Here is a 72,089-nt window from a genome sequence, read left to right on the forward strand (position 1 = left end):
ATTTCTCCTTGTGCTTATAAATTCCTTTATAAGCCGTTCAACTCATTGAACTAATTTTCACTTCTCAACGGGATCTAGAAAGTTAGCACTTGTGTGGCTGTCAATGGTTCATTGATACAACTAACCGTGGGTTCACATCTCTATGTGATTCGGGACTAAACATGTCCTTATATGAGCATACCCCAATTGCTCCATTCTTACTTATCAACTCCTTGATAATAAGAACGTCAGAACTCAAGTCTGATAGTACCCAACCAATCATGTTAAACGCCTAGCAGCATCGCTTACATGATTCCCTAGGTATCAAATGATAGCGCCTGCATGAACCATTCAATTATGGTTAGCGTACAGTACGGTCCCTTCAACTCATATATCCCGACCGATTCGAACTGTTGGTATATCGAGAGCCGTCAAAGAATCGATACTATGTGTCATGTCGTAGTTGCATTGATGGTGTAATCTATGAAACCCCTTTCATAATTACCAACATACTCTGATCAGAGATTTCATACTACATATACATGATATCACATAGGATATCCATACCCGAAGATAAGCGGTGAATCCCCAACTACAATGCATCGACTCCTATATGTTTCGACAAAACACCCAACCTTGCCACCTGATGACCCCATGAGAGTCGGTAAACAAGTCAAAGTGCAATGCTAGCACATAGAGGCTCAATGTTGTCTCGGGTCATAAGGACTAATGGTGTACAACCATAAACTAGGATGTTTCCACTCGATAAGTGAGAACCACTTGGAAAGTCCTTTATGGAGGGTTGTTCAGTGCACTCTACAAGGAGAACCTATCTGCATGTGCGGACATCACAATGTTCCCTACCAATGAAACACGGTACTCACATCGCAGATACTAGTCTCAAACTCGAGCGGCCTATATCCTTCTTAACGTCGGCTGAATCGACTAGGAACTGTTTAGAATATACAGTATTGTAAATACGAGTTTCATGATAATCATCATATGAGCATCTCATATTCTTTCTGCCATTTGTATATTCAAGGACTTTATCTATGCAACTAGCATGGGTATACAGATAAAGATGTGCCAAAACAATTATTTCAAATATTATTAAAACAAAGATTGTTTATACATAGAGTTTCAACATGAACCCTCGGGCAACACTTGGCTCGACGGGCACCTACTCTAAAAATCTCCCACTTGCACTAGAGCCAACTACCCATATGCTTCAAACCCATCGATTCGCGATACTTCTCGAATAATGGTCCAGGTAAATGCTTAGTTAGCGGATCTGCAACATTATCTGCGGAGCCGACTTTGTCAATCGACATTTTTCCTCTTTCCACAATCTCTCGGAGGATGTGGTACTTTCTCAATACATGTTTGGATTTCTGATGAGACCTTGGCTCCTTTGCTTGAGCTATAGCTCCTGTGTTGTCATAAAACACCGGGACAAGAGCAACTCCATTAGGAATGACGCCCAACTCTTGGACAAAATTCCTTATCCAAACAGCCTCTTTTGTTGCAGCTGATGCAGCAATGTATTCTGTGTCAGTGGTGGAATCCGCAGTACTGTCTTGTTTGGAACTCTTCCAAGAGACAGCGGCACCATTGAGCATGAATACGAACCTAGAGGTTGACTTTGAGTCATCGGTATCGCTTTGGAAGCTAGAGTCGGTATAGCTTTCCAATTTCAGTTATCCACCCCTATAGACCAAGAACAACTTATTGGTCCTTCTCAAATACTTGAGGATGTCTTTCACAACTTTCCAGTGTGGAAGACCAGGGTTCGATTGATATCTACTCACTACACTTAGTGCAAAAGCCACGTCAGGACGTGTAGATATCATCCCATACATGATGCTACCAATCGCAGATGCATAAGGAATGCGTGTCATCGTCGCTATCTCTGCATCAGTCTTGGGAGACATAGACATGGATAGGGACACGCCATGACACATTGGTAGATGTCCTCTCTTGGACTCGTCCATCGAGAACCGCCTCACGATGGTATCAATGTATGTGGAGTGGGTGAGACCAAGAAATCTTCTCGATCTATCTCTATAGATTTGTATTCCCAATACAAAAGATGCTTCACCCAAGTCCTACATTGGGAACTTACTCGCTAACCATATTTTGGTTGATTGCAACCTTCTTACATCATTCCCAATGAGTAGAATGTCATCAACATAAAGTACCAGAAATGTCACAGCACTCCCACTAACCTTCTTATACACATAGGGTTCCTCAGAATTCTTAGTAAAACCAAACTCTTTGATTGTACTATCGAATCTGAGGTTCCAACTCCTAGATGCCTGCTTTAGATCATAAATAGATCTCTGAATTTTGCATACCATATGCTCACTTCCGATGGATGTAAACCCTTCAGGTTGAGACATGTAAATCTCTTCCTTAATATCTCCATTAAGAAAGGCTGTCTTGACATCCATCTGCCATATCTCATAGTCATACCATGCAGCTATGGCTAGCAATATCCTTATGGACTTGAACATTGCAACTGGAGACAAGGTTTCCTTAAAGTCAATTCCTTGTCTTTGAGTATATCATTTTTCCACCAATCGCGCCTTGAAGTCAATACCTTCCCATCCGCCTCAATTTTCCTCTTGTAAATCCATTCACCCTATGGGAACAGTTCCCTCAGGAGGATACACAAGATTCCACACTTGGTTCGAATGCATGGAATTCATCTCAGATTCCATAGCTTCAAGCCATTTGGATGAATCGGCATCAGATAACGCTTCTCTGAAGATCTTTGGATCACATCCATGGTTAGGCTCATCATGGCCCGCTTCAAAAAGCAGACCATACCTCATAGGTGGTCTCGAGACTCTTTCGGATCTTCTAGGAGCTTGTATCTCCTCTCTTGGATCTTCGGGTGTGGGTTCTTCAATTGTGGGTGTCTCTCGAACCTCTTCGAGTTCTATCATCTCCCATTTTCTATCCAATAGAAATTTCTTTTCCAAAAAGGTTGCATTCCTAGAAACAAACACCTTTGTTTCTTGGGGATGATTGAAATAGTATCCAACTCAATACCTTGGATATGCCACAAAGTAACATAAAATGGATAGACTATCCAATTTATCTCCCACTGCCTGCTTCACATAAGTAGGGCATCCCCATATTCTAAGATAAAAATATTTGGGAGGCTTACCCATCCATATCTCAGATGGTGTCTAATCCACTGCCTTTGAATGGACATTGTTCAACAACAGTGCCGCTGTTTTAAGTGCATATCCCCAAAAGGATGGCGGCAACTCTGTGAACCCCATCATAGACCGAACCATGTCCATCAAAGTCCGGTTACGACCCTCCAAATCACCATTCAACTGTGGTGTAGCTGCGGAGTCCACTGCGAGAGAATCTCATTCTCCCTAAGATACTCTTTGAACTCGGCACTCAAGTACTCACCACCTTGATCCGATCGAAGTGACATGATGCTTCGTCCCACCTGTTTCTCTACTTCACTTCTAAATTCTTTGAACCTTTCAAAGGCTTCAGACTTGTATTTCGTCAAATACACATACCCATACCTCGAAAAGTCATCGATAAAGGTGATGAAGTAGGCATGTTGAACCTTAATGGACGGTCGCCATTAGTTCCCCCAATAATATGAGCCGAAATCATGGGAGTTCCACGTAGTTCACATCACCATGTCAATGGATGTCACAGGTTTCCGGCACCCAGGGCCCCCCCAATAATATGAGCCGAGCCCCGAGCACGGGTAGCGTTCATCATGCACCCATTGTCAATGGAAGACATGAAAATTATAAACACCTTTATAATTTCCCTTTTCGGGCTTTATATTAATTTTGAATCTTATTCAAAATGAGGGTTTTTTAATTTTGAAAGGTCTCATCATTAATTTTATTTAAAAGCTCGACATGTTTGATCGTATGTTTTCCGGATTCACGCAAATTTGTTATTATCATAATAATAACGCACATAGTCATTATTTATAACATATCATGCATATATTATAAACAGTAAACAAAACAAGGATGATCAATCGCCCCAAAACTAATGGCCCGTGTGAGCTAAGCACGGGCTTAGGTCCAATCCTAGGGAAATACATGGGATGCAAATGCAACTTTTACATAAGCTTACAATATTTACATGTCTTCGATCTTCATAATCATCAAGGCCACCATCTTCCAATCTTGATCTTCCACTATACTAATATTTACAAATAAATATCCATGGCAAATAGGGATACATCTCATGGGATGGGAACGGGCCATAAACCAAGGTCACTTATAAATTGATAATTATTTCAATCATTCAACACAATATCCTAGCATACACCTAGAAAATTGGGGTTGGGCTTTTGATCATCTTTCATGCATAATATCACATATCATACACCATCAATTAATTATCACAATAATAAATTGATCCAATATTATATATCTTGATCCAATCACTAACCGCCACGATTTTTCAACAAAGTATACGAACTCCTTTGTCTACTTTCTAATTAATTTATTTATAACCGAATTTCTTGAAAATCATCATTTACTATAAATAATTAAAGTCCAACTTCAATTATTTATTTTATGAGAAAAATGTATAACTTTTGTAAATTAAAACTTAAGGGCCCAAAAAATCATCTTTCACCAAAAAACATTTTGGCCCATTTAAATTCACAAATTGTGTTAGCCATCTAATGGCCGAACAACTTCAAGGCCCATGAGACTTTGATATTCCAAAACGCTTTTGGAAACCCTAGTCGTCATCGCCGTCGCCGGAGCTTCGTCCCCGGATTCCGGCCAACTTACAAATTTTTTTTTTATTATTTTCAAAGAGGCTGGGTTGCCCTTGCTGCCCGTTTCAAAATTATTTTTCAAGCAAGAAAATTAAGCACCCTAAACTATAATATGTAGCAAATACAATAAAACACAAAATATCATACATAGGGTGTTTTAGAAAAATAACTATCTATCTTAAAAGATTGATTATGGCTCCAACTTAGTTGTCAAACAACTAAGCTCTTCAATGACAAGATTGATCTACAAGCCTCCCTTGAGCACTCCTTGCTCAAACTCAAGCCCACCGCAAACAAACTAAATCCACCTCACACTTGCACTAGAAAATGTAAGGCATTTTCTTTGAGAAGAGTATGCATTCAATCAACAATTTATGAAGCTAAAATTGAAGGAAATTGACTTGAAAATTTCGGCCAACTTGTTTTAGGAGAGAGGGAGGAGTGTTTTAATTGGTGTATAAAAAAGTAAAAGTGAGCATGTGCATGCCATGCCTTGGATGTTGAAAAAATAGCCTCCAACCCTTCACCTCCCATGCATGCAAATCTATTTGGGCTTGTAACAATTACAAGGCTCATGGACTTTTATTTAAATGTCTCAAACACATTTGAGACCATTTAATCTTTACTTGATTTTACTCAAGCCCACTAGTTTAATAATTATTTCTAAGTGGGCTCTACAAGGCCCAATATTATTTAATTAATTCAACACTTGAATTAATTTAATTATTTGGATTATACTAGGTCCACTAGTGTTTAATTAATTCCACACTTTAATTAATTTAATTTAGTCCACAACAATGTTTATGAAAATCACAATTTTCCAATACATTATTCTCTTGGCCAACTTTTAATTTAGGAACACTTCCACAAGTTAAAAGTTACATTCCCCTTATAGAAGTCATACTTCTAATTTTTTCTTGTGCTTATAAACTCCTTTATAAGCCGTTCATCTCATTGAACTAATTTTCACTAATCAACGGGATCTAGAAATTAGCATTTGTGTGGCCGTCAATGGTTCATTGATACAACTAGCCGTGAGTTCACATCTCCATGTGCTTCGGGACTAAACATGTCCTTATATGAGCATACCCCAATTGATCCATTCTTATTTATCAACTCCTTCATAATAAGAACGTCAGAAGTCAAGTCTGATAGTACCCAACCAATCATGTTAAACGCCCTAGCAGCATCGCTTACATGATTCCCTAGGTATCAAATGATAGTTCCTGCAAGAACAATTCAATTATGGTTAGCGTACAGTACGATCCCTTCAACTCATATATCCCGACCGTTTCGACAACTATTGGTATATCGAGAGCTGCCAAAGAATCGATACTATGTGTCATGTCGTAATTGCATCGATGGTGTAATCTATGAAATCCCTTTCATAATTACCACCATACTCTGATCAGAGATTTCATACTACATATACATGAGATCACATAGGATATCCATATCCGAAGGTAAGCGGTGAATCCCCGACTGCAATGCATCGACTTCTATATGTTTCGACAAAACACCCAACCTTGCCACCTGATGACCCCATGAGAGTCGGTAAACAAGTCAAAGTGCAATGCTAGCACATAGAGTCATAATGTTGTCCCGAGTCATAAGACCTAAGGGTGTACAACTATAAACTAGGACGTTTCCACTCGATAAGTGAGAACCACTTGGAAAGTCCTTTATGGAGGGTTGTTCAGTGCACTCTACAAGGAGCACCTATCTGCATGTTCGGACATCACAATATCTCCTACCAATGAAAATGGTACTCACATCGCAGATACTAGTCTCGAACTTGAGCGGCCTATATCCTTCTTAGTGGTGGCTGAATCGACTAGGAACTGTTTAGAATATACAGTATTGCAAATATGAGTTTAATGATACTCATCATATGAGCATCTCATATTTTTTCTACTATTTGTATATTCAAGTACTTTATCTATGCAACTAGCATGAGTATACAGATAAAGATGTGCAAAAACAATAATTTCAAATATTATTAAAAGAAAGATTGTTTATACATAGAGTTTCAACATGAACCTAGGAAGCTTAAGGGCTCGGCTTTAGCTAAGGGGAGGAGTAAGGGCTCGAAACGTGGTTCACAGGGGTGGTTCGTGGCTCACGGGGGGTAATTTAGGTATAAAAAGTTCATGTTTAAAGTTTGGGATTAAAATGTTTAAGTTTGAATTAATTTGGGATTAAAACGCTTTACGATTAGTAATTAGGGAAATAAATCAAAATGGTCGAATTTACGTTAAATAAAAATATTATAAGTTAAATTTAAGCTTAAATAATATATGTGATAGTTTCGAGTCAATAAAAATAAGAAAACATCAAAATCGCGAATTTTAAGGTTTAAGGGCAAAACTGTCATTTTACACCTGGGTAGTACAAAAAGAGTTGGCAGTGTCTCGACGACTCATAACGCATGCTAAATGATATTTTAAAACGTATATGATGAAAATATGAGATTTTATGATTTATGGTAAAAATGTGTAATTTTTACTGTTAGAACGTTATTTTACGAATTTGGAAAGGACATGATATTTTATTATTAAAAAGAAAAGAAAATTATTTTGAAGGATGTGAATTCATTGTGACAAAAAAAGGATATGCTATATAATTACTGAGAATATAGTGAGGGAGAATGCCCAAGAGGGAGTCCGTTTATGAGAAAAGGCCCTAGAGAGAGCCCAACGATCGTATTTCCATTTTTCGTCGGTGCCTAGTTCCCGTCCCCATGCGCAATGGTGAGCTAAGACTGATCAGTCGACCACATGATATAGCTAGTCAATTTCAAGGATTAAACTTCACCCAAAACGATAAATGATGGAAAGGTTTATGATTTGACGATTTATGATTAAATAATGCTTACAAATTTATGCTAGCTTATTTTGAATAAAAGTATGATTTTTAATGCATGTGCTTGTATATGTATTATTTTTTTACTCATGTTTAGAACATGCTGAGTCATTAGACTCACTAGGTTTGAATGTGCAGGTGAGGATGAGATTGAGAGAGGCGCTGACACTTGAGTGGATCATGTTCGGCAGTACACTCCCAAAGGAAATTATTTTCCACATTAGCTTGATAGTCAAAATTCTAAAAATTTTGTTAATAATTTAATTAGAAATTTTCATGCTTTATTTTGAAGTTAATGTTGATCATGTTATTGGTTGACGTATGATTTTTGTTAATTGATAAGTTAGGTATTTTATGCACTTTAAATTTTTAGATGTTAAATTAATTTTTGGATTCTAGAAACGTTGAGTATTTTAAATATGAATTTTGAATTTTATGTTCAAAAATAGGATTTGAAAGTTAAAAAATAGTAGACTTTTCATTATTATATAGATTGCATATGTAGATGATGTTTGATGTGTTAGGGTAAGCGAACAAATCACATTTTTTGTTGGACTTTGGTTTAGGACCTAAAAAAAATTATATTTCATTTTTTTAAGTGGATTTTTAATTTAAATTAAAAAACCAATTTTTTTTATTTTTAAAAAACCCTAACCGCCTAGGACAGGCTAGCCAATTAGCCCTTTTTCTAGGCAGTCGACCGTCGCCTAGCGCCTAGGTGGCCGCCTAGGCTGATTTTATGAAAGTGATTTTTATGGTAACAAGTATTTGATGGTTAAGAGTTACTAATGTTCGCGGATGATTATTGGAAAGAATGCAAAGTGTATCAAAGGTTATGGATTTGGTGATTGAAACTCGATTTTAAAAGTTATAAAGTTACGGTACATGTAATTTTCAAGTTCTTTTGGTTGAGGTGAACAATCATCTCGGTCCTCCATTAAGTAGTTTGAGTTGAAAGAAGGCACATAGCGAGCCTTTTTGAGCGTCGCTCTTGAGATTAAATTGTTGGGGAAAACCCATAAACCGCAGAATTCATCATGATAAATCATCAAGAATTTAACTGAAAACTTAAGCGGAAGCGTACCTGAAGCCATAATCCTGAATTCTTTAAAACGTGTCTTGATCTTCCAGATCTACGCGCTCTTTCCTTGAGAGAATCATTTAGTTTCTCTTCAGAACTATTTTCTTAATGGGAGAGAGAATAGTGAAAGTGACAACGCGAGATCTGGGGACCATGACCCATATTTATAGATAATGTTTACCAATATCTTCTGATATTTCTGTTTTAGCCCATCATAAAAACAGAAATTACACTTATGTCTCTACACATTAAAGGCCCACAACCCATTAGATACATTAAAGCCCAATAACCCGAAACATTAATTGATCACTTTATTTTGGGCTTAACTTAATAGACAACCCACAATACATAATTATTCACATATAAGCCCATATAAATAAATTGATCCAACAATCTCCCACTTTGGCTATATGTGCAACTTTATAATTATGTTTGTGAAAATAACCTTATGAGCTCAAAATTGTTGTCATTCCGAAATGTATCTATAACCAATCCGGTCCATCAATCACATCAACATAGGATCAAAGCAGTCTTCGCTACACTCAAGGTAACTAGACCCATCAATGGTCACATATGCCAACACAACTGAATGACATGGATCATGAAGTGGATGTGTAGCATGGAAACTTCATGCAATGTGACCGTAACATGTCTATTTCCAACTGGTCCTCCCTTTAACCTTATTAAGATCAAACTTTAAATCATAATCAGAGTGTGACATAACTTGAAATTTATTTCTGCAGAAAATAAATTTACATAACTGTAACTGAAAATGTCTACAACTGAAAAGCATTTAAAACAACAAACTCCCACTAAAACTGGATTTCCTCAATTGACATAACACCCATACTAGCAGTATGCTCATGAAACTTTTTGGGTGGTAGTCCCTTAGTAAGCGGATCCGCAACCATGGAGTTTGTACCGATATGCTCAATAGACAACTTTCCACTCTGAATTCTTTCTTTAACAACCAGAAACTTGATGTCAATGTGTTTTTACTTCGTCGAGCTCCTGTTGTTATTGGAATACATAACTGCTGATTTATTGTCACAATGTAATCTTAGTGACCTTTCAATGCCATCAACAATGCGCAGTCCCGTAACAAAATTTTGCAGCCATATTCCATGATTGGATGCCTCATAACACGCTACAAACTCAGCTGCCATGGTGGAAGAGGCTATAAGTGACTGTTTAGCAATCTTCCAGGAAATGGCACCTCCAGCAAGGAGATAGATGTAGCCCGACGTAGATTTCATACTATCTTGGCATCCAGCAAAATCGGAGTCAGTATACCCAATGATCTCAAGCTGATCCAACCTCCGATATATGAGCATGTAATCTTTTGTTCTCTGTAGGTACCGTAAAACTCTTTTGACTGATTTCCAATGTTCCACTCCTGGATTACTTAAATATCGTCCCAACATTCCTGTCACGTACGCAATATCTGGACGTGTACAAACCTGAGCATACATCAGACTCCCCACTGCAGATGCATAGGGAACCTTCTGCATTTCTTTTTCCTCAAAATCATTCTTTGGGCATTGTTTGAGACTATATTTGTCTCCCTTAGCCACAGGGGTATCTGTTGGTTTACAATCTTGCATCCCGTATCGCTTGAGAACTTTCTCGATATAGCCTTTCTGAGATAATCCAAGAATACCCCGAGAACAATCCCGATGTATCTGAATACCCAGTACAAAAGATGCATCACCAAGATCCTTCATCTCAAAATCTTAGCTAGAATTCTCTTGGTTTCATGCAACAACTCTATATCGTTGCTAGCGAGCAGAATGTCATCAACATATAAAACCAGAAAAATATGCTTACTCCCACTGAACTTATGGTACACACAATCATCGACCAAATTCATCTCAAAACCAAACGAGATGATCACTTGATGAAGTTTGAAATACCATTGTCGAGATGCTTGCTTGAGCCCATAGATGGATTTCTTTAATTTGCAAACCATATTATTTGTGTCTTTGGACACAAAATTTTCTGGCTGCACCATATAAATTGTTTCATCAATGTCACCATTTAGAAACGCAGTCTTTACATCCATCTGATGAAGCTCAAGATCGAAATGCGCCACCAAAGCCATTATAATCCTTAAAGAGTCTTTCAAAGAAACCGGAGAGAAAGTCTCTTTATAATCAATGCCTTCTTTCTGTGTAAAGCCTTTAGCGACAAGACGAGCCTTATGTCTTTCCACATTACCTTTCGAATCCCTCTTGGTTTTAAATATCCATTTGCAACCAATGGGCTTCGTACCTTTAGGCAATGGGACAAGATCCCATACGTCATTGTCCTTCATGGACTTTATCTCCTCATTCATGGCATCATTCCACTTTTGAGAGTTAGAACTTTCCATGGCTTGACGGAAGTTAATAGGATCATCCTCCATCAATCCAATGTCTATCTCATGTTCTTGAAGAAATACAATGTAATCATCTGGCACTGCATTTCTCTGCTCTCTAGTGGATCTCCTTAATGGCATAGGTTCTGGAGGTGCTTGAGTTTGTTCATCTGGAATGAGAGAATCTCTAATATTGTCTTCTTGTATTGTGTCTTGGTCAAAGTGAGGAATATGATCATGACCAATGTCCAAGACACCTGTGGGAATATTTACATATTCCTCTTCAAAGACAATATCCCTTACTTTTTCTCCCCCCGCAAACTCAACATCCTCAAAGAACCTGGCATTTCCTGACTCAAAAATCGACTTACTCGTGGGATCATAAAACTTGTACCCCCTGGATCTTTCAGAGTATCCAATAAAATAACAACTAACCATCCTTGAGTCCAGTTTCTTTTCATTAGGCTTGTAAGGCCTTGCCTCAGCTGGACATCCCCAAACGTGCAGATGCTTAAGACTGGGCTTTTTACGCGTCCAAAGTTCATAAGGGGTTTTGGTCGCTGCCTTAGTTGGAACCCTGTTAAGGATATATGCTGCGATCTTTAGTGCTTATCCCCAGAGTGATTCTGGTAAGGTAGAATGATCATACTCCTCACCATGTCTTTAAGCGTTCTGTTTCGTCTTTCAGCAACACCATTCATAGTGGGCGAACCCGGCATAGTGTACTGTGGGACGATACCGCATTCCTCCAGGAATCTAGCAAAAGGTCCTGGACATTGTTCACCTGAACCATCATATCTACCATAGTATTCACCACCACGGTCAGATCTAACGCTTTTATTCTTTAAGCCAAGTTGATTTTCAACTTCAGCTTTATAATTTTTGAACACATCCAATGACTGTGCCTTTTCATGAATGAGATAAATGAAGTCATATCTTGAAAAATCGTCTGTAAACGTTATAAAATACTGTTGACCATTCCAAGAAGCCGAAGGGAATGGTCTACAAATATCAGTATGTATAAGTTCTAAGACGCCTGAACACCTGTTGGCTTCAAATCTCCTTTTGTTGGTTTGTTTTCCCTTTATACAATTAACACAATTATTAAAATCTGTGTAATCTAAAGGTTCGAGAATTTCGTCTTACACGAGTCTCCTTATTCTCTTTTCAGAGATATGACCCAATCTTTTGTTCCATAACGCAGCTGAATTCTCACTGATTAATTTTCTTTTAGAGCCTCTACTTGTTTGCAGGGATTCATTAAATGAAGCAATAACATCCAAAGAATAGAGATTATCGTATCCTGATAAAGAACCAGAACCAACCAATTTTGAATCGAGAAACAAACTGAATATTCCATTTCCAAAAGAACAAGAATAACCAAATTTGTCCAATGCAGAAATGGAAATCAAATTCCGTCTAAAAGATGGCACAACAAATGTTTCATAAAGATCCAAATATATTCCAGTCTTTAACAATAATACCTAAATTTTCCTATTGCCTCAACTTCAACTTTGTTGCCGTCACCAACATAGATGAATCTTTCAGCATCACTTGGTTTTCGGCAATCCAGGCAACCCTGTAAAGACACACTGATGTGAGTTGTTGCACCAGAATCTATCCACCACGTGTGTCTAGGCACTGAAGTTAAATTAACCTCAGAACAAACCATATTCAGAAGCATACCTTTCTTAGCACGCCAAGCGTGATAATTACTGCACTGCTTCTTCATATGCCCATCACTGCCACAGAAAAAACAACCAGAACTTTGAGAATCACTAGGATTCTTCTGTTGTTTCTTCGGAGGCTGTGTATCCGCAGCTTCCTTATACTTTCGTTTCTTTCCTTTATCCTTCGAGGTAGAGGCATAATGAGCACTTTCTGTCTTGTCTTGCTTCAACCTTTCCTCTTCCTGGACACAGTGCGAGATGAGCTCATTCAGAGACCAAGTCTCTTTCTGACATTTATAGCTCACCTTGAACTGGTTAAACTGAGGAGGAAGAGATATCAAAACCAGATGCACCAGCAAGTCCTCAGAGAGGTCAAGCTTCAGTGCTTTCAACCTTGAAGCAAGATGAGACAATTCCATAATGTACTCCCTGATGTTGCCCTTACCCATGTACCTCATTGAAACGAGGCTTGCCAAAAGTGTACCAATTTCAGACTTTTCACTTTTAGCAAACCTCTTTTCGAGGTCTTGAAGAAAAGCCTTAGCCGTAGCAATGTCGCTAGACATTGTGCCCCTGAATGTTTCTGGAATGGCCCTCTTCATGATCATCATACACATGCGATTCAATCTCTCCCACCTTTCAAACTCCTTCTTTTCATCAGAGGTACTCTTATCCGTAACGGCAGAAGGAGAGTCAACCCTTATCGCAAGGTCCAAATCCATGACTCCGAGAACTATCAATAAATTCTCTTGCCATGATTTAAAATTAGAGCCATTTAACATAGGAATAGAATTTATGTTGGAGTGAATATTTGTAGGAGTCAAATCTGAACAGAGAACAAAAAACCAAATATACATGCTCAACCAAATATCCAAATAAAATAATCAATAAATTCAAATAATGTAAACCCCCATAAACAGAATATCGAGCACTCCATTAATGTTTCATCTTTGGACAAAAGATTAACTTGTAAGTGATATTCTGGCGCAGCAGTCAAACACTGATAGTAATTATCATGTCAAATAACAACCTTCCTTTGGGCCGATTTATTATTCACATGAAAAAACCGAAAAACTATCACATGTTTACCACCACAATTGCATATGTGATTATATTAAATATTAACCTTCCTTTGGGCCGATCAATATTCATATAAATCACATATACCCAAAATTCTTTTGTATTTCAAAATAAAATTAATTTCCATAAAAGAGGTCACTTTGACGACATTTTACTTCAATTAATCAATTTTAAAAATACATATAACCATGTCATTATTTGAATTAATGAATATTTAACCTCAACCGAATAAACCTGAAACGAAGAAAATTTTTTTTTTTTTCGAAAATTCCGTACGGGCCGGGTGGCCCGAATCCGTACGGTTCGGGTCGACCCGGGTCCGTACGACCCGACCCGAATCCGTACCTTTTTTTTAAAAAAAAAAATTTAATCCGAATTTTCGATTTTCCTCTAAAATATTTTGTTGAACAAAAACCGGAAGGAAAATCGAAATCTTATACCAAATCTTTAAAATTTTACAACCAAATCTTTTTACCAAAACTGAAACTTTAAAAGATTTGGTTTTCAACCAAAATATTTTCCAGATCTGAAACCTTATAAAAAAAAAAATTTTCAGAACTAAACCAAAATAATTTTCAGATCTGAAACCGTATCAAAATATTTTCAGATCTGAAAACATATCAATATATTTTCCAGATCTGAAGCCATCTCAAAAAAAATTTTAAACAAAATTTAATTTTTCAGATCTGGATCCAAAAAGTATCCAAAAACTTTAAACAAATCTCAATGATTCAAACATGAATGACTCTGATACCACTTGTTGGGGAAAACACAAAAACCGCAGAATCCATCGTGATAAATCATCAAGAGTTTGACTGAAAACTTAAGCGGAAGCGTACCTGAAGCCATAATCCTGAATTCTTTAAAACGTGTCTTGATCTTCCAGATCTACGCGCTCTTTCCTTGAGAAAATCCTTTAGTTTCTCTTCAGAACTATTTTCTTAATGGGGGAGAGAATAGTGAAAGTGACAACGCGAGATCTGGGGACCATGACCCATATTTATAGATAATGTTTACCAATATCTTCTGATATTTCTGTTTTAGCCCATCATAAAAACAGAAATTACACTTATATGTCTACACATTAAAGGCCCACAACCCATTAGATACATTAAAGCCCAATAACCCGAAATATTAATTGATCACTTTATTTTGGGCTTAACTTAATAGACAACCCACAATACATAATTATTCACATATAACCTCATATAAATAAATTGATCCAACATAAACTTGGAACATGGTGCACATAAATGAACAGTTTTTGTGGAACTATTCAGATTGGATACCTTTTTGTGTGATTATTGATAAATTGTTAGACCTCATCTTGTTGAGGCATCGTATTCTCGCACCCAAGATGCAGCAGAAGTTTAAAATTTTTTGTTTTGGGCGTCGTGTGTTTAAATACATTCATAGGACGTTTAGAATTATACATTTGCGTTCAAAACGTTGGACTACAAACTATTCCGATTTTTACGCGGAGATAGTCCTTCTTGTAAATCCCTACAAATTTCTCTTCAGATTTGATCACCTAATTATGTCCACGATAGAAAACTTTGTTCCTCGCTTGGATTGCACTAGAAATCGCAAGCGATTTATGCGTTGAGAGTGTAGCCTCCGAATTTCCAAAATCTGGAGACGAAGCGGCGTGGCGGTGGAAGAAAAGAGTTGGCCGAAACATTTTTCAATCCAAATTGTAAAAGTCGATACCTTTTCCAATCCCAATTGTAAAGGCCGAAAATTGCATGATTCAAAATCATGATTTTTGCCAATTTATTCTTAATAAATCATTAACCAAAATTATAGATTTTTAATCCATAATTTAAGCAAATCTAATTTGCACTTTTGCCAAAATATCTTCCAATTTCCTTATGGTGGCCATGAGATTCTTTTGTGAAATTGGAAAGGATTTTTAGAATTTTGTGTGCAAAATAATAGGGTATCAATTATGATTCCTAGTGGTGTATATATAAATTGAGACTCCTAATCTAATTAGAAGTTCCTCTCCCACAAGGACTCTAATAATTTCATTACATTTAAACTCTTATACAATTAATATATAATGTATTTATTAACATTTAATAATACATGATATAATAATATCATATACACATATTTTATATCACCATATAAAATATATACATGTATATGTATATTAAATTAAATAATCATTATTTAATTTATAAACTAACTCCTTAGTTAATTTAATTTTAGACTCCTCTAGAATATATAAGAGAATTTGTGCATGTTAGTTCTCACCACTACTAGCACAATCATTTAATTAGTAAACTCTCATTCACTAAATAAATGATTCTGAACTCAGTATAATCCTGATCGACGATCCGAGAGCGCCGATGTATCAAGGATACAAGTGTTGTTAATATAATGAAAATTGAAAATTTCGAAGATCAAAATTTTCACTTACCATATTGGCAGCTGCCAGTTCTAGTGAACTCCTTCAGAGAACAGGCAGTTTCACTCTCCTTCCTTATTTATCAATGATGCTAACTTTCATTTTTTCCATCCTATGGAATCAGCACATAAACTCCTTTATAAGCTTCATGTTTGATCTTAAAACTATTGTTGCCAAATTCCAACTCCTTGAAATTTTACTATCTCAACGGGAACACAGAATCCGATACTTGTGTGACCCTAAGTGGTTCAGGAATACAGCTAGCCGTGGGTTCACATATCCATATGATTCAGAATAAAATTTATTCTTATTGGGGTTTACCCTAGTTAACCATATTTTTTTCATTAACTCTTTGATCAAGAATGTCAGAACTCATTTTTGATTGCACCCATCGGATCATGGTAAGAGCGTCTAGTAGCATCGCCCCATAATCCCCTAGTTATCACTGATAGTACATGCAAGAACCTTTAGTCATGGTTAGCGTACAGTACGGTCCTTTCAACACATATATCCCGATCAAATCTGCAACCATTGGTATATCGAGAGTTGCATATGATTTCGATAACGTTGAGATTTATCTTTGAGTACTAATAGTGTCATTACATGCGCAACTAGGAAAACACCTTTCCCTAAAGCACATTTCTTGCTCTGGCCAGAGATTCTTTGCACTATTAACTCATCAGATAACATAGGATATCTTCACCCGTAGGCGAACGGTGAATCCCCGACTACAATGCATTTGCTCCTACGTATTTCGAACTACACCCAACCTCGCCATTTGATGACCCTCGATGGAGCCGGTAAACGGATCAAAGTACATGCTAGTACGTATAGCCCCTACATTCTCCCGGGTCAAAGGACTAATGGTGTACAACCATAACTGCGGACTATTCCACTCGATAAGTGGGAACCACTTGGATAGTCCGAGGGAGGGTTGTTCAGTGCATCATCATATGATCACCCATCTGTGTGAATGGACATCTCCATGCTCTTGCCAATGAAACATGACGTTTACATCACAGATGCTAGTCTCAAGCTCGAGCGACCTTTATCCTTATTTTAGGAGGTTGATTCGACTAGGAACCTGTATAGAATATATGGTACACTTCCTAATGAGTTTCATGATCTTATGTTGCGACGCAGACCTCATGGTACCTATCGTATATTCAAGAACTTTATCTATGCAGCTTGCATGGGTATACAGATAAAGTATAATGCCATAATCGAATACAATCGTAAAATATTATTAAAATAAATATTGTTTTAAATTAGAGTCAATAAAGCACGAGCCACAAGTTGACTTGCCGGGCAACTACTCTAACAATCTCCCATTTGCCCTATATCCAACTACACATATATCTTAGACCCATTGCTTCGCAATGCTTATCAAACAATGGTCCTGATAGGGGCTTCGTCAGTAAATCAACAACGTTATCTGCAGAGGCGACTCTCTCTACCAAAATGTCTCCTCTTCCCACAATATCCCGGATTATGTGGAACTTCCTCAGTATATTTTGGATCGCTAATGAGACCTCGGTTCCTTTGTTTGCGCAACAGTACCGGTGTTGTCACAGTAGACCGGGACTGGATCAACTGTTTGAGGAATGACACCTAACTCTTGGATGAAATTCCTCATCCAAACACCCTCTTTAGCTTCAGCCGATGCAGCTATGTATTCGGTGTCAGTGGTTGAATCTGATGTGGTGTCTTGCTTGGAACCCTTCCAAGAGACAGCACCACCACTGAGCTTGAATACGAATCCAGAGGTCGATTTCGAATCATTCACATCTGATTGGAAGCTAGAATCAGTGTAGCCTTCCAATTTTAGTTCCCCGCTCCCGTATATCAAGAACAAATTCTTAGTTCTTCTCAAGTACTTAAGAATGTCCTTCACTATTTTCCAATGCAGTGGACCGTGATTCGACTGATATCTGCCTGCAACACTCAGTGCATATGCAATATCAGGTCTAGTAGATATCATACCATACATAATAATGCCTATAACAGATGCATATGGAATGCGGCTCATGGTTTCTATCTCTTCATCAGTCTTAGGGCACACAGACTTGGATAGATTCACACAATGAGACATTGGGAGATATCCTCTCTTGGACTCCTCAATAGAGAATATCATCAGTATGTTATCAATATATGTAGATTGGGTGAGCCCTAGCATTCTCTTTGATCTATCCCTATAGATCTGTATTCCTAATACATATGATGCTTCACACATATCCTTCATGGAGAACTTACCAGCTAACCATACTTTAGTTGACTGCAACATCCCTACATCATTCCCAATGAGTAGTATGTCATCAACATAAAGTACCAGGAATGTCATTGCACTCCCACTAACCTTCTTGTATACAATAAGTTCCTCAGGATTTTTGGCAAAATCAAACTCTTTGATAGTGATGTCAAATCTGAGGTTCCAGCTCCTTGATGCATTTTTCAATCCATAAATGGATCTCTGAAGTTTGCATACTTTATGTTCACTTTCTACTGATGTGAATTATCCAGGTTGAGACATTTAAATCTCTTCCTTAATCTCCCCATTAAGGAAAGATGTCTTCACATCCATCTGCCATATTTCATAGTCATACCATGTGAGACCCGGGGCCGAAGAGGGCGGGGGGTGATCGCCGGTGCCATCAGTTGCACGGACAATGAGCGGCTCCTGGCAGGCTTCTAGGTGAAGGGAACATGAATGAACCGAACCCACATGGGAATGAGAGGGATTCCGAGACTGTTCAATGTAATGGACTGTACAGTTGAAGAGGGCTTAAAAGATTTGATTTGTACTACTCATATCACGAAGGTGCATCTTCTTTTCGGTAGCTCATCACATAAGTACTCCAAAGTTAAGCGTGCTTGACTTGGGGCAATTTTGGGATGGGTGACCCTCCTAGGAAGCTTCCCAGAGTGCGTGTGAGTGAGGACATAAGCACGCTGGAAAGACTCGTCTTGGTACAGTCAGGACAGTCGTCGAATCTGGGGCGTTACATACCATGCTGCTATGGCTAGCAGTATCCTAATGGACTTGAACATTGCGACTGGAGAAAAGGTTTCCTCATAGTCAACACGTTGCCTTTGAGTATATCATTTTGCTACCAATCTAGCTTTGGAGGTCACCACCTTCCCATTCACTCCAAGTTTTCTTTTGTAAATCTATTTGCATCCTATCGGAACAATTCACACAGGTGGATCTATTAAGGATCATACTTGGTTCGAATACATGGAGTCCATCTCGGACTGCATGGCTTCAAGCCATTTAGATGAATCGGCATCAAACAATGCTTCCTTGAAATTTGTTTGATCATATCCAGGAATGGGCTCACCTTGGCCCTCTTCAAGAAGCAGGCTCAACCTATTAGGTGGCCTTGAGATCCTTTCGGATATTCTAAGAGCTTTTGTTTCTTTGATTGGTTGTTGGGGTGTGGTTCTCCTATTTGTGTAGTAGGTGATTCTCGAATCTCATCGAGTTCTATCATCCCGCCTTTTCTATCCAATAGAAGCTCCTTCTCTAAGAAGTTGGCATTCCTTGAAACAAACACATTTGTTTCACTTGGATAATAGAAGTAATATCCAATAGAGTTCTTTGAATATCCAACAAAGTAGCGCAAATTGGATCTACTATCCAATTTATCTTCCACTGCCTGTTTCACGTAAGCAGGGCCTCCCCATATTTCTAAGTAAGAACATTTGGGCGGTTTTTTCATCCATATCTCATATGGAGTTTTATTCACTGCCTTTGTATGGACTTGATTTAACAACTTTGCCGCTGTTTCAAGCGCGTATCCCCAAAGTGATGGCGGCAACTCAGTGAAACCCATCATAGATCAAACAATGTCCATCAATGTCTGATTACGACGTTCTGACATACTATTCAATTGGAGTGTGGCAAGCGGAGTTCACTATGAGAGAATCTCATTCTCTTTAAGGTAGTCTTGAAACTCAATACTCAAGTATTTTCCACCTTGATCTGATTGTAGTGTTTTAATACTCTTTCCTAAATTTTTCTCTACTTTTGTTCTGAATTTTTGAACTTTTCAAAGGCTTCAGACTTGTATTTCATTAAATACACATACCCAAACCTCGAATGGTCATCGGTAAAGGTAATGAAGAAGGAATGGCAAAATCTCGTGCTAACACTTAGCGGGCCACACACATCTATATGGATCAAATATGACAGATCATGTGCACGTTCCAGTTTCCCTAGGAAAGGGACCTTGGTCATTTTTCCTTTCAGACAGGACTCACATGTCTCTTAGTGAGTTTATGTCTGACGAGTCAAACATGTCCTCTCCCACTAGCTTGTGGATCCTTCTTTGGGAAAAATGTCCTAGTCTAACGTGTCACAAATGTGTTTGGTTTAGACTATCTTGTTTTCTTTTGGTTGTTGTTAAAATCGTGTTTACTTGGACATTCACTTATCGTTGTCAAAACATTTCTGGCCCAGATAATTTCTTATGTCCAGAATTCTTGCAGTGAAGCAAACATGTTCTAATTTATCGGGCTTTGTCAAATTCCAGGCCAACCACCTTCTCAATAGACACAATCATACTTACACCATGCTCATGGGCCAAAGCCCTATCTTGCATGCTTGTGGTCATGAGCTCCTTGAAAGTAGTGTGCATCATTGTACGAGTTTCATGCACCATGCAACTCTTGCATGAATTATTCGAATGTCAGAAGCATTCAACATTTCCTCAAACTGTCTCTACAGTTGATTTGACATAGACGCGAGTATATTACACTTTAGCTTGCATACTGTGGTCCTACCATCTTTCATGCTTTGTCAGTTCAGCAAGACCATTAGTGTGTATGCTATTCTCTCCGAATTTAGAACAATTTTCCCAGCCAATCTTGAAAATTAATGTTTGGTTAGCTTGTTTTAATAACAGATTTGAATTACGTGATGAAATCATAAATATACTTATATGGAAACAGAATAAACATTGCCGACTCTTTTAAAATATTTCGTAAGATGTAAAACATGGACTTTTGTTTTTACAAATTGCCTCCCACTATTTTGACATTTTCACCACCCTCTGATGACAAACGGGAAATCCAATTTCCTTAGTGAGTACGCAAGGCACAAATGCGAAATTATGATCCCGAATAATATCAGCCAATCATAACTTCTAAAATGTAGAGCCCAATTGCAACTCCTTGCAACCCTTACGTAATTTTGCCTTGCGTTTATTGAGGGTCCAATAATATGATCTCCTTTCTCTTCACGTGTCGAGCACGGCCCATCAATGTTGAACCTTAATGGACGGGCGCCATGAGATCCCCCAATAATATGAGCCGAAGTCATGGGAGTTCCACGTAGTTCACATCAAATATGTCAGTGGAAGTCACAGCTTTCCGGCGTCCAGGCCTCCCCAATAATATGAGCCAGACACTAACCGCGAATAGCGTTCGTCATGCAACCACCGTTGATGAAAGGCAAGGAATTATTAAACTTTTTTTTAATTATCCTTTTAATGAGCTTGATTTAAATTTTGAATCTCATCCAAAATAAGGGATTTTAATTTGAAAAGTTTGTCTCATCATTAAATTTAAAACTCGTGCCATTATTGATTGTATGATTGTCGAATTCATGCAACTCTTGTTATTATATTAATAATAACGCTCATACTGATTATTTATAATATATCACATACATCGTAAATAATAATGGATGATCGATAACCGAGAGATAATTGATCCGTATGAGCCACATATGGATCCATGTCCATAACCTAGGTAAATGCAGGGATGCAAATGCAATATTACATAAGCTTCCAATCTTGATCTCCCAATAATTATAATATTTACATTAAATATCCATGGCAAATTGGGATACAAATTAGGGGGTGGAAACGGACCATAAACCATGTTCACTTTTAATTATCAAATAATCAAAAAATTACAACACGTAAAATATCCTAACATACACCTATTACATTGGTCATGGCTCTCGATCATCCTTTTAACATATAATATCATATATTATATAAATTTATAATATCACATATTATGAATAAATCGTGTATCTCGTAAATTATCACTAACGCCCATAATTATCAAATTAAATAAACACTTTTATTCAATTTCAAATAATTAAATTTCTTGTAAAACACTGTTGGGTGCAATAATTGTCATTGCTTGGTAGAGCGATCGAACCATGGTGTTTGAGCTGCTGTGCGGTTTAAAAGATTTGAGTTGCACCATTACCACCAGCTATAACTTTTGGTAAAGCGGTAAGCACTCGGTCCTACAATTGGTATCAGAGCCAAAGTCATGGGTTCGATTTTCATTGATTGCAAGGAGTGCAATTATTGGGAGGCAGATTGTTGGGTTCAATAATTGTCCTTGCTTGGTAGAGCAATCGAACTATGGTGCTTGAGCTTCTGTGCGGTAGAAAAGATTTGAGTTGCACCATTACCACCAGCTATAGCTTTTGGTAAAGCGGTAAGCACTCGATCCTACAAACATTTTTTACCATAAATAATTAAAATCATATCCCAATTATTTATTTTGTAAGAAATTGATTTTATCAAAATTATTTTAGGGGTAAAATCGTCCGAATTTTCATAAAATATAAATTTAACCCAAAATTTTGAAAAATCAGAAAATCGTCCGTGGCTCGAACAATTCAAGCCCACGACCTAGCGCGGTGCCCGAGATGTTCTCGGGCAGCCGCCCGATATACCCGCCCGCTGCCTGATCCGATCGGCCGCTGGCAGGTGTGGCTGTGCGCACACCGCAGGCACAGGCGTGCAGGCAGCGCGCACGGCGTTCACGCGCGTCTGCCCGGAACAGTTCCAGACAGACAAGAGAAATTTTTTTTTATTTTTTTTTCGAAAACAGATTTTTCAAAAATAATTTTTAGGAGCGTTTTTCATAAAAATTCTTACGCGGTTAGAAATAATAAACTCATCATAATTTAATTAAAATACACGATTGAGAATTACCGGATCTGACACCACTGTTGAGGCATCATATTCTCGCATCCAAGATGCAGCGGAAGTTTAAAATTTTTTTGTTTTGAGCATCGTTTGTTTAAAAACATTCATAATGCGTTTAGAATTATACATTTGCGTTCAAAACGCTGGACTCAATTCCGGTTTTTACGCGGAGATAACCCTTCTGGTAAATCCCTACAAATTGCTCTTCAGATTTGATCACTTAATTAGGTCCATGATCGAAAACTTTGTTCCTCGCTTGTATTGCCCTAGAAATCGCAAGCGATTTGTGTGTTGATATTGTAGCCTCCGAATTTCCAAAATGCGGAGACGAAGCAGCGCAGCGATGGAAGAAGAGAGTTGGCCTAAACGTTTTTCAATCCGAATTTTAAAAGCCGAAACCTTTTCCAATCCCAATTGTAAAGGCCGCCGAAAATTGCATGATTCAAAATCATGATTTTTGACAATTTATTCTTAATAAATCATTAAGCAAAATTATAGATTCTTAATCCATAATTTAGGCAAATCTAATTTGCTCTTTTTGCCAAAATATCTTCCAATTTCCTTATGGTGGCCATCAGATTCTTTTGTGAAATTGGAAAAGATTTTTAGAATTTTGTGTGCAAAATAATAGGGTATCAATTATGATTCCTAATGGTGTAAATATTAATTGAGACTCCTAATGTAATTAGGAGTCCCTCTCCCACAAAGACTATAATAATTTCATTACATTTAAACTCTCACATGATTAATATATAATGTATTTGTTAACTTTTAATAATGTATGATATAATAATATCATATACACATATTTTATATCACCATATAAAATATATATATATGTATATGTATATTAAATTAAATAATCATTATTTAATTTATAAAATAACTCCTTAGTTAATTTAATTCTAGACTCCTCTAGAATATTTATGAGAATTTGTGCATGTTAGTAGTCACCACTACTAAGATAATTATTTAATTAGTAAATTCTCAATTCACTAAAAAAATGATTTTTGAACTCATTATAATCCCGATCGACGATCCGAGAGGGTCGATGTATCAAGGATACAAGTCTTGTTAATATAATGAAAGTCGAAAATTTCGAAGATCAAAATTTCACTTACCATATTGGCAGCTGCCAGTTCTAGTGAACTCCTTCACAAAACATGCAGTTCCACTCTCCTTCCTTATTTAGCAATCATGCTAACTTCCATTTCTTCCATCCTATGGAATCAGCTCATAAACTCCTTTATAAGCTTTCTGTTTGATCTCCATCAAACTATTGTCGCCAAATTCCAACTCCTTGAAATTTGACTATCTCAAGGGGAACACAGAATCCAATACTTTTGTGACCCTCAATGGTTCAGGAATACAGCTAGCCGTGGGTTCACATATCCATATGATTCAGAATAACATTTATTCTTATTCGGGTTTACCCTAGTTAACCATATTTTTTTCATCAACTCTATCAAGAATGTCAGAACTCATTTCTGATTGCACCCATCGGATCATAGTAAGAGCGTCTAGTAGCATCGCCCCATAATCCCCTAGTTATCACTGATAGTACCTACAAGAACCTTTAGTCATGGTTAGCGTACAGTACGGTCCCTTCAACACATATATCCCGATCGAATCTACAACCATTGGTATATCGAGAGTTGCATATGATTTCGATAACGATGAGATTTATCTTTGAGTACTAATAGTGTCATGACATGCGCAACTAGGAAAACAACTTTCCCTTAAGCACATTTCTTGCTCTGGCCAGAGACTTCTTGCACTATTAACTCATCAGATCACATAGGATATCTTCACCCGTAGGCGAACGGTGAATCCCCGACTACAATGCATTTGCTCCTACGTATTTCGAAACTACACCCAACCTCGCCATTTGATGACTCTCGATGGAGTCGGTAAACGGATCAAAGTGCATGCTAGTACGTATAGCCCCTACATTGTCCCGGGTCAAAGAACTAATGGTCAACAACCATAACTGCAGACTATTCCACTCAATAAGTGGGAACCACTTGGATAGTCCGAGCGAGAGTTGTTCAGTGCATCATCATATGATCACCCATCTGTATGAATAGACATCTTCATTCCCTTGCCAATGAAACATGACGTTTACACCACAGATGCTAGTCTCAAGCTCGAGCGACCTTTATTACTGTTTTAGGTGGCTGATTCGACTAGGAACCTGTTTAGAATATACGGTACACTTCCTAATGAGTTTCATGATCTTATGTTGCAACGCAGACCTCATGGTATCTATTGTATATTCAAGGACTTTATCTATGCAGCTTCATGGGTATACGGATAAAGTATAATGTCATAGTCGAATAAAATCGTAAAATATTATTAAAATAAAGATTGTTTTACATTAGAGTCAATAAAGCACGAGCCACAAGTTGGCTTGCCGGGCAACTACTCTAATACATCTGACGTTTTTGTATATATTTAACACATGCATCATGCGTGCATCGGTCGCTATATATATAACACATATTTATCTAGGAAAGTGATTTCCTGAAATGGGAGGATAGTTTGAAACAGCCTTCATCCCCTGCTCAAGGGCTATATGATAGGTGGGTGGACTTTCGGACCCCTTGATTTCTCTGTTCAAACGCCATTTTTAGAAAATATTTGAATAGCTTATTTCCTAAATAATTTGAGTTTTATTTCATGAAATATACTAAATGACATGTAGTTATATTGTTTAGATTGTGGTGAGTTGTCGTAGACGGGAACATTTCATGTTTGGATAATATTCTTGAGTTCTGGATTTGGCTCTGGAATGAATGTGTTGCTTTCATCTTGTTGTTATTATTATATTTTGGAACTATAAATCATATTTGTATAACGAAAATTTAAATGTTATATTATAATTTCGAACTATAAATCATTTTTGTGCACTGAAACTCTAAATATTAGTTAATCTGTTGAGCAAAATGGGTGTAAAACGTCATGATGCTAATAATTGAAGTCACCCATCTTTATATTTTTGACTGACATTATCGCAATTCAAGATTTTGTATTTATCGGATATTTTATTTATGACAGCGTATGAATCGGAATTCTTTGATCTCGGATTGCATTAAAAGGATTACTACTAATGAAATAATCATGTTCTAACTGCACATTTGTACCTAATCAAGAAGAGTACGTGTTTTGTGAGACAGTCTCATGAATCTTTATCTGTGAGATGGGTAAACCCTACCTATATTTGCAATAAAAAGTAATACTATTTGCATAAAAAATAATATTTTTTTATGGATGATACAAACAAGATTACAAATTACGACCCGTAAGACCGTCTCACATAAATTTTTGCCAATAAAAGAATGCCCAGATTTTATATATTTCACTACCTTTTGTTATAGTAAATTACAAGAAAGTAAATTCATAGGGTTTTGTTAATTTGCATGAATTTTGATAGAGTAGTTCAGCTTTCACATGTCCTGTTATAATATAGCGTGGATTTCTAGGTTTAACATAAGTTGGTAAAACGAGAAATTTTAGGGAATAACCTTTGTTTTACCAAGACCACGTCCATTTATCAGGAATATTTTGTATTATATACAGAATCTTGAATCCAGATTGTTATCATAACAGAAACTTAGATTTTTAAGGATTTCGGTGATACTAAAACACTAACGTAGGAAGGATTCTTTATCTTCACCACAATCGTGGCAGAATTCTATATCTTTACCGCACAACGTCGGTATATATATTAAATAAATACCAACATAATTTTCATTCACTCCTACAAAGTTTTCGGCGGAATACAATCTGTAAAAGGAAGTAAATTTTTTCCTTGAAAATTCTCGATTGGCAATTACTTGTAATAGATATATGAATTTGATTCATGGCTGAGATCGAATAAGAACTATCTATGGATATTGAAGGGACAGAATCCGAAGAATGTCAAATAAAACAAGTCGACTTAACAGTGCCGAAAACCGATGATCCTGGCATGCCAGTTTATACGTTCCGAATGTGGTTTCTTGGAATTATTGCATGCCTGTTGTTATCGTTTGTGAACCAGTTCTTCTGGTACAGGACTGAGCCACTCAATATCACATCGATTTCTGCACAGATTGCTGTGGTGCCATTGGGCCATTTGATGGCCAAAACTGTCACCAAACGTGTGTTCTTTAAGGGTACACGGTTTGAGTACACACTGAATCCAGGGCCGTTTAATGTTAAGGAACACGTTATGATCACCATGCTTGCCAATGCTGGGGCGGGATCTGTTTATGCTACTCATATTTTGAGTGCTATCAAGCTTTATTATAAGAAGAGTTTGGGTTTTATTCCAGCCTTTATTCTTATGATGACAACTCAGGTATTTTTAAAATCACTCCCTCCGATTTTTGGTTAATTGAGTCAAGAATATATGGTTTTACATTAGTCTAAGGTGCCTGCAAATTGTTTTTTGTAAGAAAAGTATGTTACGCCGTCTAAATTTAAATATGCATTTTAGTTTTTCATCTATCATTGTGAGTGTGTACACTGCTCTGCATGGAACATCCAGGTAAACATTTTCTAGTCCTAAAAGTCTTTGATACCCCTGTAAAGGTCCGGGTTAATGGTGACCCATTTCCGGGTTAATGATGACCCGGGTTATCGGTTGAATAGCCCGGATCAGAAGCCAGCTGCCCGGGCACTTCTTCTCCACCCGGTTTCTCATACAGGTACCCAGGTAACCAACTACCCAGGCCACCTCGAGAATTACACCACACTCGAGTGTGATCGATACAGGCAGTCTAATCCGTCAGAACTACTTGGGTTTGGAGTGTCCGAGAAGTCATCAGAAGCTAGTATGATAAACCGACTTAGTAGGTGGTGTGGTAATCAAGGTAACTACCCATTCTTCCACTATAAATAACAGGTATTAAAGTCATTTAATGATTCTTAAATCTTTGAACTAAAAGCACTTACATATTTCCTCTCAAATATTGCTTGTGTTCATCAAAAAGCCTGCTGACTTAAGCATCGGAGTGGCCACGCCGGATATCTCTCCGGCGCCCATTCACGAGTTAGTTTCTTGTTTACAGGTGTTGATCCAAGCCATTATCTTCACTCAAATTCCCAAACATTATAAATTATTGATTTGGTCCGTTGAAGCCCCGTACCCGGCTCACCCATTTTAACGAGATCACATCATCGGCGCCGTCTGTGGGAAAACACTGAGTTCGAGACGTTGATATGGCTCGTACGAGAAGAACCAACCAGGGTAATTCTCACGCCCAGGGTGATGGGGGGCAAACTTCAAGACAAGCTGATGTTAATAACATTGGAACAAACCTCATTACCCTGACCCCGGAAGAGTTAAAGAAAATGATGGCCGATGCCGTTGTGCTAGCTATGGCCAGGAAGAAGGTCTCTCACCCTGTCACACCACCCGGTGATAAGCAGGGACGTGATCAGGAATTTGAGCAGGAGCAGGAGCAGGAGCAGGGGCAGGGAAGGAGGGATAACGAGATGGTAGGAGAAGACGAGGGATCCAGCGCTGGGTCCAAATCTCATACCGTGGCAGAGGAATTGATGGAATTAAGGCAGAAGATGAAGGTCTTGGAAGGACAGTTGGAAAGACGGAGCGTTGCCCGGGCAGTCCCGAGAGGATGCCCGTTTTCTGATATCATCGTCCGGGAGCCTCTTCCTGGAAATTTCAAATCTACGAAGGTGAAAAAATATGATGGCAATGCAGACCCGGAGGAACACCTGGCCAGGTTTGAAAATATGGCCATGTTGCACTGTTACACTGATAGAATCAAGTGCAAGGTGTTCCTAACAACACTGGTGGATTCAGCTCAGAGGTGGTTCGAAGGCTTGACTTCCCAAAGTATCAGTTCCTTTGGAGACTTCCAGAAGGTGTTTTTACACCATTTTAGCAGCAGTAAAAAGTACAAAAAGACTGCTTTTAGTCTTTTTGAAGTTAAGCAGAACCCAGAAGAGAGTTTAAGGGCCTATATCAGAAGATTCAACAGAGTGGCCCTAGACGTCCCTACTTGTGCCACCGAAACAAAGACTACTGCTTTCACCCAGGGTTTGAGAGAGGGTGAGTTCTTCAAGTCACTGACTAAGAAGATGCCGGGAGATTTCGAGGATCTATTGTCGCGAGCAGAAAAATATATCACTATGGAGGAGGCCCAGAAACAAAAGAGGGACGCTGTGAGAAAGGAAAAAGGAGACCGGATGTCTAAGCCCGAGGAGAGGGGACAGAAAAGAGGCAATACAGGGCACTTTTCTCACCACGTGCCTCTGAAAATTGCTCGGGAGAGGGAAGTGCAGGAGTGCAGCAGAGATTTGACCCCGGATCATCAGTTATCCCGGCCAGAAAAGAGTGGATTTTGCTCTTTTCACAAAGTATGCCACCATAACACTGAAAACTGCAAGGCACTAAAGGGGAATTATGCCTCACCCTTCATCCTGGGACCCAGTAACAATAGCCAGAGGCCGAGAGCGCCACCTTGGACATCTCGGCCACCAGGATCCAGCGCCCGAGGAGGAAGTGTGAGGAATATCCCGAGGATTGAGCCCAGTAGAAGAAGGGAGCCTGAGCCCGAGAGAAAAAAGAATTCGCCCCCTGCCACAGGAATGATCAAAATGATATTAGGAGGCTCTACTGATGGAGATTCTAACCGGGCGAGGAAGGGGAGAAGCGGGAGGGAATGTTTGGAGGTAGAAGGAGCAAGAAGGAATGAGGCGATCATTAGTTTTGGCCCGGAAGATTTGAGAGGGGTGAATCTGCCCCACAACGACGCCCTGGTGATCCAAGCCCGAGTGGCGAATTATGATATTCTACGGGTCTTTGTGGACTCAGGCAGCTCTGTAAATGTAATTTTTAAAGATGCCTTTGTACAGATGGATTTGCAGGGCTACCACCTAGAGGCTGTGGAGACTGCCCTCTTTGGTTTTGCTGGCCATATGGTTTACCCGGAAGGGGAGATTATGTTGCCATTAACCTTGGGTTCTCAGGATCTTAAGAGGACGGTGATGACTTCATTCACCATAGTGGATTCCTCGTCATCATATAATATCATTTTGGGGAGACCGGCTATGAACGAATTGAGAGCCGTAGCATCCACATACCACTAAAAGATAAAATTTCCAGTAGGAGCTCGGGTGGGAGAAGTCCGAGGAGATCAACCATCCTCTCGGAAATGCTATGTAGAGGCAGTCCGGGCGGATCAGAGTAGAACAAGGAAGGAAGGGAAGAAGGCAAGGGTGGACGGGGAATGAACGATGGGGAGAGGAGAGGTGCATTTTGTGGCAGAAGAAGAACAAGAAGTAATAGAAATCGGACCAGGCCAGAAAATCCGGGTGGCCCGAGATCTCAGTATACCCACTCGGGTCAGTCTGATTCATTGTTTAAAAACTAATATTCGTATGTTTGCTTGGTCCCAACAGGAGTTGACAGGGATTTCTCCCTTGATAGGAGAACATCAATTGAACATCCTCCCGGGATCTCACCCAGTAGAACAAAAAAAGAGGCACTTTGGCCATGAAAAGGACAAAGTAATTGATGCGCAAATTAAGGAGCTTCTGAAAGCTGGCCACATTCGGGAAATTCAATTCCCCACATGGCTTTCGAATGTGGTCTTGGTACCCAAAACCACCGGGAGGTGGCGCATGTGTGTAGACTTCCGCGATCTCAACAAGGCGTGCCCCAAAGATCATTATCCTCTGCCCAGGATTGATCAGCTGGTGGATTCCACCTCGGGCTATGAATTGCTAAGTTTCATGGACGCATACCAGGGGTACCATCAAATCCCTCTGGCTAAAAAGGATCAAGACAAAGCCAGCTTCATCACCTCGGGAGGTACATTTTGTTATATTGTAATGCCTTTCGGGTTGAAGAATGCAGGGGCTACTTACCAGCGTCTGATGGATAAAGTCTTTGAGAAGTAGCTGGGACGGAATGTGGAAGTCTATGTGGATGATATTCTATCCAAATCTCGAGAGGGTGCCAGCTTTATTAGTGATCTAGAAGAAACTTTTGCGACTCTCATGCATTATGGAATCAAGCTTAACCCTGCCAAGTGTATTTTTGGCGTGAAGAGTGGCAAATTCTTGGGATTCATTGTGACAGAACGAGGGATCGAGGTGAATCAAGAGAAAGTCAAATCTGTGCTAAGCATGCCATCTCCCCGATCTGTCAAGGAGGTACAAAAGCTAACTGGGAGAATTGCTTCCCTTTCCAGATTTATTTCCCGATCAGCACACCGGAGTTATCCTTTTTTTCAAGTCTTAAGGAAGGCCCAGCAATTCGGATGGGATGAGAAATGTGAACAGGCCTTCCAGGACTTGAAAATTCATCTTGCCGGGCTCCCGGTGTTGGTGAAACCAGAAGCTGGAGAAAAATTATATATCTACCTGTCCGCTACAGAGTATGCTGTCATCTCTGTTCTAATAAAAGAGGAAGGAACTGATCAAAAACCTGTCTATTATGTCAGCCATGCTCTGAGGGGGCCCGAGCTCCGATATAGCGAAATGGAGAAAAATGCTTTAGCCCTGGTCATGACCGCCCGGAAGCTAAGACCTTACTTTCTGTCACATCAGGTTATTGTTCTTACCAATAGTCCTCTGGGTAGGATCATGACTCACTCTGAAGTATCCGGGCGAATGATAAAATGGACAGTAGAGTTGGGTGAATATGACATCGAGTACAAGCCCCGAGTGGCCATTAAAGCGCAGGCTTTGTCAGATTTCTTATCTGAAATGATCCAGCCCAGCGAGGAGGAGGTATGGAAAGTATCAGTGGATGGGGCATCTAGCCTGGTGGGGTGCGGAGTAGGGGTGGTGTTCGTATCTCCCCTGGGAGAAAAGGTCAAATTAGCATTAAGAATTGATTCCCGGATAACCAACAATGAAGCTGAGTATGAGGCTGTTCTTGCAGGTATTCGAGCTGCCCGGGAAGTTGGAGCTTCTCGTATTATTCTATATTCTGATTCACAGCTCATCACTCAACAAATAAAGGGCATTTATGAGGCTAAGGATGACAGGATGCTTAAATATTTACGGCTCATTCGAGCCCAAGCAGAAATCTTCATGGATTGGAGTATTGAACAAGTACCCCGGGAAGAAAACAGTAAGGCAGACGCTTTGGCTAAAATGGCTGCTTCCTTATCAGAAGTTAATACCCGGGAGGTGCTGCATATTACTCGGCTGGTCCTCTCTACGGAGGAAGAAGCATCACCCATGCCTGAAGATTCATGGATGACACCGTTGATCGCGTACATTACGAACCATGAGCTCCCTGAGGATAAAGCCCGAGCTCAGAAGATCAAATGACAAGCTCCCAGGTTTGTTCTCTTAAATAAAATTTTGTACAGAAGATCATTCCAAGGACCGCTTTTGAAGTGTTTAAATGAAAAAGAGGTGGATTATGTTCTCAGAGAGATTCATGAGGGGTGTTGTGCCGAGCACCTCGGAGGAATGTCTTTAACTCGAAAAACAATGCTTGCAGGATTCTGGTGGCCCACCTTAAAACAAGATTCTGCTCGTTTGGTCCAGATTTGTGAGGGCTGTCAGCATCATTCGAATTTCAGCTACAGCCCGGCCACTCTCATGAAGCCTATTTGGGCATCCTGCCCTTTTGATCAATGGGGCATGGACATCGTGGGTCCTTTACCGGTTGCCCGGGCTCAGAAAAAATTCTTACTAGTAGCTGTTGACTACTTTTCCAAGTGGGTTGAAGCTGAGCCTTTAGCAAAGATCACCGAGCAGGAAGTATTGAAATTTTTGTGGAAGAACATTGTGTGCCGGTTCGGAGTGCCCAGGAGAATAATCTCGGACAATGGAAGACAATTTCAAGGCAAAGGAATTACATCATGGTGCCAGGAAATGAAAATCACTCAATCTTTTACCTCTGTTGCATATCCCCAAGCCAATGGTCAAACAGAAGTTGTCAATAGAGTCATTGTGCAAGCATTAAAGGCAAGACTTCAGGGTAAAGGAAAGAATTGGGTGGAGGAGTTACCTAGTGTCATATGGGCTTACAGAACTACTCCCCGGGCACCTACTCAAGAAACTCCCTTCAGTTTGGTATATGGTTCTGAAGTAGTTCTTCCAGTAGAGATCGGGCAAACTTCTTCCCGGGTAGAATCTTACCCGGAGGACAATGATCAGAGCAGGGCCATGGAATTGGACTTAATAGAAGAAAAAAGGAACAGGGCATTTATTCGAATGGAGGCATACAGAAATCGGGTGATGAAATCATATAACAAGAAGGTCCGCATTCGAGACTTCCAAGTTGGGGATTTAGTCATGAAAAAAGTCAACCCTGCTGGGGAAGTTGGGAAGCTGGAAGCCCGATGGGAAGGACCTTACAAAATCACTCGGATAGTCAACTCGGGATCCTTTTATTTAGAAGATGCGCAGGGACGTCCCCTCAAAAGGCCTTGGAATGTGTTTAACTTAAAGAAGTACTATGCATAATAGATGTAATTGTTTGATGGAAGAAATCAATAAAAATATATATTTTCTCAGAGTATTGTGTTTGTTATTATATCTTGGGAGCAGCTATGACCTGGTTCTTAAAAAGCCCAGGGCACTACACCCTGGATCGGGGCACCACACCTCGACCATTCCCAAGTCCCGGGACATGATCCCCGGCCCAAGGCTCCGTACCTTGGTTCTTAAAAAGCCCAGGGCACTACACCCTGGCTCGGGGCACCACACCTCCACCATTCCCAAGTCCCGGGACATGATCCCCGGCCCAAGGCTCCGTACCTTGGTTCTTAAAAAGCCCAGGGCACTACACCCTGGCTCGGGGCACCACACCTCGACCATTCCCAAGTCCCGGGACATGATCCCCGACCCAAGGCTCCGTACCTTGGTTCTTAAAAGCTCAGGGCACTACACCCTGCTTTGTGGAATCCAAGAAATACTCCTTTTGAGTTCAGGTTTAAATCTCTACATCTGGAGTATTAGTTAAGCTACTTATTTAACGTATGGACCGGGACCCCGGGTATTCGATTGAAATTATCGTTTTCTCCTACTAAGAAATACTCATAAGTTATTGCATTACCCGGGTTGCGGAAAAATTGTCAAAAATCATATTGAAAAAAGCACAGCGACGGAAAGAAATCAACATTTCCTTACAAAGTTCAAAGGCAAGAAATACAAAGGAAAAAATACAGAGTAAATTACAGGCCTATTCTAAAGTCTGCTGCCCTGATGGTTCTCCGGATTCCCTGGGAGTCTTCTCAGCCTCTTTCTCGATAGCATCATCTTTGGGAAGGGAAGCAATGGCCTTATCAATATCAGGAAAGCCCTCCTTATCTGTCGGAATCAGACCTATCTCCTCAAATTGCTCCTGGCATTTCTCAAAGCCAATCGAAAAGTATTTGTAGGCCCTATCTTCAACAGCTGCTTGGAATTCCGCCGATTGAAGGAAAATAGTCCTCCATTCTTCATGGGTCAGCTGAAGAAGTCTGAGCTTATCTTCAGCAACTTCGGCTCGATGTTGCTGGGCACTGGCTTCGTCCTCGAGATAGCTAATCCGAGATGCCAGGAACGCAGTTTGCCTCTGAGAAGCCTCCTCCCGGGCTATGCTCTCATCACGAGAAAGTTGAGCCGCGGCCAGCTCTTGATTAGCTGCTTCCAAGGAAGCTTGGAGACTGGCAGTTGTCTCCTCGTGAAGCTTCTGAGCCCGGGCCATCTCTCCTTGGAGATGGTCATGAATATCCTGAGCCGCCCGGGCTTGCTTACCCTTCTTGGTTGCCACCGCTGCCACCTCTTCAAAGGCCGAAACTAGCATCTGGGCAGCCTGGACAAGAAGGAATCTTAAAAAAGAAAAAGGGGGGAGGGAGAGAGAGGGAAAAGAAATAAAAGAATAAAGCTTACAGACAGAAGACGGTTGGACCCCTCCAAAAACCTCACACTAGAAGGAGTGCTTTTCAGGATAGCTATCTCAGCAGGGCTGAGCACCTTCTTGAAACGCTTAACACCAACAGCGGAAGCTCCCTCGAAGAAGATGTTAGCCAGAGAAAGCTGGTCGGTTGGAGGGAGCTCTTGGAGAGGTTCTTCATTAGACTGGGGGGGGAGAGGAGGAGGTGGAGCAGATCGAAAGGCGCCTTGGTCACCCTCGGAAAGGTCTTCGAGAATAACCAGCTCGGGTTCTGCAGTAGCTTTTCGTTTTCTCTGAGTGAGGGGAATGAGATCTTCAGATTCCTCCGAGTTCTCAGTCATTGCCCGGGAAGCGCCATCCTGGGGAGGTTCTTCCCGGGACACCTCAGCTCTCAAGGCTGCCGCTTCTGCATCCCATTGTTTCTTTTCTTCCGCAGCTGCCCGGAGAGCCGCCATTTCCTTCTCTCGGGCTGCCTTCTCAGCTGCACGCCTTTTAGCAAAAGCTGCTTGCATCTCAAAGTTATCTGCATAGAGGAGTGACAGGGTTATGATACATTAAATAAATAGGATAAAGGAATAAGGAAGCACAGAAGATAAAGTATGTACCGAGTTGAGAGCCCGAGCCAGCCACCTCATCAATTACCCGGTCTATGGGGTCCTCAGCCCGGGCACTCAACCCGTAGGCCACTAAGTTCTCTTCTGAGATAAGAATGGAAGAGGAGTACTTGTGTCCCTCCACGAGGGTTTGACTCAGGAGGAAAGGCTCCTCAAATTTATAGGATGGAGGAAGGGAAGGTTGTTGGGGAAGGGAAGGGAGAAATCGGGTTAGACAGGGTAAAGGACCCGGGAGTTGGATGTAAAAAATCTTCCTTTCCATCCCTTTTGAGAGGAAGGGATGTCATCAAGGAATCGGGCATTTAACCGGGATTTAAGGGAAAATGCATTATCCCCGAGATGGCAAGAAAAATAATAGTGAAGGATGAGGGGGGTGATGAGAAGATTATTCATTTTAAAAAGGACATAGGCCGAGGCCATAATCCTGAAAGAATTGGGATGAAATTGATTGACAGGTACACCAAAAAATTTGGCAACATCAATATAAAAGGGATGAACAGGAAACCGAAGACCATTCCTAACCTGGTCTCGAAAGAAAGTTGTGTACCTAGGAGGAGGGTTATCGGCCCTATCAGAGGGCCCAGGTATCAAGATAGAAATGGAAGAAGGAATATTGCCCAGCGCTCGGAGTTCCTCATCTGCCCCCAAGCGTAAGGCGCTTCGCATAGAGGAGAACCAGGGAGTTCCCGGGATCTCGACCGCCCGAGGACTCGAGACCTTGGCTTTACCCTTACCCTTGTTCTTCGCAAGAGCTCGGGCCCGGGAGTGGCCAGAAGATAAAGGTTTAGAAAAGAGAGGTTTGGTTGGAAGTGCCACTGGTTTTTTAGAAGGTTGGGTGATGAAGCGACGTGGGGGAGAGGGAGGAGAATCGGAACGAAGTGCGGAAGACTCCGCGCTAGGAGAGCCTCGCGCATTCGCTCCTGAGGTGGAAGAAGTGGAGTGAGACATTTTAAAAGAAGAAAACTTACGACGATATATGCGGTGGAAGGTTGCCGGAAATGATCTCGCACAAATAGAGTCTCGAGAAGAGAATTCGCAAGAGCTTCGCTGCAATTTCGAATTTGAGAGTAATTTTTGGAAAACCTGTTAGTTAGTATATATAGGCGGTGGGGGAAGATCTCAGCCGTTTATTTAAAAAGCACGCGTGGACGACCACGATTTGCCTAGAAAATTGTACCAGGCTTACGACGGGACACACGCAATAATTAAAAATGTCAGACTTATCGGCTCCTCGAAATACGAAACGTTCCTGATCGTTGATAGAAAGGGCACGCGTTATCATGGCACCCCGTGGGTTACCCAAGATCTCATCTTAAGCCCGGGAGGTTTGAGGCCCCGGCATCTTATCTTAATCCCGGGAAAAGTAAGGCCCCGGTACTTCATTTTGAGCCCTGGGAATTTTAGGGCCCGGTTTTTTCAGTTGATCACTTATCAGTTCTGGATATTTATTTTGATTCATTTTATGGTACATATATCATGCGGTGTCAATGAAATACAGACAATAAGAGTAACTAGATAAGCATTTTTATTATTATTATTATTATTATTCCGGGAATTCTTTACCCGTTACATTAAAAAATTCCTCTTCTACAGAGGCTATCCACTTAATCACAAAACTCTTTACAGAGCTACCAGTGAACGCCTTCATAAAGCTAGCGGAGTCGGCAATCTTCTGCAGCGTCCTCCTCTCTTTATGAAGCAATAGTTGGAGGATAAAGTCTTCCTCAAAGAGGTCCTCCGTATCAGAAATCTGCAAGCGTTCCCGATACTTTGCAAGCTTGGCCACCAGTTCAGGAGTGATAGCCTCCTCCCACTCGTGAAGAAGCTGAAGTCCTTGCAGCTTCTCCCAGTAATGGAGGATCTTTTGGAAGACTTCATCTTCCAATTCAGATTTCCGTTTCTCAAAAGCTGCTTGCATAAACTCTGCTGCCATGTCGGGAGCTTTCGAACCACTGGAACCCGCCATTGCACTTCTTGAGAATTGAATTGATGGAATGTTGGAGAATAGGTAAGCAGGTTACTGTATATATATATAGGAAGGAATCAGTCTCCATCTTCGATCCGAATCCAATCGGACGATCAGAGGGAATCTAGGAAATTGAGCAGGCAGATGAAAAGACGTGTACGGGTATCGAGGAAACAGGCTCATTATTACCTCGGAATACGAACAATTTTCGACGGTGTCACTGTTAACGCATGCAGCATAATGACATTCATTGGATTTCCCGAGAGTACTAAACGATGAATGTTCAAAACCTGAGAGATATGGAAGCCTGACACCTCATCACTTCTGCAGGATATTTAGAGACCCAAGGCTCTTATTCACTCTGGGATATGTTTTGGAGTAAACATGCATGACTGATCGGGACAGCGAGTCAAGCTCTAGCCCGACTATTTTTAGGATGTGTGGTGATACCCCTGTAAAGGTTCGGGTTAATGGTGACCCATTTCCGGGTTAATGATGACCCGGGTTATCGGTTGAATAGCCCGGATCAGAAGCCAGCTGCCCGGGCACTTCTTCTCCACCCGGTTTCTCATACAGGTACCTAGGTAACCAACTACCCAGGCCACCTCGAGAATTGCACCACACTCGAGTGTGATCGATACAGGCAGTCTAATCCGTCAGAACCACTTGGGTTTGGAGTGTCCGAGAAGTCATCAGAAGCTAGTATGATAAACCGACTTAGTAGGTGGTGTGGTAATCAAGGTAACTACCCATTCTTCCACTATAAATAGCATGTATTAAAGTCATTTAATGATTATGAAATCTTTGAACTAAAAGCACTTACATATTTTCTCTCAAATATTGCTTGTGTTCATCAAAAAGCCTGCTGACTTAAGCATCGGAGTGGCCACGCCGGACATCCCTCTGGCGCCCATTCACGAGTTACTTTCTTGTTTACAGGTGTTGATCCAAGCCATTATCTTCACTCAAATTCCCAAACATTATAAATTATTGATTTGGTCCGTTGGAGCCCCGTACCCGACTCACCCATTTTAACGAGATCACATCAGTCTTCATTATTTTCAAAATGTAATGATTAAACTTCAAAGGAGAATATTTCTATAATTTTTTGTTTTAGAAAGTAACTTCTGGTGAAAATTCCTGTAATCTACTATCAATTTAACTGGGAATTTTCTCCCACGGATTTCAGTTAAAATTATTTAAACAATATTTTCATTGCATCCTTTTTAATTGACATGCTTACAGGTTGATATGCACAGAGCCCACTAGCTAGAACCTAGAAGCTACTCGCCGATTAGCTGAAATAGATTTGGTTTATCTTGATGAAATATATTAAAATTGGAAAAATTTCGTGATTTCATAAAACTTTGATGGATTGAAAACAGTTGCTAGGATTCGGCTGGGCTGGAATCTTTCGGAAACATTTAGTTGAACCAGGAGAAATGTGGTGGCCGAGTAATTTAGTTCAGGTTTCACTCTTCAGGTATTTATAGCTTTTCCGTACTTTTGTACAAATTTTGTTCGCTCTTCTTGCTCCGTTCCCTTGAAAACAATCTCTACAAATTAGTAATTCCATGTCTTCTTCTTGAAGGGCTTTACATGACAAGGAGAAGAGACCCAACGGTTCCACAAGCAGAACACAATATTTCCTTATAGTTTTAGCCTGCAGCTTTGTTTATTACATTTTCCCGGGGTATTTCTTTAAGATGTTGACATCCTTTTCTTGGGTATGTTGGCTGGCGCCTAAGTCTGTCTTTGTTCAGCAACTAGGCTCGGGATTACAAGGTCTTGGAATTGGTGCCTTGGGATTTGATTGGTCAACAGTTTCATCTTATCTTGGAAGCCCTCTTGCGAGTCCATGGTTTGCTTCGGCTAACATTGCCGTAGGTTTTTTCCTGGTGATGTACGTGATGGTACCTTTCGGCTATTGGTCAAATCTTTACAATGCCAAGAACTTCCCAATATATTCCTCTGATCTTTTTGAGAAGAATGGTTCGATATACAACGCTGAAGCTATAATCAATTCGAACTTCAATCTTGATAAGGCTGCTTATGAGAAATCTGGTCAGTTGCATCTAAGTACCATGTTTGCTCTAACCTACGGTCTTGGATTTGCTACACTATCGGCCACTTTAGTCCATGTGTTACTTTTCAACGGAAAGTGAGTTTGCTATTTGTTGAGTCGAGATTAAACATAAGAAAAAGGAGAGCCAAATTATGCATGTCTGACATTTGACTCGGTGCAGGGACATATGGAAGCAGAGCAGGATGGCGTTTAAAACAAACAAGAAAATGGATATTCACAGCAGGCTTATGAAGTCATATAAGCAAGTTCCGATGTCATGGTTTATGGTTATCCTTTTCATCAATATTGCAGTCATCATTTTTGCTTGTACACATTATAAGAGCTCGCTTCAGTTGCCATGGTGGGGTGTTCTGCTTGCTTGCGCTATTGCCTTCATTTATACACTTCCCATTGGCATCATTTGTGCCACGACAAACCAGGTGCAGCAGAATTATCAGTCGTTGAATTTGAGTGCTATTGTTCGAACTTTGATCAACACATAGAGAGCAATTACAAGAAAATTGATTCTTTTTTTGAGGTGGGGTGGTTAGATTTCACATTGCATGATATTCAATGTTCTTATTTGGTTCTTGCATTTGTGTAAACAGCTACCAGGTTTAAATATCATAACAGAATACATAATCGGTTATGCATACCCTGGTCGTCCTGTGGCTAACATGTGCTTCAAGGTGTACGGATACATAAGCATGAGTCAAGCTCTCACATTTTTAGCAGATTTTAAGCTTGGTCACTACATGAAAATTCCTCCACGAGCAATGTTCAACGTTCAGGTCCGTTTTATACCCATGTGGCCATGAACTCCACATATCCTTATACTAAATCCACAAAACTTTTCACTCTTCAGGTTGTGGGCACCATTATTGCAGTGTTTGTGTACACAATAACCGCATGGTGGCTTATGGATACCATCCCTAACCTCTGTGACACATCCCTCCTGCCATCTGATAGCCCCTGGAAATGTCCAATGGACCATGTTTTCTATGATGCTTCAGTGATTTGGGGGCTCATCGGTCCACAAAGAATTTTTGGGAATCTAGGCGTCTACCCTGCGATAAACTGGTTCTTTCTTGGTGGAGCAATTGCACCATTTCTTGTCTGGTTAGCTTCCAAAGCATTTCCAAAACAGAAATGGATCAGGCTTATTCACATGCCAGTTCTGATAGGTGCCACAGCTATGATGCCACCAGCATCCGCAGTCAATTACACGAGTTGGCTCATATGTGCGTTCCTCTTCGGTTATGTTATCTATCGACACTACCCTGAGTGGTGGAAACGTCACAATTATATTTTGTCCGGCGGTATGGACGCGGGAACAGCATTTGTCGCGGTTTTCTTGTTCATAACCCTGCAATCTAAGGACATTGGTGTTGATTGGTGGGGGAATAACTTGGATGGATGCCCGTTGGCTTCATGCCCTACTGCACGAGGTGTCTCAGTTAAAGGTTGTCCAACCATTCTATAAGGGCTGATTTATTTGGATGAGAGAATTTCAAATCAATCAAAAGATTTTAAATAAAAAAGATTAAAACTTATTAAATTTTATGGCAATAGTATTGAAATCTATGAATTTGAAATCTCTATCTTGATTTTAAATTCCTGCAACGTGTTTCTTTCAATCTTAATGCTGCAATCGAGGGCCTTTTTACTTTATCGTATATATTACCTCATTGTTTTGATAGCTTGGTATGCTTGTTTTAATATTTTGTCAATGGATTTGGTTTATTTTGCCAAAATATCTGGCCTTATTAAATCTTACAATGTTGATGTGGGAGATTTCGAATTATTTTTTCATTAGTCTTAAAATCTAAGTCTTATATAAGATTTTAAATAAAAAAATTAAAACTTATTATATTTTATAGCTGAATACTATTGAAATCTATGAATTCGAAATCTCTCTTCATTTTAAATTTTCTTATACAAGTATCATTCAATCCAAATGCAACAAAAATAATTTTGTTTTGCATTGAGGGCCCTTCTCTTTTATAGTATATATTACCTCATTGTCTTGATAGCTTGGTACTTGTTTTATTATTTGTCATTGGATTTGAAACTAGAGTTGAAACAATATGTGATATACCGTACTTTAAAACTACATAAAATTTAAGGAAAATAAAATTTTTCTTAAATAATTAATAGTTTTTCAAAATACAATATAAATAAAATGTTTGACCAAATATTTGATATATAAACGAACTTGCAACAAGTACTTGTTTAAAACCACATAAAGTAATTCGTTAAAACTAGCGCTGTGATAAGAGCTTGCTTCAAATTATTGAAGCTCTTCTGACATTCTTCACTCCATACAAATTTAGCATTTTTCTTAGTCAATGAAGTGAGTGGCACTGCAATCGAGGAAAACTCATTCTTTTTGTTGGAACTTTTCAAGTTCGCAATCTTGATTTTGATGATAACAAAACTTGTTAATTTGTGTTACTAATAATCTACCTTAGTGTACAGAAGCTAGGATCATTCACAAGTTGTTTACATCGCAAGCTAAAGACCTAACTGATCGCATAAACTGAATCAGTCTAACTGATTACGTCAATGGAGCAGTTCAGCAGATTGTCCAGTTGACAGGTGGTTCAACAGGAGAACCTCAGAAGCATGGCCAGCCAAGGAGTGTTCAACTGATGAAGAAACTCAGCCGATCAGTTCAACTGAACGAGAGTTAAATCACTTCAACTGACGACTCAACTGATTTCACCAGCCCAACTGAAGATTAGTTCAGGTGACCAGTTCGGAGCATCAATCAGAATTTTTCAGTTATAGATGAAGACAAACTCTTTCAGTGGATTCCAGCTATGCGTGAAGGTACAAAGCCATTGTTCAGTCAAAGGACAATAATGGATGTTGGATCATAGCATTAAAGACAAAACGTTTCAGAAGGGCAGTCGAAAAGTCGAGACACAAAGTCCAAGAAACGAATTCAAAATGCAACGGATACAATAAATGAATCTCACTGTACGTTCAGTTTTCCCGCCTATATAAAGAGAAGATCAGTGAAGACTCAACAAGTTGAAGCAAGAAGAAAAAGAATGATATATAGAAACAAAAGCTTCAACACAAACAAGAGAGAAAAGAAAAGGCACGCACATTGCCTATCAGCTTTTAGAAGCAATCAGCCCAGAGGGACACTTTGAGAACATCCTTGTTCAGTTTTGACACACAAACACTCTCAACCACTCAAATGCAATCTTGCACAAAGACGTTAAACTTGTGTATGTAGTCTTTGACGCATAGACGTTAAAGAAGTGTTGGCTGGAAGATGATGCCTTCAGTCGTAGCTAGGAGTTCAATTTAGGCAGTAGTGTAAGTCCTAGCTGAGTGGGTTTGTACAAAATATTGTATAAATCAAATTCTTCTAATGGATCCTACCCGAGGCGGTAGAAGAGGTGACGTAGAAGCAGTTGAAGTCTCCGAACATCCATAAACATATCTTGTGTATTTAACTGATTAACTAATGTTTTCAAAAAGTTTGGATCAGTTAGAATATCCGTCAGTTCAGTTGTCACCATAACTGAACTGATGAATGAAAAAACTAATCTACTCTTTTTTGGTTATTCAGTTTACATGAGATAAAATATTTTCTAATATAACAGTCTTCGTCATGAAGGATTACTTCGAGTTTCTTCCTGCTTGGTTTTCAACCAAACTCGATTTAATTTATCGGTGTTAACATTCTTAGAACACGAGCTATTGCAGCTCATTGGAGAATATAGTGTTCGAAATGCCCTCCAAGGCACTAGTACACTCGATCCTTCAATCGGCTAAGAAGAACATTTGAAGAAAATTGTGTTTTTAAAATTTTCTACTTTAAAATAGTGTTAAAATCTATTTAAAAGTATTTCATACTGTTTTCAAAACTATTTGAAAATATTTATATGTCGCTCTTTAGCAAAGAGTTGAGAGGATTTGTTCTGAACTAATATTGTAGCCACTTCTCTAGATTCTTAGCTTCAGGGTTTTAATCAGTCTGCAGGAGACTGAGAATCATTTGCAAAGATGCACAGTTAAATTGCTCGTTGAACAAGTTTTCAGTTGCAAGCCTACCAGGTCAGCTGTTCTTCAAACAAAACTCATCCATGATGGGACGTTGGTTGATTAAATCACCAGCCGTATTCCAGTTGAGTCTAGTCAGAGTCTGCTCGACCAGTTAGTCTGCGAAGAAGTCAAGTTCAAGCAGTTTAACTCGTTTCTCTAGCAAATTGAACTCACAACCGATGCAGCATTTCAAGCAGTCAAGCAACCAGTTGATGGTATATCCAGTTCTGTCGCATAAACCAACTGATATATGATGTTGTTTAAAATATGCTACTGTTTTAGTAATATTTCTTGTTCAATTGATGTATGTACTCAGATGTAAATACAAGGAAATTTATTTAAATAAACATCATGTTTGTTCAATTGTGTTTCGTTGTGACTGAATGGATATTTCCAGATTTCTTGCCTACATTGCTTGAATGATTATAACCTCTGAATGAATTATTAAATAAATATATTTCAAATACGGGTCTTTATTCAGTTTCTGAGGGGGAGTTTTTCCTTTAACTCTCAAATCGAAATTATTTTCAATCAATTTTTAAAAAAAATTTAGTTGCTAAGAAACATTTTTTATTTTTTCATCAACTGAAAAATATTTTCTTAATTTTGTTTCTCTCTCTTAAAAGGTTTTTCAATTCAGATTTGGAGGGGGAGTTTTTTTTTTTTTTTTCAAAACTTCTTTAAATTTAGTTATAGAAGGGGAGCTTTTAACGATGTTTGAATGTACTAACCATTGAACTGAATATATTGCGCTTAACTGCTCAAGTTTTTGTAATCATCAAAAAAGAGGGAGATTGTTGGAACTTTTCAAGTTCGCAATCTTGATTTTGATGATAACAAAACTTGTTAATTTGTGTTACTAATAATCTACCTTAGTGTGCAGAAGCTAGGATCATTCAAGAGTTGTTTACATCACAAGCTGAAGACCTAAGTGATCGCACAAACTGAATCAGTCTAACTGATTACGTCAATTGAGCAGTTCAACTGATTGTCCAGTTGACAGGTGGTTCATCAGGAGAAACTCATAAGCCTGGCCAACCAAAGGAATGTTCAACTGATGAATAAACCAAGCTGATCAGTTCAACTGAACGAGAGAGAAATCAGTTCAACTGACGAGTCAATTGATTTCACCAGTCCAATTGAAGATCAGTTCAGCTGACCAGTTCGGAGCATCAGTCAGAATCTTTCAGTTGTAGATGAAGACAAACTCTTTCAGTGGATTCCAGCTGTGCGTTAAGGTACAAAGCCATTGTCAAGTAAAAGGACAATAATGGACGTTGCATTAGAGTATTAAAGACAAAAAGTTTCAGAAGGGCAGTCGGCAAGTCGAGACACAAAGTCCAAGAAACGAATTCAAGATGCAACGGATAAAATAAATGAGTCTCACTGTACGTTCAGTTTTCCCGCCTATATAAAGAAAAGATCGGTGAAGACTCAAAAAGTCGAAGCAAGAAGAAAAAGAACGATATACAGAAACAAAAGCTTCAACGTAAACAAGAGAGAAAAGAAAGGGCATGCACATTGCACATTAGCTTTTAGAAGCAATCAGCCCAGAGGGACACTTTAACGTGTTATCTGCTTAGTTTAGAAGCTTATTTTCCTCAGTGTGTGATAACATCCTTGTTCAGTTCTCACGCACAAACACTCTCAACCACTCAAATATAGTATTGCACAAAGACGTTAAACTTGTGTATGTAGTCTTTGACGCATAGACGTTAAAAAAATGTTGGCTGGAAGGTGTTGCCTTCAGTCGTAGCTAGGAGTTCAGTTTAGGCAGTAGTGTAAGTCCTAGCTGAGTGGGTTTGTACAAAGTGTTGTATAAATCAAAGTTTTCTAGTGGATCTTACCCGAGGTGGTAGAAAGGGTGACGTAGGAGCAGTTGAAGTCTCCGAACATCCATGAACATATCTTGTGTATTTAACTTATGAACTAATGTTTTCAAACTGTTTGGATTAGTTAGAGTATCTGTCAGTTCAGTTGTCACCATAACTGAATTGATGAATGCAAAAACTAATCTACCTTTTTTCGGTTATTCAGTTTACATGAGATAAAATATTTTCTAATATAACAGTCTTCTTCACGAAGGATTACTTCTAGTTTCTTCCGCTTGGTTTTAAACCAAACTCGATTTAATGCATCGGGGTTAACATTCTTAGAACACGAGCTATAGCAGCTAATTGGAGAATATAGTGTTCGAAATGCCCTCAAAGGCAATAACACACTCGATTCTTCACTTTTACTACCGCCACTTTAGCTGGATCCACCTCAATACCACTGCTAGATATGATATGTCCCAAAAATGCCACCTTCTCCAACTAGAATTCACACTTACTGAATTTTGCAAACAACTTGTGACTCTGCAAGACTTGCGAAACTGTACCCAAATGCTGACTGTGTTCCTCATGGCTCTTCGAGTATATAAGAATGTTGTCAATGAATACTATGAGAAACTAATCTAGGTAGGACTGAAATACTCAATTCATTAAGTTCATAAATATCGCTGGAGCATTCATCAGTCCAAATTGCATCACTAAGAATTTGTAGTGCCAATATCGAGTTCTGAAGGCTGTCTTATGAACATCTGCATACTTTACCTTCAGTTGATGATACCCAAAACGCAGATCTATCTTAGACAACACTGTAGCTCCCTGCAACGGATCGAATAAGTCGTCGATCCTTGGTAATCGATATTTGTTCTTGATCGTTACTTGTTCAATTCTATGTAATGGTTATTTGTTCTTGATCATAAACTTGACGATATGCACGTATGACGTGAACCGGAGAAGCAGGGGATGATTTCCTTGAAAGTTTGGAGAGGATTTTTGAGATAGGGAGCTACTGGAATCTCAGAAAAGTGCTGCTGAATGGGGAGGGGCGGCCACCATGAATAGATTATGTTTAAGGCTTAGTTAAGGAGTTTTAGTTATAATTATTAAATGTTAATGGACCCTTAATTAAAATTAAAAGGTTTAAAAGGATTTTTGACCCATTAGGCAATAAAATAATCCTATCAAGCCCAAAAACTCTTCCAAAAAATATGTCTTTTAGATATGTTTTTGAAAATATTGTCCGAGCCCTCAAAAAATCCCCTGATATGCTAAATTTTGCGTACAGATTAAAATTGTGACTCGGAGAGTAAAAATACCCACCAAGGCCCAATTCTCGAAAATGCTCTTAAAAACACTTCATATAAATTATTCAAAATTAATCATTCAATAAAAATATTTTTCCTGATTATCCCCGGTCTTCGTTGCTCGTTCGAGCGCGAAATGCAACTTTAAAACTTTAATGCATTAAACTATAACAAACCAAGAATTAAAACCACATATTTATGTTAAAATCATGAATTTAATGCATAAAAAAATTAATTAAAATACATAAGAAATTGATAATTTGCATGCGTGTGGCTTACGTGGACCTTCAAATTTTCGGGACGTTACACAATATCAATCACTAATGGGCCCTTAATTGTATTTTAAAAAGTTAAAAATGATTCTTGAGCCCTCTAAGCTTAAAAATAGGCCCATCAAGCCCAAACACACTTCGGAAATATTTTGTTTTAATAAGTTTTTGAAAATATTCTCCGAGCCCTCAAAAAAATATCTGGTTCGATAAAACTTGGATACCGATTAAAAATATGCTCCGGCATGTAAAAATACTCAATAAAATCCATTTCTTGAAAAAAACGCTTAAAACACCTCGTATTAATTAATAAAAATTTAACATGTAATATTTCCCCAGTTTCCGTTTCTCGATCGAGCGCGAAATTCATCTAGAAACCCTAATGCGTGAACTTTTAAAAAAAAATCGTGAAATAAACCCTATCATGCAATAATTACTAATTAAATGCATAAAAATAAATAAACACATCATTTAAATAAAACTCTAAATTGCATGCATTCATGTTACATAAATTAATTTCCTGGACCTTACAGATTGTGACTAATACGATGATATGTAAGGCTAATGCTCAGTTGACGGATGATTGTGATATGAATATGGCCGGGCATGGCATTCAAAGGATTGGAATGAGGTTCAAGGAAGCACTGCATGGAATCATAAGCAATCGAGAAGAGCTTGCGAGCAAGATTCCAAGCCTCGTGATGCATGAATATCAGCTTTGGAGCCATCGGATCTTTGTGCTAGTGGGCATTGAAGAAGAAGGCCGAACGCCTCGCGCCCGGGCGGATATAAATTCCCGCCCGAGCGCAATACTTGCGTCGAAGAAAGCCGAATGCCTCGCGCCCGGGCGGATATAAATTCCTGCCCGAGCGCGCCCCTTGAAAATAAAAGCCGAAGACTCTCCGCCCGGGCGCACAAAAGTTACCGCCCGAGCGCGCCGCCTGCGAAGAAAAATCCTAGTTTCCTAATTTAGTGTTTTAATTAGTTTGGTAACTAGATTTTCATATCTTTCTGATTTTGTGATAATATATGGACGAAAATTTATCATTGTAAACAGATTATCTTTGATTTTAATCATATTTTGTGAGTTTTTCTCTCAATTTCAAAGCGTGGCTTTGTATACACCTTTGTGTGTTTCTCAAATCAAACTTATCAAAGTCTAATACTTTGTGGCGTTTGTCGATTGTTCTTCACTCGGATTGTCAAAGACGAGTTCTTTGAAGGTTCACTTGGATTTCGATTGTTATCTCGTTAATATTTGTTGCTAAATTTTTCGTAATTTAGAGGTGAATATTACACACTTACTTGTTCAAAAAGATCGGGACAACACAACCGTTTCTTTATTTCATCGAATCGAGGGCGTGACTCTGTTTTTGAGCACGTTTGCTTTTCGTGGTTTGAAGGATCGCATCATTTGGTATCAGAGCTTTAGGTTCCCTTTGATTCAAGTAAGTTTATTCTTTTTATTTTCAGATCTGTATTTATCCTTGTTTGTTATCAGATCTGTTTTATCCGTATCGTTCTTCATCTTTCGTGGATCTTGCGATTCTCGAAATTTCTGATTTTTTTTTCTTTTTTCGCGTTGCACAGCCATCCTTGTGCAATCCCAAAAAAAAAAAAAAAAAAAAGAGTACCAAAATTTCGAAATTTTGGCATAGCTTGGTTTTGTTATTTTGTTCTATTCTCTTGTGGGAGCCATATTCAAGTGCCTCTCACAATCAAAAAAAAAATTATTGTGCTATTATTTAGCATTGTATCTTGTTCCCTTTTGTGAGTCATAATCAAGTGACTCTCACAGTCAAAAAAAAAATTTTATTTCAAATTTCTCGTTTTACGCAGTCCGTGTAAGTCAGTTTGAAAGTGTTGTGAAGTTTGAACTTGTGGGTTTGACGCACACAAGCTACAAAGCCTGAAATTGTACCCTATGAGAGAGCTCTCCAAATTGAGTGAAATACTTGAGTGTGAGTGTTTATTTCTTGGAGTGACGTGCGAGGTTTTTTAGTGAGGACAAAAAAAAGAGGAGAAAAAAAAGGGAGAGTCGAGTGAATTTTATTGGAGTTACCAGTGAGGATTCGTGGTGAGGAAACTTTATTCTTTATTGTTTTAGACTAACCTTTTCTTGCAGGTATAATGATTGACGATAGTCAATTTCAATTAATGTTAGAAGGGTTGGATAGAATGTGGGAGAAGGAGTTTAAGCATCTACGAAAAAAATATACGAGGTGTGAAGAAGAGGAGACATGTAATAGACGAGGTAGTGGAGTTGAAAGAAGAAGAGCATTGCATTTGCATCATGATGATGATAGGCGATGTGCAGAGAATAGAGGAGTGGGCAGAAAAGGTGAATGTGCTGTGCATAGGGAGTCTTTGACATCCAATTTGCGGGGGAGCTTGGGAGAGAAAATGATATGAATCCTCGTACGAATAAATAGCAAACACGATTAAAATCGAATCGCGCCCTCTATTCAATAACGAACAAGGATCGATGTGTTGTCCCGATCTTTTGAATCAAGTGTATGTGTTGTGATTTTCACCTCTAAACTATGAAAAGTTTAGCAACAAATAATCACGAAATAAACAATCGAAAACTCGACAAACCTTCAAAGAACAAGTCGAAGACAATCCGCACAAGAACGATCGACAAACGCCACAAAGTTAAAAACTTTGATAAGTTTGATTTGAAGAACAAAGCAAGGCTTTGAATGTTTGAGAGAAAACTCTAAAACTTTGATAAAATATCAATAATAAATCTAAATTCTCTACAAAATTTCGTCCCCCATATGTTTTAATAAACAAAAGATATCAAAAAGATAGTCTCCAAAAAAATTAAAACTCTAGAAAAGGAAATTTTCTCGCCAAGCCGTCTAGGACACGGACCCCGTGTAGCCCTCCGTGTAAGGGTTCGTGTACACTCGGGAAATCAACTTCAGCTAGAAACAAGGAGCACGGACCCCGTTTCCACCTCCGTGTGCAGGTCCGTGTACACGCCCGTGTAGCCTCGGTCGTTCACAAAGATGCTTGAAGAATGTTCCTTTGGCCCCCAATGCGCTAAGTCGCAAGCTTCCAATTCATCCTCTACTTGATTGTGATGCAACCCGAACCCTTCGAGCCTTGTTTCCAAGCTTTCATTGGTTGGATGAATGGCAACATTCAACACCTTCAAGCGTACTCTCGGGATTGGTTTTTGGAACGCATAGTGGCTGGCTATATTCATATCAGAAAATCAGTGGTAGGCCAAAGAAGGAGTCGAGACGTGAAACTACAAGATATGAATATCAAGGTACATTTAAAAATTCAAATTCTAGTACTTGTGATATTATATGTTGTTGGTGTCTAGAGGTAGGGCATGATATCAGCCAATGTCCACGTGATGAGGTGACCATAATAAAATCGCCAGTTGAGCTTAATTCTCAAATGAAGGTTGATGTTGTGGGTGATCTTGAATCTCGAATGGAGGATGAGGTGGTAGTTGAGCCTGAAGTTGGGATGGTAGTTGAGAAAGTGATTGATGATAGTATCCCACTAGTTGATGAGTCGGAGGATGTTAAACAATGTATAGTGGAAGCTGAATCATTATGTGGAGGAGCAATTATTGTACATCCATTCCTTGAGGAACAAAATGTTTCATTGGCTCAATTGAATCCAAATGTGCTTGAGGATCAATTGAAATTTATGCATGAATTGAGTGGAAAAAAATGTGATATGGTCGAAAGAAAGAGAGAACAAAAGAGTGAGATGACCATGAAAAGAAAAAAATTTGAAAAAATGAGATGAAAGAAAATGAGGCCAAAGAAAAAGAAAAGAAAAATGAATTAAAGGCCCAAAAGAGTAAAAAGAGTGAGTATGTGAGTTATTTACTTTTGTATAAACCCCTTAAAGTACCTTTTTACAAAGAGGTTTATTATTACTGTGATGATATAGCCGGTTCAATCCCGAGCATTGTTACTTTGTCTTTGCAGGGTTATGGAGATGTCATGATGAGGAGGCAAGCAAGAACTGATGGTGGAGAAAGGCCATGTGTTGATCAACATGATGTTGGAAGTAATCAAGGTGAGGTAAGGTTAGTTGTCAACGCAACAACCATGAGATATGACTTCCGTCCTTATCTTAATTATTTGGTGTATCGTTTTCAAGAGATTGGAGAACGTGTTGCCAATGTGGTGGTTAAGGGGTCGGATGTAAATTCACCTTTATTCCTTGATTGTTATGAATTTGAGTCCATGGATGAATTGCATGTGCCTACTATGAATTTTGATGTCTCATTATTTACTAAGTTGATGGGGTTTGCTTTCTACAATGGTTTATGTACATTAGACTTAGATTTTTGTGATGAGATGAGATATTGCATTGATAGTACATGGGACGTGTCCTATTTCCATGATTTATATTTGATTGGTGATGGTTGTGAAGATTACATGGATAGTACATTTAGTGTGTTCTATTTGCATGATTTATGTTGGTTTGATGATGGTTTTGAGAGGTACAAGGATGAACATGATTATCTCTTTGTTCATGATGGATACATGTTTAAAGAGAATAAGTTTTTCAACCTATACCCAATGCATGAGTTGTTGATTGATATTGAGGTGCATGACATTTGTTTGATTGGTAGCCATGAAGTAACTAGAGCCATTGATAGGATGCATAAATTTTTACTATGGTTGCATATGAGGAGGTATATTGGGTGGAATTGTGAAATATACATTGCACATAAGAATTTTTATGAGCATAATGAATACAATTTTAAAGAGAAAAAATTCTTCATTGTATATTCATTACATGAGTTATGTGCTAATGAGGCATGTGGAGGTTTAATTACTGATAAAATGCATGATTATATGTGTTGGTTGCATATGAAATGACATGTTGAGTGTCGTTGTGATACATGCATTGCATACGGGAGAATGACATGTCGAGTTTATTCATATGTCGTGCATCAGTTATATCTTATTCCTAGTGAGCTATGGTCGTACGCGTGTATGGATTTCATTTTTCTGTTAACTAGGTCTAAGAAGGGGAGAAATCTGATTTTTGTGATACTTAATGATATCTTGTTGCTATTATTTGGTGTCATTTGTTATTTGGTATGTGGTGAAGTTGACGAGTTTATAGGAAAGACAACGGTGATGTTGGAGTTTCCAGTGCTGATGGAGCGAGCTAACAATAGCACCTACAAACTTAAATTGAAAGGTAAGCATGTTGATAATTTAATTCTTTTTATTACTAACGTGTTTCATTTTTGCGTAGGTAGACAAGATTTGAGGACAAATCTTTTTGAAGAAGGGGAGTATAATATGAATCTGGCCAGGCATGGCGTTCAAAGGATTGGAATGAGGTTCAAGGAAGCACTGCATGGAATCATGAGCAATCAAGAAGAGCTTGCAAGCAAGATTCCAAGCCTCGTGATGCATGAATATGAGCTTTGGAGCCATCGGATCTTTGTGCGAGTGGACATTGAAGAAGAAGGCCGAACGCCTCGCGCCCGGGAACATATAAATTCCCGCCCGAGCGCAACACTTGCATCCAAGAAAGCCGAATGCCTCGCGCCCGGGCGGATATAAATTCCCGCCCGAGCGCGCCCCTTGAAAATAAAAGCCGAAGACTCTCCGCCCGCGCGCACAAAAGTTACCGCCCGAGCGCGCCGCCTGCGAAGAAAAATCCTAGTTTCCTAATTTAGTGTTTTAATTAGTTTGGTAACTAGATTTTCATATCTTTCTGATTTTGTGATAATATATGGACGAAAATTTATCATTGTAAACAGATTATCTTTGATTTTAATCATATTTTGTGAGTTTTTCTCTCAATTTCAAAGCGTGGCTTTGTATACACCTTTTTCTGTTTCTCAAATCAAACTTATCAAAGTTTAATACTTTGTGGCGTTTGTCGATTGTTCTTCACTCGGATTGTCAAAGACGAGTTCTTTGAAGGTTCGCTTGAATTTCGATTGTTATCTCATTAATATTTGTTGCTGAATTCTTCGTAATTTAGAGGTGAATATTACACACTTACTTGTTCAAAAAGATCGGGACAACACAACCGTTTCTTTATTTCATCGAATCGAGGGCGTGACTCCGTTTTTGAGCACGTTTTCTTTTCGTAGTTTGAAGGATCGCATCATTTGGTATCAGAGCTTTAGGTTTCCTTTGATTCAAGTAAGTTTATTCTTTTTATTTTCAGATCTGTATTTATCCTTGTTTGTTATCAGATCTGTTTTATCCGTATCGTTCTTCATCTTTCGTGGATCTTGCGATTCTCGAAATTTCTGATTTTTTTTCGGGTGAACAGTACGCTACAGTAGAATTGCGATGAACAGTAGCGTGAACAGTACCAAACTAATTAAAACACTAAATTAGGAAAATAGGGTTTTTCCTCGCACGCGACGAGCTCGGGCGGTAACTTTTGTGCGCCCTGGCGGAGAATCTTCGGTTTTTATTTTCAAGGTGCGCGCTCGGGCGGGAATTTATATCCGCCCGGGCGTGAGGCATTCGGCTTTCTTGGACGCAAGTGTTGCGCTCGGGCGGGAATTTATATCCGCCCGGGCGCGAGGCGCGAGGCCTTCTTCTTCAATGCCCACTCGCACAAAGATCCGATGGCTCCAAAGCTCATATTCATGCATCACGAGGCTTGGAATCTTGCTTGCAAGCTCTTCTAGATTGCTCATGATTTCATGCAGTGCTTCCTTGAACCTCATTCCAATCCTTTGAACGCCATGCTCGGCCAGATTCATATCAGATTGTGTCACTGATGTCCCCGTCGTCCGATACTGTGGTAGTACGTAGATGGATCCATCGACCTACAGCTAATACGAAAGTCACAATTGAGGATCTGAGTTCAATAAAAAAGAAACGTACATGTATATGATGAATAGGAAAAAAAGTATATGGTGAATTCAAAATGTTTAAAGTTTACGTTCATGAAAAGTTATTTTATTAAAAATATTTTTACTGTTGCTTATGAATGTAAATGTATTACTTGCTATCATGATTAAGGTTTGCTAAGTCAATAGACTCACTAGGTGTGATCAAGGCAGGTGAAATGATATTGATGGAGGACTTGATGGTTGAACTAACTGGAGTGAATGTGCACACAACCCGAGGACCTCGCTAGTTTTCCGCAAAAATTATGTTGGAAACTAAATTCTGGTGTTTGACAAACTGATCAACAAACTGAAAATACGAACCAACTGAACTCAGCAACTGGACTTAATAACTGAAATCGACTATCTGATCAGTTGGAAACCGATCAGTTAATACATCCAGCCGAATGCCTTAAAGTTAAGTATCTCTCAGCTGAAGATGTTTCGGGAAAGAAATTTCAACCGACAAAGAGACATAACAGATTACAACTGAATATGAAACGCCGCACCACAACCAAGACTACCTAGAACAACGCATTCCGGCTAAAGCAATTAAGACGCCGCAAACAAAGTCCAAAAAATAATGAAGTGGAAATCAACGGATACATAGATTCAAATTTATCTCAAGTCACCGTTGGAAAAGAAGCATATAAATATGACAGAAGAGCAGCTGAAAACAACAACGAAGTGAATACTATTCAAAAAGCTTGCTGTCACTCTGTCAAAATCTCAGCTCACCTCTTACTTGATTTTTTCAAAGCAGTTAAGGCTACAATTTGAGCTTACAAGCAAGTTGTAATAATCATTGAAATTCGATAGTGCTAAGATCAGTTAAGCACTGAGAACATTCTGTTATACTAAGAGTTTCAGTTTTTGGCAGTGTTAAGTCCAAGCTGAAGTGGGTCAGTACAATTCTTGTATTTGATCAAAGTCTTTTAGTGAATATCATATCCTTGTGATAGAAGGGGTGACGTAGGAGTAATTGAAATCTGCGAACATCCAGAAACAACCCTTGCTCATTTTATTTTTGTATTCTATCTTTCAGTCAGTTACCTTCCGCAAATGATTCAGTTTAACTGATTGATATTGATCAACAAGATTCCGAGAATCAGTTTGTCACCAAACTGAACTCAAAATTTGAAAAGATCAATTTTAATTGTGAGTGTTTATTCAACCCCCCCTTCTAAACACTTTTGATACGTTAACCGATCCTAACAAGTGGTATCAGAGCGGGTGAATCTTGTTCTTGAATACTTTTGATATATAAACTTGCTAGCATGACTTCATTCAACAAAATTCCTATGTTCTCCAGAGAAGAATTCGATGATTGAAAAATTAGAATGCAAGCTCATTTAGCAGCACAAGATGATGACATGTGGTATGTCATAACTGATGGACCCATGAAGATTCTAAAAGCACATACAGCAATTGCCATCACAGAAGGGGCACCACAAAGAATAGAAAAGCCCAGAGATGAATGGACAACTGAAAACAAAAGAAAAGCAAATCTTGACAATGTGGCTAAAGACATTCTGTACAAAACGCTGGACAAAGTAACTTTCAGCAAAATAAAGATGTGTAAAACAGCCGAAGAAATTTGGGAAAAGCTGATCCAGCTGTGTGAAGGAAATGATCAAACCAAAGAAAATAAACTTTCTGTTGCTGTGCAAAAGTTTGATAACATCAAAATGAAAGCAGGAGAATCGATGCACGAGTATGATGAAAGAGTAAGTAGTATCATCAATGAGCTAAATGCACTTGGAAAAGTGTATACCAACAAAGAAATTGCACTAAAGGTAATGAGAGGTCTTCCCAAAGAATGGGATGTCAAGACCATGGCAATGAGGGAGTCCAAAGATCTGAACCAAATCGAACTCCATGATCTATTTGCTGATTTAAAAGCCTATGAATTTGAGCTGCAGACCAGAGAAGGAGAACCATCTACTTTTGCAGCCACAACTGCTCTATCCGCTGTCAGAACTGAACAAATCAGTTCAGTTGAAAAATCTACTGATCAGTTGAGTAACGATGCTATGTCATTGTTTATCAAAAAATTTGGAAGGTTCATGAGAAAGAATCAAGGGAACTTCCAGAAATCATATCAAAGAAACAACGCCAAGGATGAATCAAATGCATGCTACAACTGTGGTAAATCAGGCCACTTTATTACTGATTGTCCTAAACCTAAGAAGGATGTTCAAGGCTCAACTGATAGAAGAAAGAAATCATATGAACACAAAAAAAGACCCAAAGAAGATAAAAAGTTCTTCAGAAAGAAACATGAAGTACTCTTAGCTGAAGAAAACAAATCAAAATGGGCAGAAACTGACAGTGAAGAGTCGGAACCAGAAAGCTCATGCAGTTCTAGTGATGAAGAGGAAGTAAAGTGCTTGATGGCTAATGATGCAGCAGAAGAGTCATCTAGCCAACAGGTATTTGATTTTAGTTCAACTGATTTTACACGAGAAGAACTCCTTTTCACATTACATGACATGGTAGATGAGTATCAGAAACTTGCATCATCATTTGAAAAACTCAAAGCAAAGCAAACTGATCCCATAGACAATAAAACCAAAACTGATGAATCAGTTGAAGGGTTAAGTCTAAAAGGGAAATTGCTGAGCTAAAAGCAGAAAGAAATAAAAATCAGTCATTAATACAGAAGTTGATTCTTGAGAACACAAAACAGACTGAGCTTATTCAGTCGTGGAACAAATCATCTATCGCATTGACTGAATACAGAACTCCCAAAAATCAGTAACTGATAAAACTGGTTTGGGGTTCTGTAACCAAGATGAAATGTCAACCAATGATACTTAACCAAAACTGAATATGAGCAAAGGAAAATACATTCACTTTGTCAAATCAGTTATGGTACAAGAACAATCAGAGCCAAGTAAACTGGTTGAAAAGCCAACTGAAAGTATGAACAAGGGCAAAAGATATGGTATTGGTTATAGCCCAAAAGTGGTAACTGATTCATGTAGTCAGTCACCAAAAAGCTTTTACAAAAACTATTCGAATGGCTATTCCAATTATTATAACTACAAGCCAGTTCAGAAGAGATATAGACTGAACAATCAGTTGAATAAAGCTAAAACTCATATTGTATCATCCATACACTACACAAGCACACAAAAGCCGAGAAAAACCATTTGGAATACAGCTACTGGAAAGTCTGTTAGACTAATTCAGGTATGGGTTCCTAAGGGACTAATCAGTTCAGGACCCAAATAGATATGGGTACCAAATTATATTATGTGTGTGACTGCAGGTAACAGGTACAAACAAGAACTCAATATGGTATTTGGACAGTGGATGCTCGCGACATATGACAGGAGATGCAAGTGTGCTATCTCAACTGATCAAATACAGTGATCCAAATATCAGTTTCGGGGACAATTCCAAAGGTAGAACTGTGGGTAAGGGTAAGCTTATCCATGGTAATTTTACTTTTAAAGATGTTCTACTAGTAGAAAACCTGAAGTATAACTTGATCAGCATCAGTCAATTATGCGACAGTGGATTTTCAGTACATTTTGACAAAAACTCATGCTCAGTTAAAACTTCAACTGATGAAATCATACTAACTGGCAAACGTTGTGGAAACACATATAAAGTCAGTTGGAATGATCAAACTAATGCACCAGTTTGTTTTATTGCTTCCAAATCATCTAAAAACTGGTTGTGGCACAAGAGACTAAGTCACCTAAATTTTAAATCCATTGCCTATCTGAGTAAACATGAACTTGTAACTGGTTTGCCCAAAATAGAATTTTCAAAAGAAAAACTTTGCTCAGCATGTCAGTTTGGAAAACAAGTAAAATCGTCTTTTAAAAAAAAGGGCTGTAAATCTTCATCCTGATGCTTAGAACTATTGCACATGGATCTCTTTGGTCCTATACCAATCATGAGTTTAGGGGGAATGAAATACACCTTGGTGATTGTTGATGATTTTTCAAGATTTACTTGGGTTATCTTTCTCAAATCAAAATACCAAACTGCTGCACAACTGATCAAGCTTTTCAAAAGACTTTTAAATGAAAAATCAGTTGGAATTGATCGAATCAGATCAGATCGAGGAACTGAATTTATCAATCAAACTCTTTCAAATTTTCTAGAAAATGCTGGAATCAAGCATGAGCTCTCAGCAGCTAGAACTCCTCAGCAAAATGGTGTAGCTGAGAGAAGAAATCGGACCCTTAAAGAAGCTGCTAGAACAATGCTTGCTGATTCTAGTATTTCTCAAAGGTTTTGGGCAGAGGCAGTAAACACTGCGTGTTATACTCAGAACAGATCAATGATTAATAAGAATCATATGAAAACATCATATGAGATCTGGCATGGAATAAAAAGTATAATCACTTATTTCAAAATATTCGGATGCAGATGTTTTATCCTTGATAATGGTAAAAATTATTTAAAAGCATTTGATGCTAAATCTGCAGAGGGAATATTTCTTGGATACTCATCAGTTAGTATAGCTTACAGAGTCTTTAACAAGAAAACCCTAAATGTTGAAGAATCTGCTCATGTTGACTTCGATGAAACTGAACTAACTAATAAGCCAACTGATCAAGTTGAGCTAGTTGATCGACTGACATATATCAGTTTGGAGGATGATAATGAAGAAGACAATCATATTAATCAAAACACTCTTCAAACACCCGAACCAGAAGTGTCAGATCAATCAACTGAACCAGAAGTCATTCCTAATGATCAGTTGATAGAGCAAACTGATGATATTCAATTACCAGCTGAAGAAATTGCTGATACAACAAATACTGAGTACAGATGGAGAAAATCACACCCACCTGAATTGGTAATAGGAAATCCATCTGATCCAGTAAGAACTCGCAATCAAATGCTAAATCTATTTATCTATTCAGCTTTTGTTTCACAAATAGAACCAAAGAAAACTGATGAAGCTCTTGCTGATCCTAACTGGGTAAATGCAATGCAAGAAGAGCTAAATCAGTTTACTCATAACAATGTCTGGAACTTAGTTCCAAGACCAATTTCAAAAACTGTCATAGGTACAAAATGGGTTTTCAGGAACAAACTGAACGAAGATGGTTCGGTTGGACGCAACAAAGCAAGATTAGTAGCACAAGGATACAGACAAGAAGAAGGAATTGACTATGATGAGACATATGCTCCAGTTGCAAGACTGGAAGCAATCAGAATGTTTCTTGCCTATGCATCATACAAGAATTTCAAGGTCTTTCAGATGGACGTAAAAAGTGCATTCCTAAATGGCCAATTGCAAGAGGAAGTATATGTTGAACAACCACTAGGTTTTGTAAATCACATTTTTCCTGATCATGTATATCATTTGAACAAAGCATTATATGATCTTAAACAAGCTCCCAGAGCTTGGTACGAAACTCTTTCAAAATTTCTATCTGATCATGATTTTTCTGTTGGATCAGTTGATAAGACCTTGTTCAAATTTACTAAGAATAATCACATTTTATTAGTTCAAATTTATGTTGATGATATCATATTTGGGTCAACTAACCCCAAATTATGCGAGAAATTTGCTAAGTTGATGCAGGAAAAGTTCGAAATGAGCATGATGGGTGAACTGACATTCTTCCTTGGACTGCAAGTGAAGCAACTGGAGACTGGCATATTCATCAGTCAGACTAAATATACAAAGGAGCTGCTGAAGAAATTTGGCAAGGAATCATGTTCAGCTGCAAATACTCCCATGAGCTCATCAGTTAAATTGGACACTGATCAAGGGGGAATATCAGTTGAGGCGACACTATACCGAGGTTTAATTGGGTCATTATTATACCTAACTGCCAGTCGCCCTGATATTGTATTTGCTGTGTGTATGTGTGCTAGATTTCAAGCAAATCCTAAGCAATCACATTTCTCAGCTGCTATAAGAATTTTGAGATATCTTAAGGGCACACAAATGTTGGATTATGGTATTCTAAAGACTCTACTTTCAATTTAGTTGGATATTCAGATGCAGATTATGCAGGATGTAAGCTTGATCGAAAAAGTACAAGTGGATCTTGCAGTTTCTAGGAGACAGACTGATCTCTTGGTTCAGCAAGAAGCAGACATCTATAGCTACCTCAACAACTGAAGCAGAATACCTTGCTGCTGGTAGTTGCTGTGCACAACTGATCTGGATCCAGCAACAATTGAAAGATTATGGAGTAATTACAAATAATTCGCCCATATTTTGTGACAACACGAGTACAATTGCCATCACTTATAATCCAGTTCTCCACTCAAGGACAAAGCATATAGATATCAGACACCACTTCATCAGAGATCATGCTTTGAAGAAGGACATTAGACTGGAGTATATATCAACTGAACAACAAGCAGCCGACATCTTTACCAAACCATTACCCGAGACTAAGTTTTCTTACTTTCGCAATATTCTTGGTTTAATTGATTTGTTTTAAAATTATTACTAATGTTGCTTTCACTAACAGAATTATCTTCAGAAAATAAGAACACAACAAATTGAAAATAATAATTCATTAAGAATACCACCGTTCCCAGTTTACAGCAGAAATCATAGAACCAACTGTATCTAGCCAATCCCTAACCCAATCATTCATCTCATAAATTCGAATTCTAGAAAATACCCTAGTTTTAGAAATCTTATCAACCACATGCCACTCCTTCCATAACATCGCCTCCAACAAACATTTGTCCTCAATCAAATCTGTAACATGCCTAACTTCAAAACGTTCAAGATACTTTCTTGTTGTTGCTTCCTGAGCAAAAGTAGGAATCGCACCACTTCTACTCACTCTCTGCAACTCATGAATCTTAAACCATGTTGACATCACCTTTTTGAAAACATATTCCTCCATCCTCTCTTCATCTCTTCTAAACGTGGATTCGATTGTTCAGTAACATGAACGTGTGTACTGCTGCATGCATCAGAGTCACTTGAATCCGACATTTTGAACTGTTGTTGTCTCACATTCTATCATCTTATTTATAGACAGATAAAATTTGAATGATAAAGAAACTGAAGAGACTCTAGTCAACCGAAGCGTTTTTCTCATTTACCGAGGCCTCTTAACTATCAGTTATTCATTGTCAACTGGTATCAGTCTACCATTTACAACTCAACAATTAACTGATTTCAATTCTTAATCAACTTATATCAGTTAGTCTTTCATCAGTTCATTTGTTTATGATCATAATTTATTATTTGCAGGAAAAAGAAAAACAAAGATAAGCCAAAATAAATACTTCATTCAACAATAAATATTTGCCTGAATTACATTTTCATATTTTTCCTCTATATCATCTATCCACATTCTCAACCAAACAGATAGAGCTGACGAAGATGTTTTGCAAAAGCTGTGAGAAGAAGCTATGCGATTAAGGAGCTCCAGTTCCTTTTGAAGCATCAGCTGATAGATATGACCTTCCTTGAAGACGTCCACCCACACAGCTATGTTCAAGTGCTCCCGCACTTCTCTCAACTCTGCCATCAGCTTGGGAGTAGTAGCCTCTCCAGAATTATACAGGAACTCTAGCTCCTGTAACCTTTCCCAGTAGGGAAGACTCTTATAGAAGACTTCGTCTTCTATGGCAGTCTTCCTAGCTTCCAGAGAAAATGGCGAAGCACTCGAGCTACTCGCATCTGCCATTCTTTAGTTTGAATATTTTTCACCAATATAATTGAAACTAACCGTGTTATGTCTATTTATAGCAGAATATCAAGGAAGCTGAAGAGTCGTCAACATTTCAGCAGACCGATAATCTTTCTAATCTTTGAATTTATTCGCTTTAATTATCTTATGCACTAATTAAGGGGGAATAATGGTTTTAAGAGGTTAACTGAGAAGACAAATGTTAGTAAATTCTCAAACTGAAAGGACACAGTCTTTCAACTGATCTTTCAATTGGGAATTTCACTAATCTTCTCATATAAGTTAACTGATTAAAACGAATTATATTCCAAATCAAGTGACGTGACTGTCTACTATCTAATGATGAATCCTATTTTGAAAACGTGGAAGCATTTGAACCATTTAAATTGTACACACGCTTATAGCACACGTACACATATTTTTACTCAAATTTTTAATGGACTGACACGTGTCTTGAATTTAAACAGTCACGAACAACTGTACTAAGCCCGCTTCAATTCGGTTTTTCTTCTTACGCATACAATCTGTTTCTAAGAGAATACTAATTCCAGAGCTCTCGTTTACAAATTGCAGATCATTTTATCTATCAAAATGGCGAATCAAATTCCGCTTACATGCTGAATGCAATGGCTATCAACTTTGGATCAATTCTATCTTTTGGCGACACTAATGTCAAGAACGTTTTTCAAAAACTCGAAACTGCTGGGTTAAGGACATTCTTGGGACAATCATCACAAGAGATCTACCCCAAAGAACTTCAGGAAATCTACTCTAATGGTACGATCAATTCTGATGGAAACATCACTTTTACTATCAATGGTCAGCTGCTGACCATTTCCGAAGATTCCTTTGGAGAAATCTTTTCTTTACCATCTGATGGACTAGCACACTTATCTGATGTTAAGGCATCTGACATTGAAAAGATGCAAACCTCACTTTCTGCTGAAGGACGGAAAATCAATGTTTCCGACCCAAAGAAGGAACTGAAGCACGAAATTCAGTTACTTGCTGATATAGTCGCCAAAGGGATTTTGGCGAAAGCTGGATCTTTTGCTGCACTTACTTTGGAAAAATTTCAAGCTATTTCTATCATTATGGCTGAACATAAATTCAACTAGAAGCATCTTATATTCAATATTTTAAAGAATATGTTTCTATCATCCAAACAGTCCAAAGGTTTTGCAGTGCAACTGAGCTATCTGCTGAAAGTGAAGGGGTTAGTGGCAGATAATACAGAAAAATCATCAAAATTCAAAGTCTTTAATGCGAAGAATACTATGCCACCCAAGACAAAATTGGACATCTCTCCTGATCAGTTTGTAAAGATAAAACAGGAGATTGGGATTCAACAGGCGGCTCCTAAATCAGTAAAAAAGGCCAAGACATTGGCTCAACTGAAGTCAGCAAAAAGAAAATTAATTGTGGAAGAATCCGATTCAGAGAAAACTCCTTCCCCAAAGATCACCAAGAAACCGAGAACCCAGAGGATTAAACCAATAACTACAGAGGAATCTATTCCTACTGACAAGCCAATATCTTTAGATGCTCAGCAGCCAATTGAAGCAGTCCCTCTGAAGATCATCCCACCAGAAAAATCAATTGGTGCAAAGAAAGAAACAGTTAGGATCAAAGCCCCTCTGATTAATATTACTCGTCCCAGTCCTCTGGCACCTGCCCGACCCAAGGGCATTAGTATTATAGAACGGGTGGATACTACACGAACTGGTCTGGAAATTCCACACATCCTCAGTTCTGACAAAGGCAAGGGAAAATTGACTGAAGAACCAATGCCATCCAATCCCATTCAAACCCACATTGACCTTGTTTGGGACGAGGTTAATGATTTTGCAGCATCAAAACTTCAACTCTATGATGCTTGGAAAGCTTATCGTACACAGATTTTTGCCAAGCAACTAAGAAAGAAATCTCAACTGAACAAATTCATCAAACTGGAAGCTTCTGTCCTCAAGATAGTCGAAGCTGCCACCATTGCCCAAGCTATGGAGAGACAAACATATTTCTTTGATCAGATGAGAGCAAAGAAGTTAACACAAATTATTGACAAACTGAAGGCTAACTACGTTCCAACAAATCCTACTGCCTATGCTGATCATGCGGTGATCACTCAGCTAGACACCGATCTGATGGGATTGCTATCTCAGATAAAGTTTTGGGAAATGGATCAAAAGTTAGTCCTTTATAAAGGAGATTCAGACGATGATGAAAAGGAAATAGTTGAAGAACCTCCCTCAAAGCAGAAAGAGTCATCCTCAGAACAGGCTATTATTCCAACTGAAGAGCCAGTTCAGGATGTGTCTCAATCACCAACTGGTGAACATCAAATGTACACTGAAGCAGAATTATCTTTCGCAAACATTGATGAAATTATTCAGATAGTGGTGCAAGAATCCCAATTGAGTGAACCCATTTCTGATAATGTTGATCATCCCGTTGATCAAATCAATCAGAGGTGCCTATCTCTTCAGAAGCACCAGTTCAACCAGATCCTTCTGCTGAACAGACTATTCCAACTGATGTGCAAATTGATCCCCAAGATCATCCACTAGAGACACCAATTTTGACTTCATCAGACTCTATTATTCCTCCAGGCAGCTCATCTGCTGATCAACATCCACTTTCTCCGCCTCAAGTTCCATAAGACATTGCTGCAACAATCACTTCAGTTCAGAATGTTGCTGAAACAGTAGCAACTAACCAAGAGTTGGTTATATTTGATCAAACCACAAAGGGACCGGAATTCCCTCATCAGTCACCTCCTCCTCAATCCACAGAAATGGATCTTGTTCTTGAAGAGATCCAAAATATGCAGCACAATATGCAGCAGATAATCACTGACATCAAGAAGATTCAATCTACACAATTATCTCACACTGTCAAATTGGATTCTTCAATTGAATATGACTCTGTAAAACTGAAAGCAATTCAAGCAAACATGGATTCTCTCACCAAAACTGTAGATGAGATGAAGAAAGGTCTAGCTCAAAGCCTATTTTCAACTCAGGATATAGTTAGTCAACGAGTTCAACGATTAGAAACTTCTGTTTCTAATAAAATGGAATTGCTGCAGACCTGTTTACAAACTGTTGTCTCAAGTATCTCAGCAGATGTCAAAATTCTTTCAACTGATGTTCGAAAATTATCTGAGAAGATGGAGTTGTTTGACAAAAAGGGGGAAGAAATCAAAGGAATGCTAGAACAACAGAAGAAATTCTCGTTTCAGTAGCATTCTTCACTGTACTCATCAAGTTACTGATTCAGTTGATCAGTTTCTTATTTTATCTACAAAGAGTCCAATCAATCGTGAAATTCAGTTGATCAATCTCTTATCTACAAAGGGTTCAGTTACTTAATTTTGTCAAACACCATAAAGGGGGAAATTGTTGGAAACTAAATTCTGGAGTTTGACAAACTGATCAACCAACTGAAAATACGAACCAACTGAACTCAGCAACTGGACTTAATAACTGAAATCGACTGTCTGATCAGTTGGAAATTGATCAGTTAATACATCCATCCGAATGCCTTAAAGTTAAGTATCTCTTAGCTGAAGATGTCTCGGAAAAGAACTTTCAACCGACAAAGAGACATAACAGATTACAACTGAATATGAAACGCTGCACCACAACCAAGACTACCTAGAACAACGCATTCCGGCTAAAGCAATTAAGACGCTTCAAACAAAGTTCAAAGAATAATGAAGTGGAAATCAACGGATACATAGATTCAAATTTATCTCAAGTTACCGTTGGAAAAGAAGCATATAAATATGACAGAAGAGCAGCTGAAAACAACAACGAAGTGAATACTATTCAAAAAGCTTGATGTCACTCTGTCAAAATCTCAGCTCACCTCTTACTTGATTTATTCGTAGCAGTTAAGGCGACAATTTGAGCTTACAAGCAAGTTGTAATAATCATTGAAATTCGATAGTGCTAAGATCAGTTAAGCACTGAGAACATTCTGTTATACTAAGAGTTTTAGTTTTTGGCAGTGTTAAGTCCAAGCTGAAGTGGGTCAGTACAATTCTTGTATTTGATCAAAGTCTTTTAGTGAATATCATATCCTTGTGATAGAAGGGGTGACGTAGGAGTAATTGAAATCTCCGAACATCCAGAAACAACCCTTGCGCATTTTATTTTTGTATTCTATTTTTCAGTCAGTTACCTTCCGCAACTGATTCAATTTAACTGATTGATATTGATCAACAAGATTCCGAGAATCAATTTGTCACCAAACTGAACTCAAAATTTGAAAAGATCAATTTTAATTGTGAGTGTTTATTCAACCTCCCCTTCTAAACACTTTTGATACGTTAACGATCCTAACAAATTATGTTTATGATATAAGATTACGTTAAAGATTTTAATGTCTTATATACTTCTGAGAGGTTTTGAGATGATGTAATAGTTAAGTTTATTTTGGAAATAATGTTAGCTTAGAGTTGTTTTGATTTACGATTTTACTTTTTGCATTTGCGTACTTTTGAGATTTTCAAATAATAGGTTGGTTAGTTGATTATTTTTAAATTGTGGGAAAATATTTTAAAAATATATGTGTTTATATTTGACCGAAAGCTTACGAAAGAAAAAAAATATTCTTAATATATTTTAAAAATAAACGAATAATATACATTTCAATAATGATAATAACAATAGATATAAGAAGTAATGGAATTTAAGTTGGTTTACCTGTAGGCAAAAAAGCTTGAATTCATTTTTATGATCATATGATATAATTAGTCATTAGATACTTTTATTAAACAATGACTTTCAAGTCGTCCATCTTTAACAGCTTCCTATTTCTTTGTCTAATTTTCATCTTTCTGTTTATCATTAATAAAATATTTAATTTCTTTGCTAATATATTCAGAATTTATTTTCAAATACAAAGCTCGCCATTTATTAAAAATTCCATTCATGTTACATATTTATATAATGTTGGGTTCAATAATTGTCCTATCTTGGTTGAACGATCGAACCGTGGTGCTTGAGCGGTTGAGCGGTTTAAAAGATTTGAGTTACACCATTCTTACTAGCTATAGCTTTTGGTAAATCAACAAGCACTCGATCCTACAATTGATATCAAAGCCAAGGCCACGGGTTCGATTCTCATTGATTGTAATGAGTGCAATTATTGGGAGGGAGATTGTTGAGTGCAATAATTGTCATTACTTGATAGAGCGATCGAATCGTTGTGCTTGAGCTGTTGTGCGGTTTAAAAAATTTAAGTTGCACTATTTTTACTATCTATAACTTTTGGCAAAATGATAAACACTCGATACTACATATAATATTTCATATTAATTAAAATAGATATCAATTATACCCCATAATGATATTTAAAATTCATACTATTTTATATAACTAAAATATAAATAATTAAAAAATATATAAATCTAGAATTTGATATATTATTTACTATTTAACAATAAATCATAATAATTAAAAATCTATAGATTTCTAATTCTTCTTCTCAAATACTACCTAAATGAATTTATTTTGGTAATTTCAAAAATCCATCAAGCACATATTTTTTCTCAAATCAAATTATTTTGAACCAAATCATGTTATCCAAACATAGTGTTTTCATGTATACCGGTTAGAAACATAAATCATTAAATTGATCAAGGATAAATTTAAAAATCGACCTCGATTACAAGTAAATTGTCTAATACCAAGAAAAAAGACAGAGGAGGACAAATTTCACCGGTATAGCCTAAATCCAACCAAAACAGCGCTAATCCGACCATCCATTCCCAAACATCATTACAAACAGCAAAATACACACAACATAAGATTCAATCCTTGATCTTGCGATTAGCGAAGTAAATCTTGAAAGCCTTGGGAAGAAACACAGGCAACAAAAACCCAAACAAATTAAAGCTCCAAAACGCCATATTAGCAACAGCAAGAAGCCTCCCAACATGCAGTCTCCTCAGGCTTCCTCCGTACTCGGATTCAACTTTATAGATCTCGCTTCTCAGCCATTCCACAATCGTGAAAATCCTCTTGGAGTTGTAGAAAACCGGCACGAAAACGCGAATGGGCAGCGAGAAGCCGCTGGAAAACGATATCCCTTCCATGAAAACTTGACTGGACAGCAAAAAAACATGTGGAGCAGCTGCCTTGATCCCCTCTTTATCCCCCTCGAATATACCTTCGAAGATGTAAGCTATAGGGAGATACAATCCGATTACCGCACCGACAAAGACATAAATGCCTAGAATCCTGTTTTTCGGCCCGAAAACCGGCGGCTCCGCCGTGGAGGAGTTGGGAGGGAACGCTACTTTTGATATGAAATACATGTAAATTATTGAAAAGAGGACAAAAGCAAAGTCCTCGATGCTTACCATACCGCTGGCGGAGAGAACAATCACCACTGCAAGGGCGTTGAGCTGCCGGAAAGAGAAAAAACCCAGAACTTTTGGGGGTCTTCCGGCGGTCTTAACGGCGGCGCTACCAGCAGCCTGCTCGTGCCATTCTTCTTTATGGAGGGATATATCACTGGATGCACCGACCCCACCAGACATTTTCTTGAAATTTCACAGGATTCGACTGATCAGTAAAGATTTGTGCAAGAAATCTGAATATTGGTTCGATTTTCTGTTAAGAAAGAAAGCGAAGTAAGATAATTTTTGTTGAATTTGTAAGAAATTAACAGGGTTGATAATTGGACAGCAAGGAAAGAAGGTTTCGACTTTCGAGGCAAAGTGATGGGGAAGAGAAGATCGAGACGGTATTTGTGGACGTAAAGTACAAGTGGCAAGACTGAGGTCCTGTAGAGCTACGTGTCTTCGAAACAAGGCGATTTCGTTTTTTTCTTTATTTTTTCCCTCAAAAAAATGGAATCCAAACATGTTCTATTACTAACTCTAAGCCACATGTTGACGGGAAAAGCACTTGTAGTTTTCTATTATTATTATTATTAGTAGCCACTCCAGGTGCAGCTGTAGTCATTATCGGTAAATTTGAAAAAAAAAAAATTGTATCTTTGATTTAAAATTTAGTATTTTAATTTTTTTTTCAAATCAATATTTAACAACCCTATAAATTTAGTTTTAACTTTTCCCAAAAATAAATTTAGATTTTTGTCCCTTTATTATTTAAATAAATATATCATATTATCGATCAAAATAATTGCGTTTTCTCCATCTACCAAATTAGTACTTATTATAGTGTTTCAGATATTTGATTTCGTTATTTGAATATTTCAAATGTGTTAAAAAATAATATATTTTCGAACAATTACAATAAATTAAGTCATTGTTGTTCTTTTAATGAAAAATACATTATGATGACTTATTTATGTCATTTTATTTTTAAAAAAACATAGTTACTCAATCATCATGAAATAAGATTAATTACTTATTTTGACCTATAAAATATCTATTTTGGAATTATACATGCTTGATTTCACTTTTTGAATACATCAAATATGTAAGAAAATACTAGATCAATACTAGATCTTCGAGCGATCACTATAAATTCAGTCATTGTTGGTCTTTTCATTGAAAATGCATTAAGATTACTTATTCATATCATCTAATTTTTGAAAAAAAACAGTTTCTCACTCATCATGAAATAAGAAAAGAACTTATTTTGACCGATAACATCCTATTTTGGGGTTCCTGATATTTGATTTGGCTATTTAAATACTCCAAATGTGAGAAAATAATTGAGTTTCAAGTAATATTAAGTGACATTTGATGGTGTCATTTGTGAAGTTAAAATATAATATCTAAATTGGTACAAATAGTATCTAATTCGAGTCTACAAATACTTTATTTTACTCCTTAAATATTCATATCCAATTATTTGTGGATGTCAATATATTTTGAAATTAATATTGAGTGACATTGATGATGACATTCGTGAATTAAAAATGTGATACCTAAATTAATACAAATAAGACATAATTTGAGTCCATAAATACGTGATTTTACTCTTTGAATACTCAAATTCGATTATTTAAAGATGTCAAAATATATAGTTTGAAGTTAATATTTAGTTGTCTTTGATGATGAGATTTGTGAATTAAAAATGTGATACATAAATTGGTACAAACAGTACCTAATTTGATCTCACATATATTTGATTTTACCCTTTTAAGACTCAATTTTGATTATTTTGGGATGTCAAAAAATATAGTTTCTTGCAATATTGAATAAATTTTGATGGTTCCTTTTGTGAAGTTAAAATGTGATACCTAAATTGGTACAAATATTATCTATTTCGACTCTACAAATATTTGATTTTACTCCCTAAATACTCATATCCAATTATTTGAGGATGTCAAACTATAGTTTGAAGTTAATATTGAGTGGCACTGATGATGACATTTGATCGAGCAAAACTTGCTCTGTGAAATCTTCGGTAAAAAGTCAATAAAATTCAAGCTCGATATAATCGCAAGTTCATGATATCAACTAATAATAGAGTGTATACGAGTACGAGTATCGTTTCTCTAGATACTGTATTGCACAATTATTATTTCCAACTGTTAAACTTTTGGTAACGAAGATTTGAGTGATTCCTGACTACTAGAATGATTAAATAAACAATTAACTAAGTGATTCAAGGATTAGATGATGAAATGAACAAACTAAGATGATTAATTAAGGACTCAATGAAAAAAAAATTTGTTGAGAATCTTGGTTCACCTACTCCTCGTTAATTTAGTTAATTCGATTCGAAAATGATCCACTCTTTTGATAGGATTTCCTAACCAATTGAGCACGCTCGATCTATGCCAAACTAATTCAACTCAGTGAAGTAATTAAATCTCTTTAATTATTTATCAAAGATGAATTGCATGTCGCTCCATGAAATCCCCTAGCTTTTGACCTATTGGACTATGACTATCACCATGTATCCGATTTCATATCTCTATGCAAATTGTAAATCCACGAACTATGCTAGTTGCTCCTATCACAAGCTATTCTCTCAAAGTCACTCGCAATGTGAAATTATTATTAAAGTTAGCTATGCTTCAACAATGCAATGAAAAACAATAGTATAATCAAGAATAAATCAAAAGTCGAGAGTTAAATTAAATAAAACCGCGGTTTCGAGGTAGGATACCCTTAAGTCCCAAAAAATATGAAAAGTTAGCTCCTAGAATTCATGATAAAAATATGCAAAACAATGTTTAAACGGGAAGTTTTAAACTAAAAATACTAGACTTGGCAAAAACGAGAAGACGGTGCTCGAAAATCTTAAAAATTTTCAACTCCTGCAAATCCTCTCATCCAAGCTTCAATGGCTGTTAAAAAGTTCCATTTTACTTGTCCTAATATCACTTATATTCCCCTTTCCTCTGCCAAAATTGGTAAGCCTCGTCCGGATGGAAAGAAATCACGCGCGTAAACTTTTCCAAATATGAATCCTACTCGAACAGTAAGATTATACAACCCGAACGCCTACCACTCTGTCTCGCTTCTTTCAGATAACATAAATTGCGCCCGAGCAGTGAGATTATACCGCCTGAGCGCCAACCATTATGTCTCCATGTTGGGAAAATCACTCTTCGCGCTCGAACGGTAAGATTATACCGCCTGACCGCCAACAATTATGCCAAATTATCATCCATTTCTTCTAGCTTTGTTAATTTTCCACCTATTTAAGTTTCCCGGCCATTTCGCCTGAAAATTCATCAAATATGACTGAGCCACGATCATATGAATATGATATTTCTAAAATGAACATAATGTAGATGAAATGCACACACACACAATGCAAACACATACAAAACTAATGCAATAAAACATGTAAAAACGACACATATCAACCCCCTCATACTAACCTTTTGCTTGCTCTCAAGCAAAATAGGTAATAGAACATGACACAAAACGAAACAAAACACAGAATAAAAATACTAAAACAACCAAATCGATGGTGAAACAACAAGCATGTGTCTCATGCCTCTGTGGGCAGTTGATATACATCTCATCAGTCAAATCACAACATCCATTGACACCTCTTTAAATCACCACATCACATTTTTACTTGAATATAAACGTTTGCGTGTATGCGGTATGTGGGTTCTAATATCTTGCACTTCAGACAAATTCATCATCAAATCATGTGGGTCACCAAATCAACACTTCAATACCAGTTTTCACTCTCCTGAGTTCCATTTCCATTTCTGACTAACCAATGAACACGATGCAATAGGATTTCATATTTTGAACAATAATGTTCAGAGGGGTATTTTCCAAATACGTTCAAGTGATCAAAAGGATTGAGAGTACATCGATCATTTTTATTATGCACTTGTCAGAATTTTAATCCGAAACTCCTCAACTCTGTACATTTCCTCCTTTTCAGCCTAAGGATGGAATTTCATTCCCCTTTCTGGCTTTTCTCACCTTACATATCCTTTTTTTTTTCTTTTTTGCATAATTTTCTCATGTGTACTCCCTAGGTTC

The 72,089-nt window shown here is 38.2% G+C and overlaps 3 protein-coding genes across 3 annotated transcripts; 1 reads left to right on the forward strand and 2 right to left on the reverse strand.

Annotated features, from left to right (window-relative positions):
• Window positions 1-9,357: 9,357 nt before the first annotated feature.
• On the reverse strand, window positions 9,358-10,177 carry LOC142523867 (secreted RxLR effector protein 161-like). The gene is made up of 2 exons (XM_075627598.1): window positions 9,774-10,177; window positions 9,358-9,442 (listed from the first exon to the last, which is right to left on the reverse strand). Exons 1-2 carry the CDS (start codon window positions 10,175-10,177, stop codon window positions 9,358-9,360), a joined length of 489 nt encoding a protein of 162 aa, XP_075483713.1.
• Window positions 10,178-26,894: 16,717 nt separating this feature from the next.
• Window positions 26,895-41,290, forward strand: LOC142525666 (oligopeptide transporter 6-like). Its single transcript, XM_075630014.1, has 6 exons — window positions 26,895-27,522; window positions 39,000-39,097; window positions 39,206-39,775; window positions 39,861-40,119; window positions 40,288-40,470; window positions 40,545-41,290. Exons 1-6 carry the CDS (start codon window positions 27,070-27,072, stop codon window positions 41,160-41,162), a joined length of 2,181 nt encoding a protein of 726 aa, XP_075486129.1. The 5' UTR covers window positions 26,895-27,069; the 3' UTR covers window positions 41,163-41,290.
• A 25,971-nt stretch (window positions 41,291-67,261) lies between these two features.
• Window positions 67,262-68,417, reverse strand: LOC142525270 (uncharacterized). The gene has a single exon (XM_075629501.1). It carries the CDS (start codon window positions 68,190-68,192, stop codon window positions 67,461-67,463), a length of 732 nt encoding a protein of 243 aa, XP_075485616.1. The 5' UTR covers window positions 68,193-68,417; the 3' UTR covers window positions 67,262-67,460.
• Window positions 68,418-72,089: the final 3,672 nt, after the last annotated feature.

The sequence above is a fragment of the Primulina tabacum genome, chromosome 14, assembly GCF_025594145.1.
Source record: "Primulina tabacum isolate GXHZ01 chromosome 14, ASM2559414v2, whole genome shotgun sequence".
Classification (NCBI taxonomy): domain Eukaryota; kingdom Viridiplantae; phylum Streptophyta; class Magnoliopsida; order Lamiales; family Gesneriaceae; genus Primulina; species Primulina tabacum.

Excerpts from the sequence above, each read along its gene's own strand:
- LOC142523867 (XM_075627598.1), bottom strand. The coding sequence starts at position 10,177 with ATGTATGCTCAGGTTTGTACACGTCCAGATATTGCGTACGTGACAGGA. Across the intron at positions 9,443-9,773 it reads ATTGTTGATGGCATTGAAAG|AAATAAATTTCAAGTTATGT; the intron begins GTCACTAAGATT and ends TATTTTCTGCAG.
- LOC142525666 (XM_075630014.1), top strand. The coding sequence starts at position 27,070 with ATGGATATTGAAGGGACAGAATCCGAAGAATGTCAAATAAAACAAGTC. Across the intron at positions 39,098-39,205 it reads GTTCAGGTTTCACTCTTCAG|GGCTTTACATGACAAGGAGA; the intron begins GTATTTATAGCT and ends TTCTTCTTGAAG. Across the intron at positions 39,776-39,860 it reads GTGTTACTTTTCAACGGAAA|GGACATATGGAAGCAGAGCA; the intron begins GTGAGTTTGCTA and ends GACTCGGTGCAG.
- LOC142525270 (XM_075629501.1), bottom strand. The coding sequence starts at position 68,192 with ATGTCTGGTGGGGTCGGTGCATCCAGTGATATATCCCTCCATAAAGAA.